The sequence below is a fragment of the Haliotis rufescens genome, unplaced genomic scaffold, assembly GCF_023055435.1.
Source record: "Haliotis rufescens isolate VD_foot unplaced genomic scaffold, xgHalRufe1.0.p SCAF_26, whole genome shotgun sequence".
NCBI lineage: Eukaryota > Metazoa > Mollusca > Gastropoda > Lepetellida > Haliotidae > Haliotis > Haliotis rufescens.
In genome coordinates, this window is record NW_025963957.1 from 7835369 (window position 1) to 7907457 (window position 72089).

The 72089-nt window shown below is 41.1% G+C and overlaps 3 protein-coding genes across 5 annotated transcripts; all 3 read right to left on the reverse strand.

Annotated features, from left to right (window-relative positions):
- Positions 1–21235: 21235 nt before the first annotated feature.
- LOC124137421 lies at positions 21236–22345 on the reverse strand. The gene has a single exon (XM_046503703.2). It carries the CDS (start codon positions 22343–22345, stop codon positions 21236–21238), a length of 1110 nt encoding a protein of 369 aa, XP_046359659.2.
- A 12909-nt stretch (positions 22346–35254) lies between these two features.
- Positions 35255–58422, reverse strand: LOC124137319 (sodium/iodide cotransporter-like). 3 transcript variants are annotated; one of them, XM_046503570.2, is made up of 17 exons: positions 58240–58416; positions 52291–52349; positions 51536–51913; positions 50826–50891; positions 50247–50298; positions 49013–49080; positions 47832–47986; positions 46627–46767; positions 45076–45205; positions 42814–42902; positions 42561–42676; positions 40528–40595; positions 39427–39513; positions 38789–38967; positions 38390–38490; positions 36266–36372; positions 35255–35930 (listed from the first exon to the last, which is right to left on the reverse strand). In XM_046503570.2, the coding sequence occupies exons 3-17, from the start codon at positions 51899–51901 to the stop codon at positions 35904–35906; spliced, it is 1752 nt and encodes a 583-aa protein (XP_046359526.2). In that variant the 5' UTR covers positions 51902–51913; positions 52291–52349; positions 58240–58416; the 3' UTR covers positions 35255–35903. The 3 variants fall into 3 exon arrangements, with proteins under 3 accessions (XP_046359526.2, XP_048258470.1, XP_048258471.1); XM_048402513.1 differs by lacking the exon at positions 52291–52349 and having other exon boundaries at positions 58240–58415; XM_048402514.1 differs by lacking the exons at positions 38789–38967; positions 52291–52349 and having other exon boundaries at positions 58240–58422.
- Positions 58423–68725: 10303 nt separating this feature from the next.
- On the reverse strand, positions 68726–69220 carry LOC125383685 (salivary glue protein Sgs-3-like). The gene has a single exon (XM_048402389.1). It carries the CDS (start codon positions 69218–69220, stop codon positions 68726–68728), a length of 495 nt encoding a protein of 164 aa, XP_048258346.1.
- Between the last annotated feature and the right edge of the window lie 2869 nt (positions 69221–72089).

A 72089-nucleotide genomic window follows, 5' to 3' on the forward strand; every position in this document is an offset into this window, starting at 1 on the left:
GTTACCAAAGATTGTCCATTTTATGATCATAGGCACATGTCGGCGCACTTACATGTGAGCCGTCTAGACGACTGTCTGTTTTGTAATTAAATGGCAGCTGCCATCCAGCCGAATACTTAATCTTGAAACCTATTAGTTGTCTCAGCACTACACAATCAGCAATCTAAAAAACAACAAAAAATCCTCATCCTAACCGACTCCCTCAGTGGACTACAAGCCCTCAAAAATAAAAACACTAAAAACCACCCCAAACTAATAAATCAAATACTCAATAGCTCAAACAACTTAACTAGGGCAGGTAAACAAATAGAGTTCATTTGGACCCCCGCCCACGTAGGAATCTTTGGAAATGAAAAGGCAGATAAAGCAGCAAAATTACTCCCAGAAAAAAGCTTAAACTTACCCAGCTCAAAATCAGAAATCAAAAGTCTCACTAAACAAAAAATCAACAAAAAATGGGAAAATATATACCAAAACTTAAATAGCCAAATCAGGAAAGTACTCAAAAAAAACCTAAATAAACCAAAAATACTACACCCATCCAAAAAAATCGACAGAATAATTACTAAACTACAAACAGGCCACACCAAACTAAATAATCACCGTAAAATAGCTAATCTACACACAACAGGAAACTGCCCACATTGCAAACAACAAGAAACACCAGAACACGTACTCATTCACTGCACACACTACCAAACACACCGAACAACACTACAGACCACCCTAAATCTTAAAACCGGACTTACAGTAGAATCAATCCTAAATCCACAAAATAAATGAGAAAAATTCATAGCCTTAGGTTTATACCTAATTAAAACAGGGCTAATTAGTCGCATTTAAACCCCAAATAAAATAATAAAACCATAACTACCTTATCTAACAACCACCCAACACACACAGCTCCCTTAGTTCGTCCCCCATCCACTCTTGGCATTCTTTCCAAATCTCAAAATTTCAAAATTACTATATAAGCAACCCGTAAAGCCCCCCCCCCCCCCCCCCCCCCTCCCCCCCCCCCCAGCACCCATCTCATTCAAGTTGTTCAATATATAGGAATCCTAACCCTAACTTTAACCTTCAATTCGGAGGGTTTCCCCAACCATCTAATTCAAGTTGTTGTGGACTTCGCAAACTCCACGAATCTGACACAAAGACGCATCATGCCGCAAGCAAACTGTTGGTTATTTAATCACAGGTGACCTCTCCTTGTCAGTTATTTACCAAAACCTTTCATTTTCACTTCAAGTATATTGATGATTTTCAATAATGGTGATTTACCAACCTGAAGGGGCCGTCACACCATGACGTTCTGGTCAACGTTCTCTGAACATTTCAATCGTTCAATTTTTGAGCATTCTAGAATGAGGATGACACATCTGGCGTGTGATTAACGTGTGTCTAACGCATGACTAGCGTGTGTCTAACGCACGAGAAGCGTGTAACAGCGACCAAGTAAGATACCCCTGAAAACCATTAGCGTGTGCTAACGTGCCACTGGCGCGCGACGAACGATTTGTCAACGTTAGACGAGCGTGTTGAGCATGTGACTAACGTGTGAATAACGACAGAATAGCGTCTTGCTGGCGTGTTATTTTTACGGTGCGCTAGGGGACTGTTCAGTGGTCGTTGACAGGTCGCCAGTGAGTCGTTCAATGCAAAGCAAACGATTAGTAACAACCAAGTAACGCTAGAGTAACGACTGACTAACGATAGCCGAACGCGTGCAACGCTCGGCGAACGTTAGTAAAACGTTCCACGAACGTTCTTAAACGTTCTTCAGCGTTTAAAATTAAACGTTGAAGAACGCTGGTCTCAGTGAGAACTTTTGTTTATGTTCAAAACTTTTTTTCCGGACCAGCGTTCTCCGCCGATTCCCGGCGATCACCGACGTTCACTAGCGTTCACACAACGCTCTTCTGGCGCTATCCCAGCGACCATGGGCGACTACCAACGTTTCCTCAAACGTCATAGAACGCTGACCAGAACGTCATGGTGTGACGGCCCCATGAGCGGGAAATAGAAGCTACAAAGTGAAATCACCTCATCTGTTTCATATTAAGATCTTTTCACAAAGACTTTGAGTGACAAAAATATCAACAAGATAGTATTGCAAGAGGGATATCTTTCCAATGGTCAACATTCCTTTCATGACGATGAGGATTGTGGGGATTTCAAAGATACTCATACGACACTTGCTCAAGAGGTGTTTAATCAGGGTACCAACAGTCAAGGCTGCACTAAAGCTTTACATCCTGATCAGACACTGAATATATTGTTTGTCAGTTGTTTCCTTTGATTTCACTTCAATTTGATAAAAAGAGTATGCCCCTTTGAAAATCATTTGTTAAGCTATATGTGCAGCTGTTCGTTGTTATTGTTTAATCAAAATGGAGGATATGAAACCATTGAGATCATCGTGCATACTCATTCGTTTTACCCTGGGCTGAACGTTGCTATGTCAATGTGATGTGTTGTGACTATGACGACAATTGTGATATATTTACATGCCATTCTGTCAACTGCATTTGTTGGACTGGGAACTAGAACGCAGTACACTCAGTGGACATTTAAACCTATTGTTATCAGTTTAATTCAAGCAGCACATCGTGACCTAAAAACGTGACTTGCAGCGTTCAAATGCTTCTAAAGGAGGCGATGCTGCTTCACGGTTAAAGCTTTCTCCTATACACAGATACGATTGCCCCCATGGTTACAATGTTAGAACATAAAATGTCAACGGCAGAGAATAACCAGTTTTCATTATCAATCACATAGTCGTTCAATTTTCTAGATGGGGCGGGGATATTGCTGAAAGATGCAGAAAATCTACAAAAACACAATGATCATCATTGTTTCATTATGCACGTACAGTCCTATATGACTGGTTAACGTCAAAAGTTACTGCAAGGTTTCAATGTTTACATGTTTTACGGCAATATACACTCTTCAAACAAAGAAACGCACAGGTAGATTTTTAGCAAATTTATTGTACGTTATAAAGTCGACATATTTGATTTAATATCATAAATACAAATATGACATTTTGGAGCTCGATAGTAACATGTTGTCGTTGTACAAAAGCATTGACAACTGTACTGTTCATTGTTCTGTCACATAAGGCCACAAGGTTGCGCTGAACTCAGTATCTTGTAAACGTCGATCAAGTTCATCCCAGAGGTGTTTGATTGGGTTGAGATTTGGAGATCTCGATGGTCAGGGCGGAACGTTGATGTTGGCATTATGAAGGTAATCTACCGTGACACGGGCTGTGTGCGGTGCAGCGTTGTCTTGTTGAAACAGCTCCATCTGGCGGTCAACGATTGGAAGAAGGTGAGGTTGAAAAATTTGATTCATGTAGCGGTTTGCTGTCAAACTTCCCTGAACCACAACCAAGTCAGATCTCCTGGTGTAGGATATGGCCTCCCGCAACATGACACTACCGCCACCGAAACTGTGGAATTTACGTACACAATGTATGACAAAACGCTCATTTCGACGACGATAAACACGTTCTCTTCCATCTCGTCGTCTCCAGTATCTCAAATTCCAAGGCTGTAAGGTATGGTACCAACGCAAGCGTCGCTGTCGATGGATCTGTTGCAAAACAGGGACGATAACTGGTCTTCTGTGTCGGATTCCAGCCCCGCGAAGATGGTTCCTGACAGTCTGGTCTGATATGCTCCTCAAGGGTCCTGCAGTCTCTGTAGCTGTGGCATTGCGATGACGTAGGTGGAACAATCGAATGTAGCGATCCTGTGCAGGGGTGGTAACTCTTGGTAGGACGGTTCTCGGACGGTCTGCAGTGGAATTGAACTGTGTGTATCGGTCCCAAAGGCGGCAAACGGTGCTGTGGTTGACGTTAAAGTGGCGTGCAACAGAAGACTGCGATTCCGTTTGTTGAATATCAGGCAACCAACATTTTCCAATCACATGTATCCAATTTATATACCGGACTTTTTATGTAGTCAGGTTCAATGAACTATACGCTCACGTTTTTAGCCATCACCAAGTATCATCATCACTCTTTGATAGTGATTCCTAAACACATGATCATGGAAAAGTCGAAATTGTACAATCGACCCCGCTTTATGCAGAAATTTCTTTTGGATATTGAAAGGGTTTTTATGCTTTGTTTCATGTACTTCTCAATGAAACCCTTTCCATGTTCAAGTAACTGGGGGCGAATTTAATTATATTTTCTACATACCTTCTACATAAAAACTTTAAGGTATTGATCACCAATGAAATATCGTCCATTGTTTCTACGTACCCGTCTGTCTGCACACTGACTTGTCCGCTGTCTGCTGAAGCAAGATCCACTTTTCTGTCTGCCTATCCACTGACTTGTGTGTCGGATGCCTGCTACAGCAAGGTCTACCTTTATGTGTGCCTGCCCACTGACTTGTGAGTCTAGCACCGCGCTATCAGGAATAGCTCAATACAATATCAGAAACGTGACCTGCACGCGGATGGGTCCACCAGGTCGTTTGTTGGGATGATTTGTGTGTCAGTGTTGTCATAGTAAACAGATACTGCTCGTTTAGAGAATGCATTATCAGGTTAACATTGTCTATAACAATTGTATGTAATACCTGTCTCTGCTGTCCCTGGTCTGATATTAGAATGTAAAGCACGAGTCAGTACTGCCATTTACTGACCAACAACAACAACAACAACAACTGTTTACATGTCACCTGTATACTATTTCAAGATCATCCCGGATCCAGACATTCAACTAGAATATTGACTGGATTGTTTAGCGGGCATCTTGAGTCCAAATTCACTGTTTGATTTGCATTAAAACAATGTTGGTGTGTAAGTAAAGAAACGTACAACCTAATGGATAACAACATTTGATTTATTGCATATAGCGACGTTTGAATGTAGATTCTTACAAAGTTATCACGCTGGAGTGACAACAACCAAGTGATGACAACAACGGTAATAAATAACAAGTAGCATACTGATACTGAGATAAAGCCAAATGTACAGTAAGAATAACAAATAGCACACAGGTAATGAAGCACAAGGGTAGTGAGGCCTGATGTACAGTAAGAATTACAAATAGCACACAGGTAATGAAGCACACGGGTAATGAAGCCAAATGTACCGTAAGAATAACAAATAGCACACAGGTAATGAAGCACACGGGTAATGAAGCCTGATGTACAGTAATAATAACAAATAGCACACATGTAATGAAGCACACGGGTAATGAAGCACACGGGTAATGAAGCACAAGGGTGATGAAGCCTGAGGTACAGTAACAATAACAAATAGCACACATGTAATGAAGCACACAGGTAATGAAGCACACGGGTGATGAAGCCTGAGGTACAGTAAGAATAACAAATAGCACACATGTAATGAAGCACACGGGTAATGAAGCACACGGGTAATGAAGCACAAGGGTGATGAAGCCTGAGGTACAGTAACAATAACAAATAGCACACAGGTAATGAAGCACACGGGTAATGAAGCACAAGGGTGATGAAGCCTGAGGTACAGTAAGAATAACAAATAGCACACATGTAATGAAGCACACGGGTAATGAAGCACACGGGTAATGAAGCACAAGGGTGATGAAGCCTGAGGTACAGTAAGAATAACAAATAGCACACATGTAATGAAGCACACGGGTAATGAAGCACACGGGTAATGAAGCACAAGGGTGATGAAGCCTGAGGTACAGTAAGAATAACAAATAGCACACAGGTAATGAAGCACACGGGTAATGAAGCCTGATGTACAGTAAAAAATACAACTATCACACAGGTAATGAAGCACAAGGGTGATGAAGCACAAGGGTGATGAAGCCTGAGGTACAGTAAGAATAACAAATAGCACACAGGTAATGAAGCACACGGGTAATGAAGCCTGATGTACAGTAACAATAACAAATAGCACACAGGTAATGAAGCACACGGGTAATGAAGCCTGAGGTACAGTAAGAATAACAAATAGCACACAGGTAATGAAGCACACGGGTAATGAAGCCTGATGTACAGTAAGAATAACAAATAGCACACAGGTAATGAAGCACACGGGTATTGAAGCCAGATGTAGAGTAAGAATATCAAATAGCACACAGGTAATGAAGCACACGGGTAATGAAGCCTGATGTACAGTAACAATAACAAATAGCACACAGGTAATGAAGCACACGGGTAATGAAGCCTGATGTACAGTAAGAATAACAAATAGCCCACAGGTAATGAAGCACACGGGTAATGAAGCCTGATGTACAGTAAGAATAACAAATAGCACACAGGTAATGAAGCACACGGGTAATGAAGCCTGATGTACAGTAAGAATAACAAATAGCACACAGGTGATGAAGCACACGGGTAATGAAGCCTGATGTACAGTAACAATAACAAATAGCACACAGGTAATGAAGCACAAGGGTGATGAAGCCTGATGTACAGTAGGGGTAGGGAGGTTATATCCCATTAGTTAGACGTCCCATTAGTTAGACGTCCCAATTGTTAGACATTTCTATTTAGGCAAAGAGGGAATATACCTACAGGTGTAATGGATCAGTCCTAATTAGATTAAAGTACTGAGTAGGGATAGGGGACTCACAGTTTAGGGAGTATAAATGTTATAATTTCGTTTAATTAACCTAAATTACCTTACTCTCAGCACAGGTTCAATAGGCATGAGATTAACTGTGTAAACTATGGAGTAGCTTGATTGTCTTACTGTATGATCAGTTGAAGGAGTTGAGTTTAGATTATCTACTCATCAAACAAATAAAAATGATCTTGGGGTACGTATCATTATCAGTATCGATATGGCTGGTTTAAGGAAAGTAGAGTACATCACCTCTCGGCGTGGAAGTGAGCAGTTGATATTAGATGGATATATTTACAACAGAAACCGCGAGAGGCAAACCTTCACACATTGGAGATGTGTCGTCAAGGCGTGCAATGGGAAATGTACGACTGTCGGTGACTTTCTTTGCAATCAGCCGGAACATAACCATCCGCCTGAAGATGAAACCAGAGTGAACTTTGTCAGCAATCTTCGTGAAAGAGCGCGAGAAGAAACCACACAGTTGCAGGCATTGTACGAGGAAAGTGTAGTCTATTCTCTCTTGAAACCACAATTTGAATTAGAAAATTATCTGACGTCCCTACCCCTAAATAAAGCTATCCCTTTTCCTTTATTCGTACTTCATGCCACCACCTACCAATTGAAAAAGGAAGATGGAATGGGATACCTATTTGTGAAAGAAAATGTAAACTGTGTTTTATTGATGATATTGGAGATGAATTTCACTATATTTTTAAATGTCCATATTTTACTAAAGAAATAATTTTGTATATCCCACCTACATATTCTAAAAGACCTAATATGATTAGATTTCAAAGACTTTTCACTTTTAAAGAGATATCTGTATTAAAAAACCTTAGTAAATTCTGTAAATATGTAATGCAACTTGTAAAATCTTCCGGCTAACCATATATCCGCTATTATAATGTGTATTTTGCTGTCATTTGGTACCTCCTATGCCGAGGATCTCGGCCTGAGCGTAATAAAGTTCTGTTCTGTTCTAGAGGAGCAAGTCACTCAAGAAGATGAAACCAACATGCCAGCGATGCCATTATTTCACCAAACTGTATACAATTTATCAAATGTAAAGTGTCATTAAATGTTAATTATAATATTAAAGTATCTATTCAAAGCTGCTTTGCTTTGTTTGTCAGATCTTATCTGGACTATTCCATTTTAAAGTCTGAGGTAACAAGCATAAGGATTAGTGTGCACTCAACCGTTTAAAATGTTGTTATAAGCTGTCTAACTATTGGGACGTCTAACTAATGGGAGGACACCGGTAGGGATTAAAAGTATTAAACAGTTGTCACAAGCTGTTTGGATCCAAATTTAATAGTCTATTGCTTGATTAGATCTCCATAGTGAGTGGGTTGGTGTTTGTGAGTGTGTGTGTGAATGAGTGAGGGGGAGTTTTGTGACATTTTGTCGGTCACTGTTTCCATAAAAGAACGAACACATCCGATAAGGTAGAGAATATATGGATGTTAACTTCTTTATCATGAGGAACACAACGTTTCGGAGTATATACTTACTCCTTCATTAGGTGAATGAATGCTAGGGGCCACAGAGCATATGTATATGTACATGTAATAACAACAAACGTAAAAAGGTCACAAAAGGTGAAATTTTAACAATGGAATCTAACAGATAATTGGCCCTGTTAGGTCATTAACAATAGACAATGGACGCCAACCCTTTACGGTAATTCTCGCTGACAGTATGGACAACTGGAAGCCAGGACTAAATTATCACCGATTGGTAATTGGCAATGAACAATGGGCAAGCGGGAGGCTGGGGGGGGGGGGGGGGGGGGGTAATTAGCACTGATAGGTAAATGAATAGAAATAGCAAAGGGGAAACGGAAGCCAGCTAGATCGTTGGCATCAACAAAAATCCACGCAATAAGCCCCAGGCACTGGTTCCAAGTCCCACGGTCAGCCGTGACAAGAGAACCTATCTACCAAGTGCTTGGTTCACTAGCGCATGTGTCCACCGTTAGCGTCAAGTACAGACGACACTGAGTATGTCTGACGTTTGGGCCTGTAGTGTATGTGCAGGCTGTTACAGTCGCTGTGGTTGATGATAATGCTGTCCTGGTCGACAATCCATCTGCCCGAGGTGCTGTTTGTGGTTCAGTGGGACTATTGCTGCTACAGCTGATGAATGAGGTCATGCATGGTCATGTTGATGGATGCGTGTGGCACGGTTTACAAAGGGAACAGCAGCGTTAGAGTGTAGAGTTGCCTTACATTCCCGTATTGTTCCCGTATTCCCAGCTGTATGTCAAGTCGATCAATGGCAATATCATTGCTATGTTTCAATCATTAAAGAACTGTGTAATTTATAAGCGCCTTGTCGTTTTAACAGGACTCGAAACTAAAAAGGGGACAGGGTCGAGTGTATTCATCAGAATGGAGATGGATAGCCGAGGACAGAGAACACAAACTGACATAGGGCTTGAGCAGTCGGATAAAGAGTTATGTTTAATAGACTAAAACGCTGTTTTCGTACAAACCTTTGGCATCCAGATCGATGCACCATTTTCACAATCTCTGACCTTGACCCTCTTCCTGCTGGTGATATGTGATCATGTTTGCCAAACACCTTACTGTACAAGCACATACCTCCGTTTGAACGTTGCCATATACGTACAGTTCCAATCGACTGGGTAAGGCTATGATCATACATGGACTGAACTTAAAACGGTGCCTCATAACAATGTTTTACTGTACAGTTGTTTCTGACAACAACGGACGGTGGCGGAGCATGGTGATTAAAGCCTTCGCTCGTCACGCCGAAGACCCGAGTTCGATTCCCGACATGGGTACAATGTGTGAAGCCCATTTCTGGTGTCCCCCGCCGTGATATTGCTAGAATATTGCTTAAAGCGGCGTAAAACCATAGACATTCACTCACACTAATAACAAATATTGTTTATTCACTGTTCCTTCCAAAATGTGGTTATGGCTGTTAAATGTATTCTTTTCATAAACTTCAAGGTGAACGGTGCACGAAATTTCAGGATGTTCAAATAACATTTATGGGGAACGGTAAGAGATTTCAGGATGTCCAGAGTGACAATTTCAAAAATTAAAACCTATACATATACTACTCAAAGTTTGCTAAGGACACCCTTTGATGATCCCGGAGAGAAATATCGCGGTCCACAATGGACCTCAGTGTAGGACCTCAGTGTCATGATGGACGGACAGACGCATTCAGTCATGGACACGATGTGCACGAGGTGCTTGACATCCTGTGGTTTGGTGTATCGTGACAGAATCGTTGCACATCATTATCAGAGAGCAGAACAACACACGCGTCTAAGGAATGCAACAACTGAAGGCACATACGTCGATTGACGACCAAAGAATTAGGCAGATAGATACACATGCTTGAAACATGGTCGACAAAACGGGATTACTTATATATACTATTACACCATACATCCGGGCAAGTACTATTATCGAAGCAACATGTAAACAATCTGAAAAGAACATCCATACAACTACTACAAATGTCTCAGCAGGTATAACATCAGGACCAGAAGGCTTCCCACGCCTAGCACGTGCATCAGCCGCCTTAACATGCGACAATCAAACAGACATATCTAGGTCACATGGGTCAAACAATGCTTCGCATGTCACATGTCATATGTTTGTCCAACTCTTCACGTACCTCCAGACAGACCGGTAACGTTGTTCCAGCTGCGATAGGCATTGGTTCACATCTGGAATGACATCCCACAAGCTTCCCTCAACCATCTTGTGTCAGCGATGAGGCGCCGTTGCAAACTTCTGTCACTGATAATGATGGTCATATACGATACTGACTACTGAACTGACGATTGACCAGCCTCAGAATACGTTTACAGAGACATGTGTCGACACTGTCAAGATGAATCAATGTTTCATTGACATCAATATATTGTTCTGTTGCAAAATGGTTCTTTGTTCGTGTTTATTTATTATTTCCCATGATAGTCAGTGATGCACAGAAAACCTTTCAACTAGAAAAGAGTTATTTGACAGTAACTTGTATGTGACAGCAACAGTTATTGTGTCTCTGATAAGTGTGGGTGAACAATTGTGTGTGGCACTCCTACAATTGTATATCTCGGTACCGACCTGCCTCGAGGGTGTATCATGAAGTGACCTCCTATGATTGTTAATAAAGTAACGATCATGAGGAGGTGTACCGATCTGTTATTCAAACTGATAAAAAACAAATGTTGATGCAGCTGTTGTATTATTATCGTTCAGCAATACATAAACTCTGATAATCTCACTATTGGGGTTCCTCGTGCCTTCTTTCAAAGACTTGTAGAAGTCTTTTATTTGTACTAAGGCCACTGGTCCCTTCACAGTACATACATTTGAAATAGTGTGGTACATGAAAAAAGGTAATGTCAGGAACACATTTACAGATTTACAGGCTTTTCATAATTACGTCTTCTTTCATTGCTGCAATACAGGTATTTACATAGTTTTCCAGGTAATTGTTTACATGAGGACGACAGAAGCATTTTAAATTTATGCATATTTGGATTATGGCAAAAAGTTATTATTAAGTACAGTTGTCTAATATCGTTGTCATATTCACATTCTAAAATAAAATTATATTCATTCTCTATACTTGTTTCAAATATGGGGGAGAGCCGTAAACGTAAATCAATATCAGCCCATCTACCTTCGTTTACCTTAAGTCTTAGTAGCCCGGCTCTAAGCCTTATCATAACATTTCGATATTTTATTTCCGCAATAAGGGAACGGTATTTCTCTGGTTCCAGGAGACTTTCAAACTCCTCATAAAGGATGTACCTAGAACAAGCCTTGGTAGTACTATTCTTTGATTGGTAGAACATATTTATCAAAACAATTAAAAAACTATTACTGAATGATGGTATGTCGCCAACAGCTTGACTGAGCCAAACTACTCCAAATCAGTGAGATAATTATATGGAACGAATAGAAGAAGCATAGTTATGACTGCCACACTTATAATTATATACCAGCATATAATATCATTTTCTTGGTATCCTATCTTTGTCCATTTCAATCACTTTTAGCCAATACTTTACAGAACGACACATGATATTTACATATAGTTGGTATCGACCGAATTACCCATACACAATAACATTTGGTGTTTGCAAACCAACGTTAAGAAACTTCTTACAAGCCATAATATGCACTTGTTCTATTTTTTCATATTTGTCTGTACCCCATATCTCCGCACCATATAAAAGAACAGGTTGAATCTTACTATCGTATATTTTAAAGAAAACGGAAGTGTCAACAAAACCAATCTTCCGTAGATTGGGAAATATTTCCATTAAAGCTCATTTACCCCTTGATGCTAGATCTGTGACACACTGGTTCATCTTTGATGTATATGAGAATACAAACCCAAGATATCTATAGGAGTTGGCGGTTGAAACAATTTTGCCTTTATAAAACCATTTCTCATTAACAGATAACCGCCCTCCTCGTCTAAATACAACACACGTTTTATCGAAATATACCGTTAATCCGTTTGAATCTGCAAACTGTTCAAGAATATTAAGTTGGTTCTGTAAACCAGTTACTGTGTCAGAGACATGAATAACATCATCGGCAAACAATAATAATAATATTTCAAACAAGTCTGGAAATAATTGTACGCCGTGTTTCCCATTTGATGAAACATCATTTGACAGTTCATTGATGAAAAAGGAAAATAATAGAGGGCTTAATATACAACCTAGTTTAACTCCGTTAGGACAATCAAAATATTCTGTATAAATGTTGTCATTACATCTCACACACGCTTTCACGGAGGATTCCCTTAAGTTCTCTCATCATCTTTCCACCCACGCCTACATCGTGCAGACACATAGCTTAAGGTGGTTTACTGAATCAAACGCTTTTTTTGAAATCCACAAAAGCAACCTATAATTTACTCTTTTATTTCGATAAACATTTTTTAACAATTGCATTCAACGTGAATATGTGATCAGCAGGAGAATATTAATGTCTAAAGCCTGCTTGTGTCTCGGGTAGTTTACTTCTTATATTAGCCAAGTTTGTAAGTCTGGAGATTAAGATACTTGTGTAAACCTTACTAACTGTACACACTAGAGATATCCCTCTAAAGTTGTCTGTGTTATTTTTGTTACCTTTCTTATGTAGTTGAGGGGTGATAGCTTTCGTCCAGTTCTCGGGAAATAATCCAGAATCAAATAACGTATTGAACAAATTTCGTAGGAAAGGAATTATTACATTTTCACAACATTTCAACATTTCAATGACCACGTCATCAACACCAGGGGATTTGCCATTCTTTAAACGATTTATAGCCTTGTCGGTAATGGGCAACTCCAAAATGCACTCGTCAATTTCATCAAGTATAAAATCTTCATGATATTGACATTCGACTTCAGCTTGTAATACATCTGTACACTGAAAAACTTGTGTAACATGATCAAACCAGCTCTCTTTACTTATGTTATTCTTTTTTCCCTATGGCCTGATATACTCCGTAAATCTTTCCAACATGTGCTTGAATCAGATAGAGATAGCTTTAGTTTTGTTCGTATCATAAATTGACAGTTTTGCCGTTCTGCAAACGAGTTTATACTTGTTTCTCATTTTACAAAAGATTAACTTATTTTCGTTAGATTTCTTCGCTTTGAATTTTCTCATGTATCGCCTTGCTTCCCGCTTTGTTCGTCGGCAATTCAATATTATAAATCCTGTATTTTGGGGGTGGACAAGGTACCTTCATACATTCAGCGACACTAAGAACGACATTAACAAATTTATCGAGGGCAAGATTAAAATCAAAAGTTAAAAGATCGATAAGCTCGTTAAAGGATGGACTTGATTTGTTATACTTCCTTTAAACACATCACGCTTACGAGAGTTCCATTTATATCTGTGTGTTTTGGTGGAAAGAATATAATCACTTGTAGATACTTTAGGGAGAAGTATGTCCAAATGTAGACATACGGGCATATACTACTGCCTAGAAGTTCATTCCCCTCACACGCGTTGAGAACGCGTGTAACACGCATATGACACGGGTGCTCAACGGGTTGCACACGAGTTGAGCACACGTTGAACACGCGTGTGCAACGGGTGTGCAGCGCGTGTGCAACCCGTTGAGCACGCGTGGGTCATGCATTTAACACGGGACCAGGTTTCAGTTGAATTTGAGAAATGTATCAAATGAATAGTGAGATAAAACAAAACAGTGAGATGTGAATCTTGAGTTAATGAGGAGCCATTGACCTGTGTTCACCAGACCATAAACACAAGGTCGGCCCGTCTTAATTAGTGTTCGGTTGCTGGACTTTTATGGCATGGCTCATTCCACAAGGATCCAGTCTAGCCATTGGGGCTAGCCGACAGTAGAACAGTATAACTGGCCGTTACGCCAAGCCACCTACCCCACTGTTGGATAGGACTTGTAAATATTGTCACGCCAATCCTATAAATGATCATGTAAATTATGTTGAAGATGAATGTCACTTTTTAATAGAATGTCCATTTAATGATGATTTAAGATACAACTTAGCTAAAGAAGCAATTTCAGTAGATAATGCATTTCATTTTATGAGTAGTTAAGAAAAGTTTATTTTTATTATGAACAAAGAATCGCTTCAATGTATTTTAGCCAAATCAATTACCAACATGGTTAAAAGAAGGCAATTTCATTTTTAAGCCAAGTATGTATGTATGACTTGTATGACTTGTATGACTGTTATGTATGTGTGTATGTATGTGTGTGTGTGTGTGTGTGTGTGTGTGTGTGTGTGTGTGTGTGTGTGTGTGTGTGTGTGTGTGTGTGTGTGTGTGTGTGTGTGTGTGTGTGTGTGTGTGTGTGTGTGTGTGTGTGTGTGTGTGTGTGTATGTGTGGGTGTGTGCATGCAGGGTGAGTAATTGTACACTCGGGGAGCGGGGGCGGCGCAACGCGGTGGGGGGAGTCAAGGGGGAGCGCACTTTTAACTTGGGACTTTCGAAGTCAGTTGCACTGTATTCTGGCATACTGGTGCGCTCCTCATTGAAGCCGCCCACGGCCGTGCTCCGCGCCTGCATCACGAGGTATGTATTTATGTATATGTGTCTATGATTGGATGTATATGTGCGGTGTATGTTAAGTATGAGTACGCGCCTCCATGTGGCTGAAAAGTAGCTTCACGTACATGTAGGTATGTGTCCGTGTGCTACATTTTTTATTCTGTTTCAACTGAATAGTTTATGAGTGTTACGTTTTATAGTGTCTCGTAGGCCATATTTGGCCGGATGTTATATTTTACTGTTTTGTATTTATCCTATCACGAAGTGTATATAACATGTGACACTTTAATAAACAATATTCTCTCTCTCAGTATAATTTAGATGCGAGTTTATTGCTAGGGGAACCACCGAGTTGACACGATTGTCGCGGGTTGGTAAATGTTCGCCATTAATGAAGTCACTGTTTGTGGATTGCGGACATATATTCGTTTTACGTTTTGCCAACATGAGTCATTCCAGGTGATTGCAAATATTACGCTTTTCGTACGCAAAATTTGTGCTTTAGATAGTACAATTATGATAGAGATGTCACCACTAATAATGTCTTATTTGTTCACGTATGGATATGTCCCATTTCCCCACTCCTCACTTTCTGTTTTGTATTTTGTAAGAATTAATAAGAGAAAGTTTTGTGTGGGATTCTAACATTTATCACTAATTCTAAGAGAAGATTGGTAATGAATATGAACAGCCATGTTGTCTGACTTTTGATAGAATTTGAGATCTTCACAATCACCGGGTGTGACCATGTACACAGAATCTCGTTAGGGTTTGTGATGTTAACATTTGCCCAATGACCATAATGAGTATTGCAAGGGATACCAAAGGTAACAGTTCATTATTAGAGGAAATTGGTTGTGGGTAATTCTTTCATGGTGATGGAAGGAAGCCACTCAACCAGGTGGTGACAATGGTTATGCGCAAGGCTCGGAATCGCGAAAAGATCACTAGAGATATTGATGGTGGCTGGACATGCAGCATACATCATTTCCAGTGTATGCAGGCACCTCGTTTTTGTTTCACTCGGTATTTGAAACTTTCTTATACAAGGCTACGGCCACCACGCCATTCACAGGTGCATATGTCTATTTACAATGAAGTTTATATACTATCTCACTGATTACTTGTTAACTGGTCACTGCAAGTGCTTTAATTATTAAAATTTCAGTGAACTGAGTTTATTCACATGTTAGCATTCATAGATTCACGCTTAGTTAGAAACTTTGTTTATCCGTGAACTGGTCTTCCAACTGGAGACATTTTAGTGATGGATGAAGCTTAATACTTTTGGACTACATGTAACATGGCTGCTTTTACATTTCTTATACAGGTACTTGACTGCCTCAGTAGTTCATGATCAGTTACATTTCTTATTGTGTAAACAAATCAGTCACGTTTGCAACAATATATTAATAAGTTGATAAATTTGGACTGCAATTACCGATTAACAACTTAAGACATAGAGACAGGGAGTTGATATATAACCAAAGTTATGGTCCTGTTGAGACGCTTGACGTTGGAGTAAATGACAGCAACTACTTTGAACATTCCCCAGTAATATTATACAATACGTCTTTAACCATAACCGTGCGAGAGGCAATTCCCAGCTATATATTGTAGGGTCAATCGCTTTTGGCATGTTTAAGAATAAACTCCCTTTAAGGCACTTGGCAAGTCAAAACTGGCCGCCCTGATAATGTTTTAGGTTTGACAACAATTATACTCGTGGATTTCAGAAATAGATATTATTTTTTCCTAGATGTTATTACAATAAGCGAAAATGTCCACAGTTTGTTTAATAGTACAAAAAAAAGGGGTGTTAAAAAGCTATCAACGTTTTCTTTTATTGAACACAATATTTGCACTGTATTGATGTAAATAATCTAGCCTGCTGCCCATGTAACTTAAACATAAGTAAGGATAAGATTTATGGATGAAAAACGTCTTTATTACAATTAAAAGCGACGTTTCGGTGTAGGTTCTAATACCGTTATCAAGGAAGTTTATCAACACCGAAACGTCGCTCTTAATTGTTTTAAAGAAGTTGTTCATCAATAAATCTTGCCCTTACTTAGTACTAGTACTGCAACTTCTAAATGCCTATCAAAGAAGTAACTTAAACATATATATATATGATCTTCATATGCCACTGTCTGTAGCCTGAAAAGGAAATAAAGTTGTGTCTTATGACCTCTATTATCCCTGCTGACGCTATCATAATGTTCAATTTCAGTCTGCCACTCCAATCGTGAATAAGCGTTATACACGTGTTGATAAACCACACTGACGCAATTAAGAAAAAAAATATTTGGTGTGTCACACCTGATTTTTTGTCTGAATGGAACGTCTGAAAACATCGGGTTAACCGTTACACACTAATCCGGGGTGATGTTTTTTTTGCTACAGAATCAAAGTTCCGTTGTGCTACATGTATATATTAGATGTTGCGATGATGTGTCAGTACGATCGATGTATAGTATATGCAATACACTTAAAACTAGACACATGTTAACGATAATAATGACAGAGAGAGATGAATAAACGCAGGTCGGGTCAGTAAAATTTTATTGGTTAATTATAAGTTGCAATTTTGTAAACAGTTTTTTAAAAGATGAAAGAAATGATGGTGTATAAAAAAGACAAGCAATTAACACTATAACCATGATGCAATCGCGTTAATTACTCAATACAATCCACAAAGTACAATATATAGGGCGCCTTTTTACTATTTATTCCATATTTAATATCATTAATTCATTTATGGGTACCAAAGAATGAATTTATATCACAAATATGATTTTATTATACCATAAAATGTTTATTAATACGTCAAATCGGCTTTTAGATATCAATAACAGAATTTATCAAATAATGTACTTTTTCATCTAAAATATCGAATAAGGTATGATATCTCTAGCCTTCGTCTCCGTGGCCTTATGCCCATTGTTTAACAGTTCGTGTAGATAGGTACAGTATGTTAACATTTACATATATAGTCATATTCAGTCGATGTATCAACATATATGTAAGGGCAAGCTTCTTCCCTTTATTTAATCAGTTTTCCACCTGGCTCTGAATGTGGAACTCAGGTTTTAGAATTACATATGTATCTTGTTATACTTGTATTTTTATGCGATTTGAATATTTATATTTACTATTGTACTTACTACGTTTTACGTGAGACGTTTTATATTTACATGTCACCATATATTACCATTATTGCTTGTTAGCTAAAGACAATTGACAAATACGCAAAAACAAATGACTAGTAAACTAATAATGTACGTTGAAAATAATATATTGTTAATGCCAAAATGATGCATCAAGGATCAAGTAGTAGATACACTTACAGTAGCGCTGGGAAACTATTCAACAAGCCCGTGAAAACAAAAGTGCTTTAGTTCAATGTTTATCTCTCCTGCCGGCTATATGCAGCGGCCATCTTACACACAACTCCACGCTCACGTCTACAGGTCTCTTCCTGTGGTACGGTAATTAGTAGAAACCCTCTCCCTCAAGTGTATCTTCCATGATAGAAGAGAAGAAGAAGAAGAAAATTGTTTTATTTAAGTGTCACCCGGCGTTGTATACAATACTATTTCGATGTGGTAAAATACCGGCAGATATATATAAAAAGAATAACGCCAGCCGGCCTATAAAGGCCTATGAGACACATGTTACACAGTAAAAAGCATGTAATATAAAAAAAGAAGTTTATAAAACCTCTTAAGTGCATTTGAAATACTAAGAAAATTAGAGTTACGAACCATGGGGTTTTATAAATTATGCAATGAGGGACTGACGGCGGTTATACATTTTAGACAATGATACGGCTATTTTCTTACACAGGGAATTATTGGACATAAGGTAGAGAATTGGTTAACTGTAGACAGCTGAGGGAAAGAAGGATTAAGAGTAGAAGCAAACTGAAAGAGGTCGTAACGCAAATCAGCATAAAGTTGACAAAACATAACAAAATGAAGTTCATCTTCGACAGAATTACTGTTGCAGAACTTACATATTCTCTCCCCAAGGGGGATAACTGGACGTGAAAACCTACCAAGTTCTACCTGCAGCGGGAGTGTTCCACAGCGGAATTTACTTAGTATACTTCTCTCGCTTCTATCAAGAGGAGAGTTGACATAAGCTTCTACATGTAAACTATTTTTAAACAAGCGATATGTTCGTAGTTTATTTCCATTAACGTTTCCTTTGTCATCCCATAATTGGATAAACCAGTTAATATAATCAGCATAAATCAAACCATGTTTTGAATAATCCAATTCATATGGCGAAATGTCATAAATATTAGATCAGGCAACTCCCAAGATGAAACGAGAGATAAAACTTTACTGTACCATGATTTACTAAAATTGGAAGACAGTCTGTTAACTGCAAAAACAAGTCTTGAATGCTGATCATAATTAATATGACGCCAAAAACGGAGAATTTCAATGTACTGTGGATGGTGCGCATGCGTCTGTTTGAAAAGGTCACGAATTTGACAGCTCTGACAGCAAAGACGAAAATCAAGTTTGAACTGTGTTTTAGAAACTGATCGTACGTTTTTAGCAGTTTTAAAGTGAAGTATGAAACCCGATTCCCACAGAAAACGCAGTTTGGACGAAAAAGACGAGTACAGTGCCGAAATGAAACTTCGTGACGACTCTGTCTACACAGAAGCCGAGGTTTACGTACAGTCAGTCATGGCGACCAGTGAAGCAAGACGATGTGACACGGACAAATCACCTTGTACAGACAGTGTGAGTAAAAAGAACAATGACGTTGATAATCCGTCTAGTGAACTTTGCAAGGCTTCTGATATTATGAATTTATTTCATAGTATGTCGTCTGAGATGAGAAATATGTTTAAGACTGTGAATGAAAAGATCGCAAATCTCGAAGTGAGTTTGGAAGGCAGAATATCACAGAGACTGGAAAAGATTATTGATGAAAAGTTCAAATCTACAGTCGAATCCGAACTGATCAATGTAAGAACCGAGTTTCAGAGCGAAATTGATAAACTGTCATCTAACATATCCAAGATGCTGTCGTCGTATGCCGACGTTGTGGAAAGGACGGGAACACCTGACGATGTGCGTGAGTGTAATATTGTGATCTAAAACCTTCGTGAAGACGACAGGGAGAGACAGTTCTATCACCAAAGGCAAAGTTATTGGCCTTATGAGAGATGAACTTCGTCTAAAGGATGTGTTTGTGACTCAGGCCTCGCGGAAAGATAGTCGCGGAAAGTATCCAGGAGTTGTTGTGGCAAGTCTACAGTCCAGCGAACAACGAGCACAGGTAATGAAGAATAAGTTCAAACTGAAAGACAGTAAGCAATTCAATAAAGTATACATTGAACTTGACATTCCCAGTGATAAAAGGAAGTTCGACGCAAACATGAGAACAATTTTGAGGGAAATGGGGAAAAACCAACTTTTCACAGTTAAAAGCGGGAGAATTGTGAAAATCAAGCAGGAAAATAAAAAGAGAGACTAGAGGTGTGCCCGAATAGGAACGTGGAAAGTGAATGCAATTCTGATTTTAAACAGTGTTATTACCAATCTGTGTTTTGATATTTTTGCAATTTGTGAAACATTTCTTAGTTATGATGATGTGTTACCCTGTCCTAATGAGTACGTGTGGTATGGCAGAAATAGGTCCGATAGACATGTGAATGCTAAAAGGGGATCTGGAGGGGTAGGATTTTTTTATAAAGAAGAACTTTCTGAATGTATTTGATGTTTCTGTTCTCGATCAGTCCACAGACGATATTCCTTGGTTGAAGTTTTCGCCACGGACTAGTGAATGCACCTTCTGTGTATGTGTATGTTACTTGCCCCCTGAAAGGTCAATGCGGCCCCTGAAAGGTCAACGCGCCCCGTGGATTCTGAGCAGTTTTTCAAAACTTTGCACGAGCAAGTGTGTCAATATCAAAATATGGGTCTTCTCTACCTGTGTGGTGATTTCAATGCAGGATGCGGAAACAATAGCGATTTCATCGCGGGGGTGGATCACGTGACTGCGAGAATTGTGTCAGATGAAACGGAAAACGTTCACGGTGACCTGTTGATTGACTTTATGACTAATAATAACAGGTGTATGTTAAAAGGAAGAGTTGGAGTGCAAGACTACACGCATGTGTCTCATCGGGGGAGATCGGTGGTGGATTATGTGATCGTTTCTCAAGAACAACTAACTTTCTGCGATAATTTTAAATCTTCATTTAACTTCAACATTAAGTCGCGAATTTCAACTCCAAGCCTGCGAGAAGATCCCCGATCACAGTGTACTTGAGTGGTCAATCATGATGGAGGTGTCCTCCCATTAGTTAGACAGCCAGTTGTTAGACACCTTAAAATAACAACTTTTCTGGTTGAGTGCACAACAAAGTGCAATGCTGTTACCTTGATTGATAATGGAATGACCCATAGCTAAACATCAAGATATAACAAAACAAAAAGACGTGTTAAATCAGATGTACTTATTTTATAAACGTTCATCTCAGATTTGGTTGTTACATCAGATGTATATTCACATATATTAAATTTAGTCATGATATGTACACAACGTCATACTCGGTTCATCCTGTTGTCAGACTAAGGTCTTTAGGCAAGTTTCAGGAGGTGGTCCACAGCATCTAAAAACTGAACTGGAGTCTTCTGACCAAGGCGTAGATGGTCGTTCAATCTGATGATCCGGTTGTCGATCTCGCGATACACTCGCTTGCGGCTGGGTGGTGCTGCTTCAAAGTTGACCTGGACGAGTTTGCTTCTTTCAGCATGTTCAATACTTCTGATGACCTCTATAAACCGGAAGATATTGGGATGGCGATGAGGCAGGGACTGGTTCAACCGGCAGTGAAAACCTTCCAGACTGTTGTTGGTGCGTGGCCCTTCAGTTTCATGGTGATTCCACAGGGGCAGCGGAAACCTTGCATCATCATCCACCCAGTTGATAACCATGAAGTCTTTGAAATCTTCAATGCGACGACCATCAGGGGAGGAGTTCATTACATCCAGCCATACACCTTGCACTCGGTTTGGGGGAAGTAGAGCCAGGCTAGCCGCTCTCCTGATGAACTGTTGGACCCGAGGGTCTTCTTTGTATGGCACTGCCAGTCCTAGGTGTTGCACTTTTCTCCACAGGGCTTGGCAGTAGTGGAAGTAGCATCCTTTGATGATGGTCAGGGGAAACTCTTCTTCTACTGCACGGATTGCGGCCAGCTCGAAGTCTGTCTGAATTCTGGTTGGAGCAAGTGGTCTGTTCAGTCTCTGCTGCACTTCAGTCTTCAAGAGTCGGAACAGTCTGGCATAGGTGGCGGCTTGACGATCAGGCAACAGGGTGAACACAAGTGGATAGGATGTAGAACCAGCTCGAGCATGAAGGATATATACTTGATCCCACAGGTCTGGGCAGGAGGTGAAGGTGCCATCCATGTACACCGTGTCCGCAGTCTGCAAGGCTTGTAGTTGTTCCAGGGTAGAGAAGGCTAGGATCTTGTTGTGCACGCCATCACTAAGGAGGAGGAAGGGCCGTCCATCAATGGTCTCAGTCCAGGAACCTAGGAGATTAACATCTGAGAGATTCCTGGGGAGAGCAGGCATGGTGTTGCGGCGCTGTCTGTAAAGGGCACTGCTGACACTGGAGAAGAAAGGCAGAATGGGTATCTCGTTGTCATCTTCTTGTGCTAGCTGGTCATTGTAGAGGGAGTGCATCTTGGTTGTTTCTTTACGGGCGCGCTTTCGAAGTGTGCTGAGGAACTTGAGTACAACATGCAACTGGAGTAGCAATCAAGTAAATAACTATAACAATAAATAAGTAGAAAATAAGTAGAGAAAGATCAAACAATGAAGGTTGAGACATGCCTAATTAGTTCACTGTGTAGGACTGTACCATTGTTGTGGGTACTGCCCTAATTAATCCCCTACTTCAGTGTCTGACAACTGGCTGTCTAACAACTGGCTGTCTAGCAACTGGCTGTCTAACTAAAGGGAGATAACCATGATGGACCCTGACACGCCGGACACTGAACAAGCCGTTGGCGAAGTGAGACAGAAACAAAAGTGCTATGTATCAACTCATGTGCCTGAAGCGTTTTTTAATGAAGAGGACACGCCTGCACGCATTGAGTCGACAGTAGACATGATTGATCAGGCCTTATCTGTGAATGATATTGACAGGGCTTATGGTATTTCTCGGACCTTGTGAGTAACGAAATGGATGATAAACTTCTGCTTAAGATAATTAACCTTGGTCCACATAGTAACAAAGCCAAACGCTGTAAAACTAAACCGTATTGGAATGAAAACTTGGATGCCATATTTACGTCAGTGTGCGTTAAAGAAAAGACTTGGCTGAAGTTCAAGGGCTCTACACCATTGAAAGCAAAACTAAAACACGAATTTTGTGAATAACGTAAACGTTTTAACAAAGTTTTACAAGCAAAGCGACGATTTCAGCTTCAGAAGAAAGACAATTTGAGTAGGATGTTATGTGATAATACACGTGACTTCTGGAAGGAACTGGGGAAAGTTGGAACGGCTAGTAATAGGAACACTTTTATTCCAATGGAAGTGGTTAACAGTGACGGTAATGTGTGTACCGACAAAGACCAGGTCCTTGAGCGTTGGGAAAAAAGATTATCAGCAATTGTACAGTAATAATGAAGATACAGCTGGTGTGTTTGATGATGGACATTTCAGATGTGTAAAGATAAGCTTGAAGAGCTTGCAACTCTAAACTTACAATCAGATTTTTTAAACAGCCCAATCACTAAGGATGAAGTCCGTCTCGCCATTGATAGAGCGAAGCTTGGTAAGGTAGCCGGCTTAGACAACATACCATCAGCAGTTTTAAAAAATGAAGTGTGTGTCGAACTGTTGTACAGACTTATTTCCAACAGTTTTCAGAGTGGTAAAGTCCCAGATGTTTGGAATCAAGGAACGATCAAGCCTAAACCTAAGATTTCGAAGGACAGTGACCCCCGTGACCCTCTTAGTTATCGACCTATTACTATTCTGTCCATCCCATCTAAAGTATATGCGGATGTTATAAACTGCAGACTGTGTAAATAATTAGAAGTTAAAAACATCCTTGTCGATGAACAAAATTGTTTCAGGAAGGGTAGATCATGTTTGGACCATGTATATAGTTTACACAGTAGTGCTAATAACAGGAAAAGTAAAAAAAATGTCAACACTTGCTTGTTTCATTGATTTTAGAAAAGCGTTTGACTCTGTAAAGATCTCTTATGGTTTAAGTTGATTGAACACGCCATAACTGGCAATGCATTGTCTGCAATCAGATCTCTATATGACAATGTCTTATGTTCTGTACAAGTTAATAATTATCAGACAAATATGTTTCAGGTTGATTTAGGAGTCAAACAAGGCTGTGTACTCTCACATACGTTATTTGTGTTTACATAAACGATTTGGCACTGGAGTTGAATAGATCCAATTGTGGGATTCAGATTGATGATATGAATGTAACCGTTCTTTTGTATGCAGGTGATATTGTTTTGTTAGCGCCAGATGCGGCAAGACTTCAGCACTTGTTAGATATCTTACACAAGTGGATATTTAAGTGGAGGTTGTGTATAAACGGTAAAAAGTCTAATGTTATTCACTTCAGACAGAGAAGTATGTCGCAGTGTGAGCATGTATTCAGATGTATTCATTGCACACGGGTATCACACGCGTGGCGGACGGGTTCCACACGAGTGACCAACGGTGTGCACACGGGTTGCGTAACGCGGTGCCCATGCGTGTAAGGGGAATGAACTTCTAGGCAGTAGTGTATGTTTTGACTCAACTCTTGTATCCACAAACATGGATTGACAACAATTGTGAACATTAACTGAACCTATAAAATAATCGATTACACTACATTCTTGGTCTGCTATGTAAGTACAACTACCCTCTTTGTCTCCAGTTGTCCTGCCGTTGAAGATATATATATATATATATATATATATATATATATATATATATATATATATATATATATATATATATATATATATATATATATATATATATATATATAAATCATGAGTGAAACACAGTTCCAGTAGCTTACGACCAAAATTGTTTACAAAACAATCACATGACTGTCTCTTTTCTACTGGAACAGGTGGTTCTTCGGGAAAAGCTGCATTGTTGAGGCCAGGTTGAATTAGTGTCTCTGGTTGATTGTTTCCCCTGCCTACACGGGCATTCAGGTCCCCACAGATGATGACCCCACAGTCACTATGCTCAATCAAGATTCAAGATTCTTGATTCTTTATTCGGTATTTTGAGCCATGTGGCCTAGAGTACAATTACAATTACAATAATTGCTGCGTCACGTGATGTCAGGAAAATAAATACAAGTAGTCTTATTTCACATTAAATACATGATTTAAGTATAAGGCCAAAGCCTTTACAATGTTGATAATTTTGGAGTTGAGTAGATTACATAAACTGTGATTATCATGATGGACATTGGATAACCAAGGCAAATAGTGGTTTCTGCTCAATCAACCACTGGTCAACCAATTCAATGGCAGTTGCCTTTCAGCTACAACATAGAATGCTGAGCCGATGGGAGGAACATACATTCCAAATGATAAAAGGTTTTGGCCAATAGTTGAGAAATTATCAAATTTAATGCATACGACATTGTGTATATCTAATTCAATCTGCAGGTCTATACAGGTCTTAACCAACAACGATACACCGCCTGACAATCTACCAGCCCTTGCTCGCCTATGAGCTTTTGCAACATATGTGACAGCTGACAGCTGAGGTATGGAGAATGCATAGTCAATAAATGTTTCAACTTAACATAAAATTTCGAAGCCTTTATGTAATCTAAAAAGTCTAAATCATCTATTTTTGAAAGAAAACCTTCAATATTCCATGTAACTAGTTTGAAGTTTGATATGGAAATGGAATGTTCGGCACCTGATAATTCAGAAGTGATGGTAGCGGCCAGGCTGTATCCCTAGCTACTGTCCACGGTAGCACTGTGCTCGGAATTGCTGTTGTAGTCAGCTCTTGGAGGTTGGGCATTCCGGGAAACAGGAGCAGTAACGGTTGATTTAGCATGTACATATCTCCGTGTCGATTCGTGTATGGGTGTGTTGTCATGGGTACCAGGTTTTGTGACCAGTCTACCATTCTTGTAGTAGACATCTAGGTGTCCGTCCCTCAGATCAGCTAGAGTCTCTCTCTGGTGCTTGGCTACGTCGTTAGCAACGCCTATAGCAACACTCCTCAAGGTATGTCAGAGACATCTAGTTGTCTGTCCCTCAGATCAGCTAGAGTCTGTCTCTGGTGCTTGGTTACGTCGTTAGCAACGCCTATAGCAACACTCCTCAAGGTATGTCAGAGAAAACTTAGCAATGAGAGGGCGGGGTTTAGTGGGTTGCGACTATATCCGATGCGCCCGTATAATATCGGGGCGTTGCCAATACTTTGTCTTCTCAAGCTCATTGGGCACAGTAATAACTTTATCCTTGCACATTTCGAAGGTCTCATCAGCTTCTTCGGGCACGCCAGACAATACTACGTTATCCCGACGAGTGTCGATATCAGAGTCCTGACAAGATACCTTGTCTTCAAGTTGTTCAACTTTCTGATAGAGTGCATCGATATCACTGTAGATAGTCTCCTGTTCAAGTCCAACCCTTTCTACGACTGAGAGCATTTCTGAAAGTGAGTTTTCGAGTGATGAACACTTACTGCTAAGGTCGGTTAGTTGTGATTTAATTACACTTATATCGGTTAACAGAGACTGTCGGAAATTCCGTAGTTCTGCGAGGATATCTGATTTAATCTCAGTCTTAACATTTTTCAAATCTTTCATAGTAACAGGCCCTCGGTTGATCTCAACATCACCAGCAAGTATTATATGGATTCTCGTTACATATCCTACCATGCGAAGACCGTCACAGTTGAGTAATGAAGTCGCAAAACATGGCCGAGATGCACGACTTGTCACAGGGATAAACACAGTGACGTCACATACACTTTCGTGTTCATGTGGTAAATATCGATGAAGATCCTCAACGGCGTTAAAGAGAACTTGTCTGTTAGCTAGCAGAAGTGACGACAGCATGAGGTGGAATGTAAGCAAGGCCATGCATACTGACACAGCGGTGTTTCAGACAACGACGTGTGGGGTGTGTACTCAGCGTCCATGGCGACATGTCTCGCCTGTCGTGTCCCTGGAGGGTGGGCAAACTTTTTCAATAAACACGAATGGTTGTCATCAAACAATCAACGCCCATGTATTTCATATGAGGAAAACATGATCCGTCAACGTGTGATTACCACTCACATCTAAGCCTCATACACACATGGTACGATTGTAACCCCCCTGTTGTTGTGACATTTTGTTCCCTTTTCAGTTTTTGTCTTATTTCAAAATGTACAAATGTGTATTTTTCATTCTTTCCGGGGAAAATATTTTGATCTTATTGGGGACTGATATGATATCCTGAAGGGAGTGATTTGATCCAAGTTTATAGACCTACTGACACTTTTGCCTATTGTATTTTTGGTATGTTCCTATTTTGGGAAGATTTACGTTTTCCTTGTAAAACCTCAACCCGGGTATGAGGTTTCACTTTTTCCTCGTTAGACGTGGTATGAGGTTTTATTTTTTCCTAGTGTTATATGGCAGTGTATTTATTGTTTAACAATGACTGTAACTGTGTTATATTGTTTCTGTTGAGATTCGGGAGAAGCTTATTGCCTTTTTTTTGTACAATGATTAGTTGTCGGGAATACAGTACTGTTTAATGTAAGCAGATATGAGGAAGGTACTATTTGTAGATGCTGGTGTGGTGTGTAAACTTCTGGAATACCGTGGACTGAGATGAAGCGTTATAGAAACATGTGGAATATTCTGTGATGCGATAGTAAAGTGCTCAAAGTTCCAGAAGCTAGTCAGACTGTACATAAGGGGATGGATGACTAACGATATCATCCACCTCTCTGATAAAGGGTTACTGACATTATAACCTACCTTTCTGATAAAAGATTAATGACATTATCTTCCACCTCTCTGTTAAAAGATAACTGATATTGTAGTCTTCCTGTCTGATAAAGGATGACTGACATTATCACCCACCTCCCTGTTAAAGGATTACTGACATTGTAATTTAGCTCTCTAGGAAAATATTACTGACATCATCCATCACTCTGATAAAGAATTGCCGTCATTATAATCTACCTATCTGATAAAGGATTACTGACATTGTAATTTAGCTCTCTAGGAAAAGAATACTGATATCATCCACCAATCTGATAAAGGATTGCCGTCATTATAATCTACCTCTCTGATAAAGGATTACCGACATTATCACCAACCGCCTATCATTTGTAGAATGCTTGATTGCTTTATGGGAATCTCTAAAAGGTAGACAAACTGTCGACTGTGGCGATGAAACGTTTTTAAGAATAGCCATCATCCCATTTACTTTGTAATATATGAAATGGGATATATGTTAATAGAAATTGATACGGGCAACTAATAACATAAACATAATCTAATCACTATAACTAATAACATAAATAAAAACTAATCACTGTAAAAAACACGGGACATATGGTAAAAGTCAAAATAGGGAAATGCATCAGGCATTATTCTTGTCACTTATGCGTCAAATGAACCTTTTAGAATGCTTTAGTGAGGCCTGGCATATTGTAACCGTGATCAAACAACATCTGAGCAAGAGTTGTATGACGCTTATTCGACTTTGGAAGAAGAAACATGCTCGATCGTACCTGAAATGTAGACACGAAAGCCTATGGGGAAAGGGAATGTTGACTATTGGAAAGTTGAAGTCATCCCTCTTGCCATACAGTCTTATGGAGTGTCTTTTGTCACTCTGAATCTTTATGCATAGGTCTAAATATGAAACAGGTGAGGCCGTCTCACTATGGATATCTGATGGTTATTGAACGATATCAGATCATAGATATATCGGAAGTATATTTCCTCAACCAAATTACTTTGTTTTGACTTCGTCATTTCGAACAGAAATTCCGATTCAAATGTATATAGAAACCGATCAACAAGAAGGTCGGCACAATTGGTACCCATGGGGATACTTACTTCTTACCCCCAATCTTACTAATATGTTATAAACGAAGACGTCCAGCATTTCATATACTGTTTCCTCAGTTAACTTCAGATGACATTTGTTTTAATCTTTGTCAAATTTACCTGGACATCTGAAGACAGTGTGGAACTATATCTATGGTCACAACCTTTTGTGACAAAAGCCCCATGGATCAAAGATAGAATTTTTTCCTTAAGTTTGTCATATAGGATAGTGATGTACAAAGTTGAATAATCAAATATTTTGACAGAATTGAAACTGGTTTCTTTTCTGACATTGTAAAATATCAAGCAAATCCTTTGAGTTTTTGAGAATGCACAAGGTATTAATCCCACTTGTCTCAAATACTTTCTGTAAATATAAAGAAAGTCCTTCCTTGATTGTATTAAAGATTATGGTTAATATTTGAGAGAGGGATTTGTTGGCATATTTGCTGTACCCAGCAATATGTCTCCCTTTGGATGGATTTGTATGGCGCTATGACATCCGGCACAATAGAGGATTGGACAAGCCTTCAGATTTTAGAGTCAAGCCGAAAATTGATAGTATTGATGCATGGTTTTGGCAGATGTTTTCCTCGGTTAACTAATATAAGGATATTTGGCGTTATTTGATATGTCACTTATTTCTAAGGTCTTACATATAATGGTTATATAACGCCCTGTCAATGGGAATAACTACAAGCGTTTCATGTTGGACAGTCAGATTAGGATGACAGCTGGCTGAGACAAAATGGGTTTATTCCAAACCTGTTTCCTATTTTTAAGTTTGTGCAATCTAGCAATGACAAAATCACGCACTGACCTAACTCACTCTGAAAGACATTCAACAGGTTCCTCTTCTCTTTTGGCCCATTTTGTGCATATTTTTCGACAGCGTCTATAATTATTTTAGAGTTGTGATTCTAATTGTAGGAGGTTCCTCACGGTAGCTTGGTTCCTATTTGAATAACTAACAAGGGTTGTTGTCGTCAACAATAGAGAAGTCGCCTGTGAGAATATGACCTGCAGGTTGGTTGCAGTATGCTGAGTTTTGGAAGCCTAAGTAGTGGAAGTACATCATGAGCTGCGCTCTGCCACACTTTCCTTAATTTGAACAACCTGGATGTTCGTATAGGAAAATGAAGTTGTTGCTGGTTCCTGAAATTTTAAATATTGTAGGACATTTTGTGAAACTGATTTTCGGCTGAGAATGCCACTCCTATTTAAGGCATCAAATCCCTTGTTTGAAAAATTCAAATTCAAGAACATGAGGCCTTTATTCAGTGGGTTCTGTTCATGGTTTGGCCAAACGTTTCAAATAGAAATAGTGACAAAACCCTTTCCATATCAAGAAGAACTATCTGCATGGACACAAACACAAGCAAAGTCAAGTCAATTATTCACCCGAAAAGAAACAGGGGAACATGTTGTACAAGTTAAAATAGGGAATTGCATCTGACATATTTTTTGTCACTGATGCGTCAAATTTGGAAATGTCCTCCACATGTCTACCATAACACTTTTTGAAAGCTCTACTGAGGCCTTGAATGTTGTTACCTTGATCAAACAACTTCTGAGCAAGAGTCCTATGACACTCTTTGAAATCTTGGTAGAAAGTGTGGGATACTACAGTTGTAGACCCATCAGACAATGTTGTTAGAACCGTTTAATTTCTTTCAATGACACGGGGAATATGCGTCTCCCATTTTATCGCATATTAATCAAAATAAAACAGAATTATTCAAAATAGTTATATATGGTTTTTTTTCATGTAAGAATCAACAGGACACGATACATTCCTCTGCAATCATTCCAAGGTTTAGCTTCCAGCTCTGATCATTGTCACTACGTGTCCGGGCTGTTAGAGTGTCATGTTCCTCAGGAGATCGAGCTGATTGAATAGTTGAGTTTAAACATATTTCATTCTCATTGACAGTTTTGGGCACAAGTTGTCAAGCTCCCCCATATATAGATTTACATCTATGCTATTAAATTAAGTACATTAAATGACAGAAGGGAAAGAGGAGAAATAGTGAAACAGATCTACATTCACATTACTCACTCAAATCTTTAGGTTTTCGTTACATATGTGTATGCATTCCATCACATCATCATTGCCAACTGACAATATTTTGATCACAAGCATATTTCACAATTAACAATAGTGAGAACATCAATTCGTTTCTAGCTGATTAATAAAATGGACATTCAATGAAACAGTGATATGAATTTTCACATGAGCTTTAGATCCACGTTTTAAACTTATTCTAAATGTATCATTTTTTAATTCACAATCTTCCATGTCTTCATTTTGTATGTTTTATGTTACATTTGAATGAATTATGTTCAGCATACCACGACTGAGCATACACTAAGCTTTCTCATTGAATAAATCATCTTCATATAATAATTATCCTGTATTTCAGTGTGATTTCTACTACATGTCCTACGCCTAGCGATATAGGTGTATGAAAACCTTACCTCCGGAGCAGCAACTACAGGATAAATAGAAAGTACAGAAAATACAATCCATAGGTAATAGCATCTGGACTTCTCTTATGTAATCATAACTTGTATCAGGCTCTGATGATATGATTATGTCACACCTGGTGCAGGCAGATTATATCATGCACACGACAAACACGTTTACGCCACACAACAAACATGTTTACACCACACAACAAACACGTTTACACCACACAACAAACACGTTTACACAACACAACAATCACGTTTACACCACACATCAAACTCGTTTACACAACACAATCAACACGTTTACACCACACAAAAAACACGTTTACACCATACAACAAACACGTTTACACAACACAACAAACACGTTTACACCACACAACAATCACGTTTACACCACACAACAAACACGTTTATACCAAACAACCAACACATTTACACCACACAACAAACATGTTTACACCGCACAACAATCATGTTTACACAACACATCAAACACGTTTATACCACACAACAATCACGTTTACACCACACAACAAACACGTTTATACCACACAACCAACACATTTACACCACACAACAAACACGTTCAAACCACACAACAAACACGTTTACACCACACAACAAACACGTTTACACCACACAACAAACATGTTTATACCACACAACCAACACATTTACACCACACAACAAACACGTTTACACCACACAACAAACACGTTTATACCACACAACCAACACATTTACACCACACAACAAACACGTTCAAACCACACAACAAACACGTTTACACCACACAACCAACACGTCTACACCACACAACAAACATGTTTATACCACACAACAAACATGTTTATACCACACAACCAACACATTTACACCACACAACCAACACGTTTACACCACACAACCAACACGTCTACACCACACAACCAACACGTTTACACCACACAACAAACATGTTTATACCACACAACCAACACATTTACACCACAAAACCAACACGTTTACACCACACAACCAACACGTTTACACCACACAACAAACACGTTTACACCACACAACCAACACGTTTACACCACACAACAAACACGTTTACACCATACAACAAACACGTTTATACCACACAACCAACACATTTACACCACACAACAAACACGTTTACACCACACAACAAACATGTTAATACCACACAACCAACACGTTTACACCACACAACCAACACATTTACACCACACAACAAACATGTTTACACCACACAACAAACACGTTTATACCACACAACCAACACATTTACACCACACAACAAACACGTTTACACCACACAACAAACATGTTAATACCACACAACCAACACGTTTACACCACACAACAAACATGTTTATACCACACAACCAACACGTTTACACCACACAACAAACACGTTTACACCACACAACAAACATGTTTATACCACACAACCAACACATTTACACCACACAACCAACACATTTACACCACACAACAAACATGTTTATACCACACAACCAACACGTTTACACCACACAACCAACACGTCTACACCACACAACCAACACGTTTACACCACACAACAAACACGTTTACACCACACAACCAACACGTCTACACCACACAACCAACACGTCTACACCACACAACCAACACGTTTACACCACACAACAAACATGTTTATACCACACAACCAACACATTTACACCACACAACAAACACGTTTATACCACACAACCAACACATTTACACCACACATCAAACTCGTTTACACCACACAACCAACACGTTTACACCACACAACAAATACGTTTACACCACACAACAAACACGTTTATACCACACAACCAACACATTTACACCACACAACAAACACGTTCAATCCACACAACAAACACGTTTACACCACACAACCAACACGTCTACACCACACAACCAACACGTTTACACCACACAACCAACACGTTTACACCACACAACCAACACGTTTACACCACACAACAAACACGTTTATACCACACAACAAACACGTTTATCCCACACATCAAACACGTTTACACCACTCAACAAACACGTTTACACCGCACAACAAACACGTTCAAACCACACAACAAACACGCTTACACCACACAACAATCACGTTTACACCACACAACAAACATTTTTACATCACACAACAAACACGTTTACACAACACAACAAACACATTTGCACCACAGAGCCAACACGTTTACACAACACAACAAACACGCTTACACCACACAACAATGCGGTTTACCCCATACAACAAACACGTCTACACAACACAACAAACACGTTTACACCACACAATCAACACGTTTACACCACAAAACAAACAAGTCTACAACACACACAAAACACGTCTACATCACACAACAAACACGTCTATACCTCACAACAAACACATTTGCACCAAACAGCCAACATGTTTACGCATTACAACAAACACGTCTAAACGACACAACAAACACATTTACACAACACAACAAACACGTTTACACCACACAATCATCACGTTTACACCACACAACAAACACGTTTACACCACACAACCAACACGTTTACACAAAACAACAAACACGTCTATACCTCACAACAAACACATTTGCACCACACAGCCAACATGTTTACACATTACAACAAACACTCCAAACGACACAACAAACACATTTACACAATACAAGAAACACGTTTACACCACACAATCATCCCGTTTACACCACACAACAAACACGTTTACACCACACAACCAACACGTTTACACCACACAACCAACACGTTTATACCGTTTACACCACACAACCAACACGTTTACACCGATTAAACCAAAAAACCAACACGTTTACTCAACACACAGTACAATCAACGCGTTTACTCAACAGAACCAACACGTTTAACCCACAGAACCAACACGTTTACACCACACAACCAACACGTTTACACCACATTATACACATTTCCATGATGAAGGGGACAACCCTGGTAGAGATGATTACATTCCTGTCACTGTTCCATCTTTGTTGTATCATTCTGATCTCCGAGTGCAGTTTGTACCGACGACTAAACGAAGCTCACTGCCTTTAGTCCTCGGTGTTGTTACCGATTCCAGGCGAATGCTTCCCGTTTATGGTACATGTTTATCTTCTCCATCTTGTGCCACGTGTTTATCTGTACATTTTACCACGTGTTTATCTTTGTATTGTACCACGTGCTTATCTTTATATTGTACCACGTGTTTATCATTATATTGTACCACGTGTTTATCTTTATATTGTACCACGTGTTTATCTTTATATTGTACCACGTGTTTATCTTTATATTGTACATGCTTATCTTTACATTGTACCACGCGTTTATCTGTACATTGTACCACGTGTTTATCTTCACATTGTACCACGTGTTTATCTTCACATTGTACCACGTGTGTATCTTTACGTTATACCACGTGTTTATGTTCACATTGTACCACGTGTTTATCTTTACATTGTACCAGGTGTGTATCTTTACATTATACCACGTGTTTATGTTCACATTGTACCACGTGTTTATCTTTACATTGAACCACGTGTTTATCTGTACATTTTACCACGTGTTTATCTGTACGTTGTACCACATGTTTACCTGTATATTGTATCGCATGTTTGCTCAGTTGCCCAGTCTTTAATTAGTTGTGCCGTTTATTATTTGGAAGAGTATATATGCTTGTGTCATTTGGGTAAAGTATGTAAAATGAAGGGCAGGAACGGTGACCACTTCCAGATCATAAGAATGTCACTGTATGTGCTTACAATAGTTGCATAATTTATCATGTTATCATGTAGTGAAAACAACAGAATGTTATATATTCTCAATATAATATTATTTACAGGTGATATATTTATTTCGTATTTTATTGTTCACCCAACATAATGCCGGACAAGGCGACACTGGCCTTAAGTACAGATTAGATTCACAACTTGCGGACAAAAACACCCATGTAGAATTATTATGTTAACATTTTTTTTATTTCAGAATATTCGCACGAGGTTTGAAAACAAAATGATATTTACAAAGTGGTCAAAAGTAATAAATGTTTTATTTGTGATAACACTTCCTTCTGTAAAGTACAGATTCTCGTACTTTTGGGGGTTGAATCCTGTCCGGGATTCCAGCCCACACTGCCAGGGTGAGGCACTTAATCGCCGACACACAAAGTCAGCGATCCAACCAACTCCGACACCGAGGCTTCCACAAAATTTAGATGTTACATTTATTACTTTCCTTTCATTATGAAAAGTCTCTTTTCAGATCGGTTCCGCCTGCTGATCCATGTCAGGTCCCTCTTTCCTCCGGGCTTGTTGCTACTCCGTGACAGGAAGAGATACGTCGTCATAACGGCCAGCAACACTACGAGGGACATTGCCCATTCAAACCAACGATGAGATCTTATGAACAATAATGAACAATATTCGGGAGGTGGTGGGAAAGGCTGTTACTAGTCTTTCTAAACCGGAATCCAGAATGTGTTTGTGTTTCATATCAACTGCGTTGAGTTGCAATATGTGGTCCAGATCTAAATTTCCTTTGACGGAACATTTAAAAATATCTCGGTTCTCTCCGGATAGTTCTTGAATTGAAATATTTTAATGACGCCATTACTTCAATCCAACGTTGGTTGCCACACTTTGTCTTGGACTAAGCCATTTCCGTACTTGAGTGTGGCTATGGAGAAGGAAACATAGGTTATTACTACTATCGATGTGTGTGGCACACATGTAACATGTAATGAATATGGAGTTATGTCACGTTGGACTGTAATACATCGCTAGGAATCATATCAGGTCATGTGAAGACAAGAAGATACATGTATAAATATGTAGTTGTCATTCAGCTGATCGGTCACGAGTTTTGCTGTATTTACATCCCATTGTTTTCAGATAATACAAAGTAAATAAGATACATGTATCTGAATACATGAAATATTATAATAGTGTCAGTAAGTTAGCTAATCAGATGCAGGTTTTATAATGTCCCCGAGTTCAGGGACTGTCACATACCTCTTTCACGGCAGGCGAATCATCGTGTTTCTTCTGCCAGCACCGGTACAGAGTATTGACGACAGGGGTGATCAGTGCAGGGTCGGTTGACACGGGTTCCCCATGACCTGGAAGACGAGGTAGTTCAGTGATGTTGGTAAAGATCGCTCAGGGTAACTCTGTGTTGTTGGTAAATAGAGCTGTCGTAATTAAGCGATGTTTGCAAATAGTGTTATGAGTCATTGAGTGATATTGGTGAATGGTGATGTGGGTAATTCAGTGATGTTCGCAAATTGCGCTATGTGAATTTCAGTGATGTTGGTAAAAAATACTGTGGGTAATTCAGTGATGTTGGTAAATATCACTGTAGATAATTCAGTGATGTTGGTAAATATCACTGTAGATAATTCAGTGATGTGGGTAAATATCACTGTAGATAATTCAGTGATGTTGGTAAGAAATACTGTGGGTAATTCAGTGATGTTGGTAAATATCACTGTAGATAATTCAGTGATGTTGGTAAATATCACTGTAGATAATTCAGTGATGTAGGTAAATATCACTGTAGATAATTCAGTGATGTTGGTAAAAAATACTGTGGGTAATTCAGTGATGTTGGTAAATATCACTGTAGATAATTCAGTGATGTTGGTAAATATCACTGTAGATAATTCAGTGATGTTGGTAAAAAATACTGTGGGTAATTCAGTGATGTTGGTAAATATCACTGTAGATAATTCAGTGATGTTGGTAAATATCACTGTAGATAATTCAGTGATGTTGGTAAAAAATACTGTGGGTAATTCAGTGATGTTGGTAAATATCACTGTAGATAATTCAGTGATGTTGGTAAATATCACTGTAGATAATTCAGTGATGTGGGTAAATATCACTGTAGATAATTCAGTGATGTTGGTAAATGGCACTGCAGATAATTCAGTGATGTTGGTGAATGGCACTATAGATAATTCAGTGATGTTGGTAAATATCACTGTAGATAATTCAGTGATGTTGGTAAATATCACTGTAGATAATTCAGTGATGTGGGTAAATATCACTGTAGATAATTCAGTGATGTGGGTTAATGGCACTGTAGATAATTCAGTGATGTGGGTAAATATCACTGTAGATAATTCAGTGATGTGGGTAAATATCACTGTAGATAATTCAGTGATGTGGGTAAATGGCACTGTAGATAATTCAGTGATGTTGGTAAATATCACTGTAGATAATTCAGTGATGTTGGTAAATATCACTGTAGATAATTCAGCGATGTGGGTTAATGGCACTGTAGATAATTCAGTGATGTTGGTAAATATCACTGTAGATAATTCAGTGATGTGGGTAAATATCACTGTAGATACTTCAGTGATGTTGGTAAATATCACTGTAGATAATTCAGTGATGTGGGTAAATATCACTGTAGATAATTCAGTGATGTGGGTAAATAATACTGCAGATAATTCAGTGATATTGGTGAATGGCACTGTAGATAATTCAGTGATGTAGGTAAATATCACTGTAGATAATTCAGTGATGTGGGTAAATAATACTGTAGATAATTCAGTGATGTTGGTGAATTGCACTATAGATAATTCAGTGATGTTGGTAAATTTCACTGTAGATAATTCAGTGATGTAGGTAAATAATACTGTAGATAATTCAGTGATGTTGGTAAATATCACTGTAGATAATTCAGCGATGTGGGTTAATGGCACTGTAGATAATTCAGTGATGTTGGTAAATATCACTGTAGATAATTCAGTGATGTCGGTAAATAATACTGTAGATAATTCAGTGATGTGGGTAAATAATCTCGTGGGTAAATCTACGAATGAGGGGAGGATCCGTGAAGGGCGTGTAGGTCGGGGGCTGAAGCCTTCGTATATTATCGGGGTGGGGGAGAGTGGGGTCATTTCTTTCATTTTTAAAAAAGCAAAATAATCAAGTTGTAATAAAATTCAACCATGCCCTTTCCAGTTCAGCCGATGCTCGCACAATGTTTCACAACCGTTTGATAAACCTGACCTCTGAGAGAATCCTATGTGAAAATATTAGAACAGTATTATATATGTTATAACTTTCGTTAAAGGACATCTAAAAGTGCTCCCTGAGATCTTGCGTTTCCAACCACTGATATGGTACCTGTAATGAGACTCACGACCACGCCTAGGATGACGTTGACAAGGGCCCCGGACGCTGTGTAGTACAGGAAAGACATTTGGTAGATGCCGAAGGAGGTGTTCCTGAATCAAACATAACAGATGAACATTTTTTCGATAAACATATAAAGACTATGGAATTATTCCTGAATTCTTCGTTTAGCAGGCCATGTGTGACATGTAGCCATTGAGGTCCCACTCACCCTCAGCAGAGCTTAAAAAGTTGCCACTGCGCATGAAATTCCTGAGCATCAAAAACACCAACAAATCTGAACTCGTAATGCTTTTCTTCTATCTGCATCAGCATACAGCATCACTCCCTTGGTCACTGGATCATATAACTGCAGAACGAGTTATAGATCAAAGACTGTGGTATACCTACTCGTCAGAAGCCACTGTGGGGGGCAAGGTAGTTGTTGTTGGCAAGGTGGAGTTGGTAGCGTTCCAGTTGCAGCCGTGGACAGACAAGTGTGATACTGGCGCGGTGACGCCATTGAAAAATGCTCCAACAGAGATCCACGTCATGAAGACGAGACTGCAGATGTAGCCACACAAAGCCCCCTGCGAGAAAGATACTCTGTTCACAACTGCAGGTGACAGTCCATAAATGTGGCATCATATTCCAGGTACATAGATTGTTTCTGTTCATTGTCATGCATATTGCACGATGTAGTCCATATATGACTACGGCTGCTAACGGTGGGAATACATACATACTTCTGATATACATGGACCTTTTTTCTCTTTAGACATTAAAGACATGTTGTCCAAATTATTCTTGAAAGTCAAGCATGTCGGTGTTTACACCACATACTTATTGATGCACGGGACAGGCTATGCTTCTGATCCGGCGACATAAGTAGCTGAAATATATCACAGACTGGAGGCTCAATAAAAGATTCCTTCTTTCCGTCAAAACTTTCATGACGTCACTCCTTTGTACACTTCATTTGATCCTTTATCTTTATTTACAGAAACAATAGAATGAATCTGATCCTAAACTCGGAAGTTAATCCTCACCCATTTATTGGCTCGAGGGAAGAACATGCCCAGGACGAAGACTCCAAACACAGGTCCGTCGAAGACACTCATGATGATGTAGGAAAGCTGAAAGCACACACGTTAGAGCATCGTCTCAAGTCATCTCACATCTATTCCAATAACAATCGTCTATGAAGCAGTGATGATGTCACAATATTCAGTTCATTCACAAATTGAAAGCAAATGACATTCTCTAATCAATAATACTTTTGTTTGAAAGAAAGGAGTTAGGAAATTAAAACTTGATCACAATTTTAAAGGATGCAGTCAATTCTTTTTAAATTGAAAGGTACTGTACTAAAAAATTGAAATATCCACACACTTTGGCCGGATTTCCTGATTGACAAATTCTTTAGAGAGAGAACATTGAGACAAGTAGATGCTGTTCCTGTGGCTACTGATTGTGCTCCTTCTCCAAGCTGATACGTCTTTCTATTTCTTGTAACGAATCAGATTTGTTACTTCTCTAGTTAAATCAAAGAAAGGACCTAATGCCATAAAACGTTACCCTATGTTTTAGATATATAGATGATCTTATTTCTTTCAACAATGCCAAGATAAACGCGTCTCTTCACCTCATGTAGCCGTGGGAGTTGAGCATCCCAGGAACAACTGAGAAACCTTATTGTGTATCCTGCCAGGATATCAGAGAGTTGCAAAATGATGGCCACCCTTGTACCAATCTTTGCGGCATGAGGATGATTTCAATTTTTATATTGTGAATTTCCCTTTCGTATTGAGTAACATACCGTCAGCCCCAGCTTATGGCGTCTGCATTAGTCAGTACTGTTGTTAAGATACTCCAGAGCATTACGTGTTATTCAAGCTTCATGACACAACGCAGGTTCTAAATCAAGTTTTCAGCATCATTCCAGGAATCTAATGGTGTACATTCAGAAGAAGTTACTAAATGTGACACGTCACTCTCACTCGTCATGACGCGCGACGCTTCCCCGTACTATGACACTGACATGTAGAGGTCACACCTGGCTCATCGGCACTGAATGGATCGGGTGACAGCGATCTACAGCGAGTGACACAGCAGCCGTGTGACCTTAGCAAGGACCATCTCACACTAACCTGTAACATATTCCCAAAGTTGCCGGCGACAAATGCAAGCCCGATACACAACCCCCCACAGAGGGCAGCTGAAACATAAATCAAGTTCACACACGTACATGTACAATAGAAGTTCTACATCAAGCAGTCCATGCACTTCCTTATCATGAATAACTCCACTTATCCTTTGTTTGTGACGTGGGCAGGAGGTCCTAATGTTGCTGCCTCAGTGCTGTCACAAGGCGATAACTGTGTCGTTTCAGAACGATTGTTGCAACTGTTTACATGCATTCTTCATGGATGTTTATATGCATTCGTTTTGCTACAGTTTATATGCATGCTTGCTGATACTGTTCATATGCATGCTTGCTGATAGTTTATATGCACGTTTGCTGCTATTGTTTATACGTATGTTTTACGCATGCTTGGGCAGTGGTGAAATCGTTCGAACGTCACGCCGAAGACCCAGGTTCGATTCTCCACATGGGTTCAATGTGTGAAGACCATTTCTCGAATTAACCACCGTGCTTGTTAAGGAGAATTACTTAAAGCGGAGTAAAACTATTCTCACTCACTCACTTTTTGCATGCTTGCTGGTACTGTTTATATGAATGCATGCTGCGAGTGTTTATATGCATGCGTGCTGCTACTGTTTATATGCATGCTTGCTGGTGCTTTTTATATGCATGCTTGCGGGTACTGTTTATATGCATGCTTGCTGCTACTTTTTATATGCATGTTTGCCGCTACTGCTGCTACTGCTGCTACTGTTTATATGCATGTTTGCTGCTACTGTTTATATGCATGTTTGCTGCTACTGTTTATATGCATGTTTGCTGCTACTGTTTATATGCATAATTGCTGGTACTGTTCTTATGCAGGCTTGCTCCTACTGTTTATATGCATGCTTGTTGCTGCTGCTTATATGCATGCTTGCTGGTACTGTTTATATGCATGCTTGCTACTACTGTTTATATGCATGCTTGCCGGTACTGTTTATATGCATGCTTGCTGCTACTGTTTATATGCATTCTTGCTGCTACTGCTGCTACTGTTTATATGCATGTTTGCTGCTACTGTTTATATGCGTGCCTACTGCTACTGTTTATATGCATGCTTGCTGGTATTGTTTATATGCATGCTTGCTGGTATTGTTTATATGCATGCTTGCAGCTACTGTTTATATGCATGCTTTCTGCTACCTGTTTATATGCATGCTTGGTGCTACCTGTTTCAACTTGCGTACTTGTTTCTACCGTGTACATGTGTACGTGTTGCTGTTGTGGATACGATCATTTGTTGATGTTGTTGCTATATTTACAAACGTATACGTAGGAGTGAAAGACTATTTATAAGCTCACTGTTTCATGTAAAATATATCATAAAAAATGATACAATGTTCATACACAACATATGACCTACTGGTAATACCATGTTCATATACAACATATGACCTACTGGTCAAACCATGTTCATATACAACATATGACCTACTGGTAATATCATGTTCATATACAACATATGACCTACTGGTAATACCATGTTCATATACAACATATGCCCTACTGGTAATACCATGTTCATACACAACATATGACCTACTGGTAATACCATGTTCATATACAACATATGACCTATTGGTAATACCATGTTCATATACAACATATGACCTACTGGTAATATCTTGTTCATATACAACATATGACCTACTGATAATACCATGTTCATATACAACATATGACCTACTGGTAATATCATGTTCATATACAACATATGACCTACTGGTAATACCATGTTCATATACAACATATGACCTACTGGTAATACCATGTTCATACACAACATATGACCTACTGGTAATACCATGTTCATATACAACATATGACCTATTGGTAATACCATGTTCATATACATCATATGACCTACTGGTAATATCTTGTTCATATACTGGACTACTGGAAGACTATGTTCCTATAAGATAGCACAGATACAATTCCTTCATAGTAACGTCGTGAAGATGCGACCTGTGTAACACACTGCTATATGTTGCCAACCTGACACCTTCGTGATGACGGTCGCCGTGAAGCTGCTGATGTTGAGGGCGCAGTGGGGTCTGATGAAGTCCTGGAGAAGCACCCCGGACAGGGCGTTGATGCCGGAGGACAGGGTGCTGCAACGACAAGACGACGGCGGTCAGGATCAACATCTCGTTAACTGCCAGGGTAAAGACGGGATGTGGAGTAAGGCCACTCTGGGTATGAGTTAATGTACGGAGTGCTGACGTAACGGAATGGCATGATAGTTTACCTGAGACAGCCACTGAAGATGCAGGACAGGAAGATTCCAGGCAGACCAGGCAGGTGCCCCAGGATGTCCATCACGTACAGAGGAACCAGCTGAAACACATGAACAATCCAAGTGAAATGTGTGCTAATAATTGTTCATTGTTTTTCAATTAATCTTTAGACCACAGAAGATCAGGTTGAAGGTGAAATGTAAACAAGATGCATATTCACTTAATCTTATCAGTCAGCCGGCATGTCATGGGTGCATGAACGCACGATACAAGCTTGTCATGACATTGGTTCATGAACAAACGACACTAGCACGTCATGACACTGGTACATGAACAAACGACACTAGCGTGTCATGACATTGGTTCATGAACAAACGACACTAGCGTGTCATGGTATTGGTACACGAACAAACGACACTAGCACGTCATGACACTGGTACATGAACAAACGACACTAGCACGTCATGACACTGGTACATGAACAAACGACACTAGCACGTCATGACACTGGTACATGAACAAACGACACTAGCACGTCATGACACTGGTACATGAACAAACGACACTAGCACGTCATGACACTGGTACATGAACAAACGACACTAGCACGTCATGACACTGGTACATGAACAAACGACACTAGCACGTCATGACACTGGTACATGAACAAACGACACTAGCGTGTCATGACACTGGCACATGAACAAACGACACTAGCACGTCATGACACTGGTACATGAACAAACGACACTAGCGTGTCATGATATTGGTTCATGAACAAACGACACTAGCGTGTCATGATATTGGTTCATGAACAAACGACACTAGCGTGTCATGATATTGGTTCATGAACAAACGACACTAGCGTGTCATGATATTGGTTCATGAACAAACGACACTAGCGTGTCATGATATTGGTTCATGAACAAACGACACTAGCGTGTCACGGTATTGGTTCATGAACAAACGACACTAGCGTGTCATGATATTGGTTCATGAACAAACGACACTAGCGTGTCACGGTATTGGTTCATGAACAAACGACACTAGCGTGTCATGATATTGGTTCATGAACAAACGACACTAGCGTGTCATGATATTGGTTCATGAACAAACAAGACTAGCGTGCCATGATATTGGTTCATGAACAAACGACACTAGCGTGTCATGATATTGGTTCATGAACAAACGACACTAGCGTGTCATGATATTGGTTCATGAACAAACTAGACTAGCGTGTCAAGATATTGGTTCATGAACAAACGACACTAGCGTGTCATGATATTGGTTCATGAACAAACGACACTAGCGTGTCATGATATTGGTTCATGAACAAACGACACTAGCGTGTCATGATATTGGTTCATGAACAAACAAGACTAGCGTGTCAAGATATTGGTTCATGAACAAACAAGATTAGCGTGTCATGACGTCGGTTCATGAACACACATGGCATCTGTTCGTGAATACCTGGTGTATTCTCTGTTATTTCATCGACGTGTTGACTATATCTGGTTTTTTAACTAATATGTTTAGCCATCGCTGCACATTAGCAAAATAAGACCTCGACGATGCATTTTGTTTCCCTGCAGTAAAGCGAAACATAATCATTCAACCACAAAGTTGTCATGGAAATGGTCCATGGTGTCCTAGCACCTGTGTATAATAGTGTGGGGTTTTACGTATCAAGTTTGTATAAATTCAGTTATTATCCAGTTGGAAACACACAATCATCGTATTTCTGAACGCTTTTTTTCAAATATACGCAAATGAGATCACCAAGTAGGAACTACTTGTAGCCCTATACCTCGAGGCAGTCTCTGCTCGGTAAATGCAAACACTGTGTACATTCACAATATGTTTAAATGGGTCTTTCCAGATGTTATACAGACAAACACGACTGCGAATAAGTTTCCACCATATGATTAACCTAATATATTGGGAGGTTCACTCCAATAGTGTATTCATGCGCTGTTTTTGAAGTGACTTCACCGAGTGAAAAGTAGGAGGTCAACCTAAGTGTTTTGAAATTTGAGGAAGTCTACCTGCATAATATATACCTCTTATTTAAGATGGAACCGACAGCTTCAATCCAATATGCATCAGTTCATGTCAATAGTTCGAGTGACAAGACATTTGGCGATGCCAAATTAAGTCGAAGAAGTAAAACCAAATTAAACAGTTAACATTGATGACGCCCAGGGCTTTCTGACCATTCCTCATCTGATACACATCAGCTAACAGGGGAGTACAGAAGCGTTATACGTCCTCACCTCGTCTGTTTCGCCGATCAGGTTTAACTGTAGTGGGTCACATCCCTCGTAGAAAGCGAACAGAAGCACTCCGATCATGCAACACAGACTGACGACAACAGCCAGCCCCAGGCCGTTCAGCCACATTGCACTATAAATATACAACACAGACTGACGACAACAGCCACATTGCACTATAAATATACAACACACACTGACGACAACAGCCACATTTCACTGTAAATATACAACACAGACTGACGACAACAGCCACATTTCACTGTAAATATACAACACAGACTGACGACAACAGCCACATTTCACTGTAAATATACAACACAGACTGACGACAACAGCCACATTTCAATGTAAATATACAACACAGAATGACGACAACACACACATTGCACTATAAATATACAACACAGACTGACGACAACAGCCACATTTCAATGTAAATATACAACACAGAATGACGACAACAGCCACATTTCACTATAAATATATTACACAGAATGACCACAAAAGCCACATTGCACTGTAAATATATTACACAGAATGACGACAACAGCCACATTGCACTGTAAATATATTACACAGAATGACGACCATATATTCATGTTTGCATGTTACCTAATAAACATGTTACCGAAAATACATCTTTATGGTATCTTTTACACGTGTTTACTTGTTGCCGTATATATATGTTACTTGTTATCATATATACACGTTTACGTGTTGCCTTACGTGCGACTAACGGGATCGGGTGGTCAGGCTCGCTGACGTGGTTGATGCATGTCGTCGTATCCCTATTGCGTAGCCCGCTCACGTTGTCAATCACTGGATTGACCACATAGGCCGGACTCCCCGTAGTAGCGGGCAATGATTGACCATATTGGCAGGACTCTCCGTAGTAGCGGGCAATGATTGACCACATAGGCCGGACTCCCCGTAGTAGCAGGCAATGATTGACCACATTTGTCGGACTTCCCGTAGTAGCAGGCAATGATTGACCACATTGGTCGGATTTCCCGTAGTAGCAGGCAATGATTGACCACATTGGCCGGACTTCCCGTAGTAGCAGGCAATGATAAACCACACTGGTCGGATTTCCCGTAGTAGCAGGCAATGATTGACCACATTGGTCTGACTCCCCGTAGTAGCAGGCAATGATTGACTACATTGGTCGGACTTCCCGTAGTAGCAGGCAATGATTGACCCATTGGCCGGACTCCCCGTAGTAGCAGGCAGTGATTGACCACATTGGTCGGACTCCCCGTAGTAGCAGGCACTGATTGACCACATTGATCCTACTCCGTTTTTTAGGAGGAATGATTGACCACATTGGCCGGACTCCCCGTAATAGGAGGCAGTGTGAAGCAGTGTGAAGCAGTGTGAAGCAGTGTGAAGCAGAGTCTTCTTGTCCTCCACCCCAGAGATGCTCCCGCAGGACATCAAGTCACGCAATACCTATTCCCCCTTCTCTCTCGTTTTGGGTCCAAACATCTCCCGTACCAGACTACTAAAACATACGTTTAATTCCCTTTGGACTATCAACAGTTTATGTCCTACATTTGTGCTTTCCTGAGTGAAGGGCAGGCAAACACACGCTGTATCTGGCACTGGTTCACAGAGTAGTAGGCCATCCACGTGATGCCTCCACCGACCACCACCGACCAGAAGGACAGGCGGGTGCGGGGGTCAACGGTGAATCTGCAACAACAGCAAGAGTTCGTGCAGGTTTGAAGGGAATCGTTCAAGAAACATACATTCTGACTAATGAAAAATGGAATATATTTGGAACATGTTACTTCACAGCTCATGATTTAAATTTAACTACTAGTGGTTGCCAAGACGCATACAGGGGATGGCTCTATTGTTGACAATAACTTTAGTCAGTTATTCAATTCTGGGCCCAAATATCGCGAATAACCTGCTACCTATTGGGATCACAACTTTACAATCACTGTGGATGCTCGCAAGGTAAGTGCCAAAAAACAGGGGCAAGTAGGTGAGACGAACTTGCCAAATGTCTAGCAGACTGGGTTAACTCAGTGCGTGATGTATACATCGGTAGAATGGACAAATTGAACAAAATATACAGAATTGGAATAAATCCGTTCTGTCCCAGCCAACTGTCATCCACAGTCTGGCTATTGTACATGACAAGCTTGTGGTTGTTCCCACTGAGAAGGCCTTGCATAGCATAAGCGTTATACGTAAGCATCACTACTTTTTTAACGCTTGGTAAAATAAATTGGTACAAATAATACAACATATAAGGCGGGGGTGTTAACTGGGCGTAGCATCTGCTGACACCACGTATCACGAAATCATGGCTTTGTCCATTCTTAATGTGTATTGGAATGCCAAGATTCATAAAACCCTAACCCTAACCCTAACCCTAACCCTGACCCTGACCCTAACCCTAACCCTAACCTAACCCTAACCCTGACCCTGACCCTGACCCTGACCCTAACCCTAACCCTAACCCTAACCCTAACCCTAACCCGGACCCTAACCCTAACCCTAACCCTAACCCTGACCCTAATCCTAACCCTAACCCTAACCCTGACCCTGACCCTGACCCTGACCCTAACATCCGTACACAGAGAGCTATATTTGCTTGATCCAGCACATGCACCATCCAATTAGGGAAGAATAATTATTTTTAGTGAATCGAAAACCTCTATTTGGAAGTTGTGTACTACGGCGGCTGTTGTTCTGAAGGAATATCTACTTGGTTCTGAACACTTAGAAATCACCGGATTATTTACTCTTGGAAGTTTATCCTGGAGTGTTCCGAGGCAATCTCCCACGCCCTTCCGAATCCTCCAATGACGATCGACCCTTGTATCACAACAGACAGAAGGCCGACCAGGATGATGACTGCCTGGAAACTGTCGGTCCACAGAACAGCCTTCATCCCTCCCTGAAACACACACACTACTTACTGATGGAGGCTGCACACGTCACACCAGTGTCACTGATGAGTGCAAGCGAAAGTGTTTTGTTTGTTTGTTTGTTTTTTGTTATTTAGCGCCGCCCTCAGCAGTATTCCAGCTATATGACGGCGGTCTGTAAATAATCGAGTCTGGACCAGACAATCCTGTGATTGACAAAATGAGCATCGATTCACGCAATTGGGATACAATGACATGCATCAACCAAGTCAACGAGCCTGACCACTCGATCCCCGTTAGTGGCCTCTTACAACAAGTATAGTCACCTTTTACGGCAAGCATCTGTTGCTGAAGATCTATTCTACCCCGGATATTCACGGGTCTAGCGGAAGTGAAAGTGTAAACACACATACAGTTGACATGAAGAAATGGCTGGTAAACAAATGTTCATTGCCATGGTTACGTAAGAACATGCTCTCATGTACTGTCCCCCGTTCCAACAGTCCCTGATGCTAGTCTATACTCTTGTTAGATGCATTGCCCCGCACCCAAGGAAGACTCTGACCCGGCACCAGACACGTGTCTTCAACCGATGTCGCCTTCAACAGCTCTCCCATTACAGGCAACCGTAACAGGATCCGCTCATCTGGAATTCGAATTCCAAACCATAATCCTCATTATCAGAACCAGGATTTTGTTCTTTAGATATTAAGCCTTTTCCTGCACGTGTAACTAATACTTGTGTTATAACAGAAAATTAAACGGACAACATAACTCCTACAGACACTAAAGTAGCATGAACGTACTCACAAAGAGTATGGTTTTACGCCGCGTTTAGCAATATTCCAGGAATATCACGGATGGGAACACCAAAAATGGGCTTCACACATTGTCCCAATGTGGGGAATCGAACCCGGGTTTTCAGTATGGCCACACGAACATTCACGTGCATACACACATTCACGTACATACATTTATTATATATGCATGCGTACCAACGCATACATACCTATCAATACATGTGCACACGTACACGTGCATGCGGCGTATCTTACCACTGACGTGTAGAGCGTGACCAGGACCCCTACAGACAATATTGACACCCACATGTCCAAACCTGAAACTGAAATAGATGATGAGGATGAAATGGAGATTTTACGTGCGCTTTCCGACATTATGCGTATTTCTCACTAAAAAGTAATCGCAGGAATATGAATATTTGCATATTATTGCTGACAATGGAGACGGTATGAGCTATCAGTTGGGATGGAGACGGTAGAAGTTATCAATTGAAATAGAGACGGTATGAGTTATCAATTGAAATAGAGACGGTATGAGTTATCATTTGAGATGGAGACGGTATGAGTTATCAATTGAGATGGAGACGGTATGAGTTATCAATTGAGATGGCGACGGTATGAGTTATCAATTGAGATGGCGACGGTATGAGTTATCAATTGAGATGGAGACGGTATGAGTTATCAATTGAGATGGAGACGGTATGAGTTATCAATTGAGATGGCGACGGTATGAGTTATCAATTGAGATGGAGACGGTATGAGCTATCAGTTGAGATGGAGACGGTATGAGTCATAAATTGAGAGAGATACGGTATGAGTTATCAGTTGAGATGGCGACGGTATGAGTCATAAATTGAGAGAGATACGGTATGAGCTATCAGTTGAGATGGAGACGGTATGAGTTATCAATTGAAATAGAGACGGTATGAGTTATCAATTGAGATGGCGACGGTATGAGCTATCAGTTGAGATGGAGACGGTATGAGTTATCAATTGAGATAGAGACGGTATGAGTTATCAATTGAGATGGCGACGGTATGAGCTATCAGTTGAGATGGAGACGGTATGAGTTATCAATTGAGATGGAGACGGTATGAGTTATCAATTGAGATGGAGACGGTATGAGCTATCAATTGAGATGGAGACGGTATGAGTTATCAATTGAAATAGAGACGGAATAAGTTATCAATTGAGATGGAGACGGTATGAGCTATCAATTGAGATGGAGACGGTATGAGTTATCAATTGAAATAGAGACGGAATAAGTTATCAATTGAGATGGAGACGGTATGAGTTATCAATTGAAATAGAGACGGAATAAGTTATCAATTGAGATGGCGACGGTATGAGTTATCAATTGAAATAGAGACGGTATGAGTAATCAATTGAGATGGCGACGGTATGAGTTATCATTTGAGATGGAGACGGTATGAGTTATCAATTGAGATAGAGAGTGTCTCTCTCTTCTCTCATAATCATGGCTACTCACATGTCTTCAACGCAAGTGACGGAGCGTAGAGAACAGTCCCTAAATAGAATATCTGAAAATAAAGTTAAACATATATTCGCCAACATTTGTCAACGCTATCCTCACTCCAGGGATCTTTCGAAACTACAAGCAGTGGATTTGGGAACGATAATGTGATAATCTGGGGGGTGGGGTGGGTGGGTGGGGGTGGGGTTATTGGTCCCCCCATAAATAGTTATGCTTCAAACCGTTTGTAAAATATCACCCACACCCACACCCACACCCACCCCACACCCACCCCACACCCACACCCACACCCACACCCACACCCACCCCACACCCACACCCACACCCACCCAACACCCACCCCACACCCACCCCACACCCAACCCACACCCACCCCACACCTACACCCACACCCACACCCACCTCCTCCCTTCCGAGTATCAAATGGCTGGCCCCTTTAGGTACTACATGAAACCTGAACACGGTATATGCTCTGCTTTCACGTGTTACCATCAACACGAAATGCCATCAAATACATGCATGACAAGTCAGCAAGGTCAGCTATTAATGTAACGTTCAGTAATCACAACTTACTGTTTGAAACAACCAGCAGAAAGACACCAGTAGTCTCATAGCCGCCCCAAATCGCATTTCTATGTACTGAAACGGAAACAATTCACCTTCTTCGTCAAGAACATCCACCCCAGGAAATGCAGCACAGATCTGATTGATATTCATCTTTAGATAACAGCCCACTACTCTACTATAACAGCAGTGGAGTGAGTGAGTGATTATCGTTAACGTCGAATCAGCAATCTTGCAGCTATTGGCGGCGACGTAGCAATGGTTAGAATACATGACCTCACTGATCTGTTAAAATAAAAGTGTCAATTGGACGGACTGAAAGTAGTTCCGGCATTAAGCCATTTCACTTGATATAGTATCGTTTAAATATTTTAGATAGATATACTATTTAATTACAACATGAATCATGAAAAAAACATAATTGGTAATTTTTTGGTCTACCACACTGTACCGAAATATTGCATGTGTTTACAGGCTGACGTCGCATGGCAGAGTTCTGCTGTGCTGCGTCAGGCGATACATACTTACGGTGGTTTGCAAATTGTATGGATGGCGAGTGCTACCGGAAGGCCAGGTCGTGCTTAACCTTTTCGCGAACACCTGGTGTCATTGGTCCATTCATATAATAGCCACAGCTATTTTCCCTTTACGCCAAGTGGAATCTGTTTTGGCAGACAATCTATGCTGGTTATTCTCTTGCACTGACGGTTGATATTTACCTCGTAAGCGCTTGTGATACCAAGGTTGTGAAGGACAGGGTTGAAGACATGCGCCGAGCCCGCTACTGCGACCATCATGCCCAGGGCCAACCACCAGAACATGGTGTTATAGTTGTAGATTTCAGCTGGTAATCCTAGTAAGGTCAAGGCGGAAATGAACGTGACAACCAGGGACAAGGTTACCGGAAGCACGCCCATACTTCTTCCGGCGACAAGGAATTCTGACGGGTCATCACTTTTCCTGCTCTTTATGGCGAATACCAATCCTATACCAAGTGCACAGATGAGAGATGCTCCACACACAAAGAAATCCGCCATGCCCAGAGTTCTGGCATCACCGGAATGGATGCTGTAGGTGGACGCCATGCTGTATCCCTCCTAAACAAATCATACAAAAAAAGTGAGTGAATTTAGTTTTCAGCGTTTGTTTTTTGTTAGGCTCCAAACAGGATAGCAATGCTCTCTTGGGATTACCGGTACCCGTTACACCGACGACTTCTACGAAAAAGAAGAATACGACGTGTTATTTACAACAAAATCTAGCATAAAGTCTTTGAGAGACATTTAGAAGTTGGAGTACTAAGTAAGGATAAGGTATATGGATCAACAACTTCTTTATTACAATTAGGAGCGACGTTTCGGTGTAGGTTCTAACACCGTTATCAAACAAATGATATACAGAGTATGGTTGACAAGTATATATACAGGATAGGAGGCAGTGTTTACACAGTTGAGTAGGGTTAAGATGCAGTTACACTGGAGTGGAGAAGTCTGTTATGTACACGGACGGGTAAAACATGTTGGCCGGTGAAGCCTGTAATATAAACAAAAGGATGAAGCCAGTAATATAAACAACAAATGGATTATGACTGATTTGAGTCTTTGATGGGTGGATGGTACGTAATCTAAAATATCTTTTTAACGTGGAGTTTACACGATATGCGGCTTTTCCATAACTGTATGAGTGAGTGAGTTACTAGTTAACGTCACATCGGCAGCATCTCAGTCATATAGTGACGTATAACGGTATAACGGCAAATATTAACGTCCATACGTTTTCCATGAGTCTGTAGTCTTGACATGACGATATCGTTATAATCACCTTTCAGTGATCGGCCAATTGATCCATGACTATCACTTGTACTTGCCGCAGATATATTTATCACTTCGGAAATCTCTCCTGTCACGTTGATCGTGTCGGCCATTTTGACGTCCTGGCTTGATGTGACTGTATCACGACGAACATCACTGTCACTACTGAGGTAGTTCTCAACAGACATTCCTCATGATGCATTCGTTACCTTTCGCCCCTTTCCGTAACCTTCAAGAAGACTCGTACCCCTATCAAGTAATGTGCGAAAATACGACAAACCAATCAAAATGCGCGTATGACTTCAAGTTCTTCGGTCAAGGAATCCCTCAAGAATAATAACTGATTTTTGCACATGTCTTGCATCTAAAATATACCTAAGATACAGTTAAATGTGTTCAGTCATACTGTATAATACCGCATGTCCCGATGTGCTTTAAACTACATCTGAAATATATATAATATGCGGAAAAATATACGTGAATCATTAAACAACGAGTTGCAACTCTTTTAGCTATACCCCTTTGCGTTTAGACGGAAGCCGGTCGCCAAAATGGCTACGAGAGGGACACAAGTCGCTATTGGGCTTGTTCCGGGATAACACGAATTGGTCACGAATGCTCATTTAAGAAACTCAACGTATACATTTGGACCCAGCATTTTCCCTTTTTGCTACACGAACAAGCCTGTAACTCGCCTGTAACTAGCCTGCATGTGGATGTCGGTTCTAAAGACCAAGTGTTGCTACAGAAACACATAAAGACTGAACGCGTGTTACATGCACACGTTAAAGGTACAATAGCTAAAAACAAACGGCATTTCATGAGTAATCGTGTCATTGTTGCGGTATTCAGACGGTCGTGACGAGATATTCTGGTTGTAGGCTCTCGGGATGTTCGACTGCGAGGTGCGTGGGGTATGTTCCCAATCACCAGAGCGCTGGTTCAAAACGTTGTGTCCTACTTCGTTAATTAGTCTTACAGATGCCAGAAGTCAAGTAGAGCACGTGTTAACCCCCTTGGTGCTAGCAGTACACGTAGAGCACATGTTGACCCCCTTGGTGCTAGCAGTACATGTAGAGCACGTGTAAACCCCCTTGGTGCTAGCAGTACATGTAGAGCACGTGTTAACCCCCTTGGTGCTAGCAGTACATGTAGAGCACGTGTGAACCCTCTTGGTACTAGCAGTGCATCTAGAGCACGTGTTAACCCTCTTGGTGCTAGCAGTACATGTAGAGCACGTGTTAACCCCCTTTGTGCTAGCAGTACATGTAGAGCACGTGTGAACCCCCTTGGTGCTAGCAGTACATGTAGAGCACGTGTGAACCCCCTTCGTGCTAGCAGTACATGTAGAACACGTGTTAACCCCCTTGATGCTGGTAGTACATGTAGAACAAGTGTTAACCCCCTTGATACTGGTTGTTCATGTAGAACACGTGTTACCCCCTTGATGCTGGTTGTTCATGTAGAGCACGTGTTAACCCCCTTGATGACGGTAGTACATGTAGTACACGTCTTAATTTAACCCCCTTGATACTAGTAGTACATGTAGAGCATGTGTTAACCCCCTTGATGCTAGCAGTACATTTTGAGCACGTGCTAACCCCCTTGATGCCGGTAGTACATGTAGAGCACGTGTTAACCCCCTTCATGTCAGTAGTACATGTAGAACACGTCTTAACCCCCTTCATGCAGGTAGTACATGTAGAGCACGTGTTAACCCCCTTGATGCCGGCAGTACATGTAAAGCACGTGTTAACCCCCTTGATGCTAGCAGTACATGAAGAGCACGTGTTAACCCCCTTGATGCCGGTAGTACATGTAGAACACGTGTTAACCCCCTTCATGTCGGTAGTACATGTAGAACACGTGTTAACCCCCTTGATGCCGGTTGTACATATAGAACACGTCTTAACCCCCTTGATGCTAGCAGTACATGTAGAACACGTCTTAACCCCCTTGATGCCGGTAGTACATGTAGAGCACGTCTTAACCCCCTTGATGCCGGTAGTACATGTAGAGCACGTCTTAACCCCCTTGATGCCGGTAGTACATGTAGAGCACGTGTTAACCCCCTTCATGTCGGTAGTACATGTAGAGCACGTCTTACCCCCCTTGATGCCGGTAGTACATGTAGAGCACGTCTTAACCCCCTTGATGCCGGTAGTACATGTAGAGCACTTGTTAACCCCCTTCATGTCGGTAGTACATGTAGAACACTTGTTAACCCCCTTGATGCCGGTAGTACATGTAGAGCACGTGTTAACCCCCTTGATGCCAGTAGTTCATGTAGAGCACGTGTTAACCCCCTTGATGCCAGTAGTACATGTAGAGCACGCCTTAACCCCTTTGATGCCGGTTGTACATATAGAGCACGTGTTAACCATCTTGATGCTGGTTGTTCATGTAGAACACGTGTTACCCCCTTGATGCTGGTTTTTTATGTAGAGCACGTGTTAACCCCCTTGATACTGGTTGTTCATGTAGAACACGTGTTAACCCCCTTGATGCTGGTTGTTCATGTAGAGCACGTGTTAACCCCCTTGATACTGGTTGTTCATGTAGAACACGTGTTAACCCCCTTGATGATGGTTGTTCATGTAGAACACGTGTTAACCCCCTTGATGCTGGTAGTACATGTAGAACAAGTGTTAACCCCCTTGATACTGGTTGTTCATGTAGAACACGTGTTACCCCCTTGATGCTGGTTGTTCATGTAGAACACGTGTTAACCCCCTTGATGCTGGTAGTACATGTAGAACACATGTTTACCCCTTTGATGCTGGTGATACATGTAGAAGATGTGTTAACCCCCTTGATGCTAGTGGACCATGCATTTTCCCTTTTTCTTACACGAACATGTTTTTCCTCCCCTTGTTGTTACTTCAAGCTGGTAGTACATGTACTTTTTCCTTTCCATTAACCCTTCAACTGTTTACATGTTTACAAGTTAGGCTGTTGCCAGACCAATGATCATTATACGGGATTCCCACCAAAGTCCTAGCCAGGCATCTTCACAGGGCTAGCCAGTGTTGCACGCCCGGAGATCAGGGCAAGCCAGTGTTGCGCGCCCGGAGATCAGGGCTAGCCAGTGTTGCACGCCCGGAGATCAGGTCAAGCCAGTGTTGCTAGCCCGGAGATCAGGTCAAGCCAGTGTTGCGCGCCCGGAGATCAGGGCTAGCCAGTGTTGCACGTCCGGCGATCAGGGCAAGCCAGTGTTGCGAGCCCGGAGATCAGGGCTAGCCAGTGTTGCGCGCCCGGAGATCAGGGCTAGCCAGTGTTGAACGCCCGGAGATCAGGGCTAGCCATTGTTGAACGCCCGGAGATCAGGGCTAGCCAGTGTTGAACGTGCGGAGATCAGGGCTAGCCAGTGTTGCGCGCCCGGAGATCAGGGCTAGCCAGTGTAGAACGCCCGGAGATCAGGCACAGCAAACGAAATTTCATCATGTATCATGCAAATGAAACAGGAGCAATGGGGTTTAACGTCGCGTCCAAGATTATTGTACTTATAATGCGACGTGCATGTACATGTATGAGTGTGTGTCTGCTTGTACTTGTCCGCACTAATGCCGGTTTTATAGTGCTATCCCATTGAGATACCATGCGGCAGTTTAACATGAATACCCTACTCAGACACGGAAAACTGACTCCGAGCCGACCAGTTCTTGTTTTAGCACCTTATTGCTGAGCGCCAGATAGAGTGACAACAAGTACCATCTTTTACCGTCTTTCAGTGGATCTCTCCGGGCGGACGCTCTGCCATTAGACCACGGAGGCGGTCCCAGATGGAGTGACAACAAGTACCATCTTTTACCGTCTTTCAGGGGATCTCTCCGGGCGGACGCTCTGCCATTAGACCACGGAGGCGGTCCCAGATGGAGTGACAACAAGTACCATCTTTTACCGTCTTTCAGGGGATCTCTCCGGGCGGACGCTCTGCCATTAGACCACGGAGGCGGTCCCAGATGGAGTGACAACAAGTACCATCTTTTACCGTCTTTCAGTGGACCTCTCCGGGCGGACGCTCTGCCATTAGACCACGAAGGCGGTCCCAGATAGAGTGACAACAAGTACCATCTTTTACCGTCTTTCAGTGGATCTCTCCGGGCGGACGCTCTGCCATTAGACCACGGAGGCGGTCCCAGATAGAGTGACAACAAGTACCATCTTTTACCGTCTTTCAGTGGATCTCTCCGGGCGGACGCTCTGCCATTAGACCACGGAGGCGGTCCCAGATAGAGTGACAACAAGTACCATCTTTTACCGTCTTTCAGTGGATCTCTCCGGGCGGACGCTCTGCCATTAGACCACGGAGGCGGATTTATGCGAACGGTAAATCATATTCGAAATCATCAACAACTACCAGTTTAGCTTAATACAAAGATCGTCACGATATGGCTGAAATATTGCCGATGTGACGTTAAAGGGGAAGTGTACACGCAAAAATCACTTTCTTTCTTTTTCTAAACAAAACGCAATTTTAGAACTAGTTAGTATCTGTGTTTGAAAATATAAACTCATTTTTTCACAGTGAAAGTAGGAAGCTCACAATAGTGTGAAAATGATATGCCGTTTTGAGGCCTTCGTTCTACGAGCTAAACAGGCCTGAGTTATCCCCCTTAGATTATGACGTAATTGGTGCCAATTCAACTGGGTCCTGTCTATTCTCAACGCAAAAGATATCAAGTACCAGTTTGCGGTAAAACAACATGACCTACGACACACTACGGCGCAGTGGTGACTCAGCATAACAATATGCTGGCTGGCATCTGAGACGTTAGAATCACACACCTGTACCTACACCACATGAAGCGGCTCTAACATAGCATGATGACGTCATAATGTTAATCAATTGGCACCAATGACGTCATATTGCAAGGGGCATAAGCCATGGTGTTTTGGCTATGAAAATAGAACACTTGGTAAATGTGTAAAAATATCAATCGTTTTAATGCAAAACATATGTTATTTAATTGTGATATTTATATATTTTTGTCCATGACACTACTAGGTTGACTCTTTTAATGTGGAAAAAGTACAAGAAAAATAGGTTCATGTCCGTGTGAACTTGGCCTTTAAGCTTTAACTCACTCACTCACTCAATACAAAGAGAGGATTCATATATTATGCAAACAAATACTCTGCTTATTGAAAATCACATAAATGATGATATTCATTGTATTTTCCGAATCACCCCCACACGATTAAGATATCGTAAAAGAAAATGTCTTCATGACAGTGCTTAATATTTGGGTTCCTACTGTTGTGATGCCTTTAAAAGTAAAGCCCGATGGTGTCCTCATTCACTGGATGAGATACCAAAGGTACTTGGCATGGCTACTTGGATGTCCGCTTTGTCCATCATGCCTCAGTGGCAACACATACAGCTAGCAGAACCTCCTTGAATTAAATAGCAATGTACCTTATTGACATCAAAACCCACCCCTCGTCACACGTCTCAATCAAGCAGTGTGAAAAAATACCACCGAAAGCCCGTCCCCCTGAGGAAATTGACCCCGATCATACATGCATATTACCAATACCTCTTGAATCCATGGGGCCACACACATATATTGTTCACAAATATTAAAAACCGATGGAATATTTACACTTACTTGCGAGGTTATTTCCGTGAGTCGAAGTCCTGACTGCAACTTCTTGTGTGATGTTACCTCAGACGGTGTCGCACATGTGCATGACTTAGAACCTGAAGGTGAAGGTCAAGCGGAAAAGCACCACAAACTGCAGGTACGTTGATTGTGTGACATATGTTAGTGTACGAGTTACACGCCTCTGTATGTCAGTGTACGAGTGACACGCCTTTGTATGTTAGTGTACGAGTGACACACCTTTGTATGTCAGTGTACGAGTGACACGCCTTTGTATGTCAGTGTACGAGTGACACGCCTCTATATGTCAGAGTACAAGTGACACGCCTCTGTATGTTAGTGTACGAGTGACACGCCTTTGTATGTTAGTGTACGAGTGACACGTCTCTTTATGTTAGTGTACAAGTGACACGTCTCTTTATGTTAGTGTACAAGTGACACGCCTCTGTATGTTAGTGTACAAGTGACACGTCTCTTTATGTAAGTGTACGAGTGACACGCCTCTGTATGTTAGTGTACGAGTGACACGCCTCTGTATGTTAGTGTACAAGTGACACGTCTCTATATGTAAGTGAACACGTGACACGCCTCTGTATGTGAGTGTACAAGTGACACGCCTCTGTATGTTAGTGTACACGTGACACGCCTCTATATGTGAATGTACAAGTGACACGCCTCTGTATGTTAGTGTACAAGTGACACGCCTCTGTATGTTGGGGTTCAAGTGACACGCCTATGTATGTTAGTGTACAAGTGACACGCCTCTATATGTTAGTGTACAAGTGACACGCCTCTGTATGTTGGTGTACAAGTGACACGCCTCTATATGTAAGTGTACAAGTGACACGCCTCTATATGTAAGTGTACAACTGACACGCCTCTGTATGTTAGTGTACAAGTGACACGCCTCTATATGTTAGTGTACAAGTGACACGCCTCTGTATGTTGATGTACAAGTGACACGCCTCTATATGTAAGTGTACAAGTGACACGCCTCTATATGTTAGTGTACAAGTGACACGCCTCTGTATGTTAGAGTACAAGTGACACGTCTCTATATTTTAGTGTACAAGTGACACTTCTCTGTATGTTAGTGTACAAGTGACACGCCTCTATATGTCAGTGTACAAGTGACACGCCTCTATATGTTAGTGTACAAGTGACACGCCTCTGTATGCTGCTGTACAACTGACACGCCTCTATAAGTATATGTACCAGTGACACGCCTCTGTATGTTGGTGTACAACTGACACGCCTCTATATGTAAGTGTACAAGTGACACGCCTCTGTATGTTAGTGTACAAGTGACACGCCTCTGTATGTTGGTGTACACTGACACGTCTCTATATGTAAGTGTACAAGTGACACTTTTCTGTATGTTAGTGTACAAGTGACACGTCTCTATATGTAAGTGTACAAGTGACACGCCTCTATATGTAAGTGTACAAGTGACACTTCTCTGTATGTTAGTGTACAAGTGACATGTCTCTATATGTAAGTGTACAAGTGACACGCCTCTGTGTGTAAGTGTACCAGTGACACGCCTCTATATGTAAGTGTACACGTGACACGCCTCTATATGTTAGTGTACAAGTGACACGCTCTGTATGTTAGTGTACAAGTGACACGCCTCTATATGTCAGTGTACAAGTGACACGCCTCTATATGTTAGTGTACAAGTGACACGCCTCTGTATGCTGCTGTACAACTGACACGCCTCTATAAGTATATGTACCAGTGACACGCCTCTGTATGTTGGTGTACAACTGACACGCCTCTATATGTAAGTGTACAAGTGACACGCCTCTGTATGTTAGTGTACAAGTGACACGCCTCTGTATGTTGGTGTACACTGACACGTCTCTATATGTAAGTGTACAAGTGACACTTTTCTGTATGTTAGTGTACAAGTGACACGTCTCTATATGTAAGTGTACAAGTGACACGCCTCTATATGTAAGTGTACAAGTGACACTTCTCTGTATGTTAGTGTACAAGTGACATGTCTCTATATGTAAGTGTACACGTGACACGCCTCTGTGTGTAAGTGTACCAGTGACACGCCTCTATATGTAAGTGTACACGTGACACGCCTCTACATGTTAGTGTACAAGTGACACGCCTCTGTATGTGAGTGTGCTAATGACAAGCCCCATATAAGTCAGTAGACAAGTGACACGCCTCCTATGTCGTAGTGGAATCGTTCCATCGCCCATGCATCAGATTGTAATATGCTCAAACTGCGATCCACGTAGAAGGATGTCGGTTGATATTCTAAAGCAGATTGAGCTTCGACGCTCTACCGACAACACGTTGGTCATATCGTTCCTTACTTTATGTACTTTATGTTGTGTAATTGGTGTCACTGCATACCTAACACGTTCTTCAGTCACATCACAGCACATGAGATGACGCTTCAAGTCCCGTGAAACACCTCAGCCACGTGGCACGTGTTGTACTCGCCATGCTATAGTACAGAGGATATAATACACGGGAGTGTCAGCCTGGGAATATTGCACTCCGCTGCCTTGGTTCATTCAGTGGCACACTCGCGGCAATCCGTGGAGACAATTCTAACCCCCTACCTCACACGCATGCCCAAGGACTGTGATATAATCAGGTTAAAAGTGTCATTGTACATTGTACAGGGTGCACAAGCACGGATCCCAGTAAAGATACGTGCCATATTAACAACGTCAATTTAATTTCAACTGTTATTTTTTGTGTGTGTACAAATTGAGTGTATGGAGTATGTTTCGTTTAATCTCAGTCTTCATTGTACACCCCGGTGTTATGTTCATACGAGTAGAAACAAAGCATCCAGCGTGTATTGTGCCGGCAAGACAACGCCTAGCCCTGCTCCAAAGTTGTACTGAAAGAAAAGTCCATGGATGTGTCAGGACTCCAGGCTGTTTTAGAGACAACTTGTTCTTAATAATATTACTTACATCATCTAGAAATTATGATTTTAACTAATATTTACAATGTCTTAGATACATCGTTAACCTCGTTTTATTCGAGTCGATTTGATTGGATAACCGTGACCTCGCCAAGGTCATAGACGTTGCCATTTCTACAACGCCCCAGCAACGTCATGCTGCTGCTACCGTGATCGCCTGAACAAGGAACAGATAGGCCACAGTAACGTGACGTGTTGTGGGTGGTGGTTATTTATGTCTGACGTCGTTCTCAGTCAAGTGAGTGAGTAATGATTGACGCCGTTTTTATCAATATTCCATCAATATCACGGCGGGGAACACCAGAAATTGGCTCCACAAATTGTGCCTATGTGGGGAATCATACCCGGGTCGTCAGTGTGACGAGCGAACGCTCTAACCACTGAGCCCCCTGAACGCCCATCAGTCAAGATGAAGCTCGGAAGACATAAAACACTGCATGTTGTCATCAACTGTCATTCGTATCTCAGATGTTTATTTGTCCTTGAGTTTAACTACCACACCCATATTAATGTTGCAGAAGCCTTGTAAGAACAGGTAAGGTTTTCAGTAGTGTATTTTATTTAGTTTCAGAGATTATAATGTTCAATAATATAATGTTATAATAGTGAACGAGAAGTGGCGGGAGGATGTGTGCGCTTTACACATGATGCCTGACAGTTTTGTAACAGTGCTAAAATTGTGAAATTTTATTCAACTTTTATTGTGAAATTCGCCTTCAATTCAAGTTTTCGGTTAACCTTTTAAGACCTGTTTGTCTTTGAAGGTCAGTGACTTTTGCTTGTTACTTTGCAATTTTCGTTGAACTTTGCTAAAAAATTGCCTTTTAAAATTGTCTTTAACTTTGTATGAATATCTTGATTGAACAGTGAACTTATATTCTATGTATTCGAAATGTCGTTCGAATCTAAGCTGCATATTATTCAAGTTTTACTGACATAGATTAACTATAGTAATTTATATGCGTGCGTGTCATGTAGATATATTACTATTCCACAATCAGCGTTCGTATCCCACATGTTTATTTATCTGGTTTAAAACTACTAGGCAAATAATTATTAATCGCAGGTGTCGTGGATGCTTCATAATTATCATGTTTCAATGTGAATAGCGTGCATTATAATAATGTATGAATTATTTGTCCGTGTATCTGTAGGACCAGTATTCATATGTGAGTCGTGTTATTTACCTTATTGTATGCTGTATCGTTAGTACAGTGGTTTCATAATGCAACAACATTAAATGCGTCCATATGCATTAAGATGATCCAGTTACTCGATATAATTACGTTATGTATATTTGTTTGCGTTTTTATGCCTGATAAATACGGTCCTAGAATATAACTTATATCCGATATAAATTACAGTTTACAAGCAATTTCTCTGTTTGGTCGAAATCTCCAATAAGGTTCATAAACATTCACACTGGAATATATTTTCACTAATAATCAGTTTTAATTCATATAATTCGTGTGATTTATGTAAGCTTTGTGTAATCTTTCATATGAATGCTTTTTGTAAACATTGTTCAGATGTTATTTATGAGTACCTTAAATGTATACCAAACATTTTGAGTAATTTAATGTGAATTAATTATAACGCCTGCATTATATCAAAGGTTTGCTATTATATAACAACGAATATCTTAACAGGTTTTTTTATAACTGTTTAATTGATTGTCTGATTATGTCTTTGTGTTTGATGATGATGAAGTTTGTCTGATTATGTCTATATTCTTGATGATGATGAGGAAAACATTTAATAAAATAATTCCTGCCTTACCTGAAAACCTCTCTCTGTTTATCTTTGAAGGTGTGTTGATCCCGTTGATCCCCGAAAGTCGTTCTAGGTTTTGATCAGTTTTAGTGTAAAAACTAACTCAGTATCAACAACAGGTTATGGATCTCAAACTACGTGACCTCACTCTATTGTTTTAACTATCCATTTTTTTCAGGGTTGGACATTTAGTTGTCAGTTGTGCATACGTGCATGATCTTGATCCCACACTTCAATCAATGCGCACTTGTATTGACGTTGACGAAACCATTTTCATTTTAGTGAGTGAGTGAGTGAGTATGGTTTAACGCCGCTTTTAGCAATATTCCAGCAATATCACGGCGGGGAACACCAGAAATGGGCTTCACACATTGTACCCATGTCGGGAATCGAACCCGGGTCTTCGGCGTGTCGAGCGAACGCTTTAACCACTGGGCTACCCGACCGCCCCTTTCATTTTAGTACTCAAAACACTCGACCTTGACTCGTTTAGGTTGCTAAGGGCCTGTTCGAATCTGATCAATATTGTAAAAAAAAAGGAGTGCTTCAGATACTGTTTACTTCATGTACCTATTGTTCAGGATTGATTTGCCATATGTTTCCTATGCAGCTTGCAACTCTCAGCATTCCGGTCTCTGGCAAAGACTAGACTGGTGGTAGTGGTTATGTGTGGCTTGTTTCTCACCGAGATGTTAGCATAGTTGACATCACCATCAAACAATGTTGTCACTTCCAACAAATAGTGCGAAGAAAGCTGAGATAATGTGACTAGTGAGGGAGTCAAAGTGTTTCCATACGCCATGATGGACACGGACGTCAACATGGTCGTGCCTGGCCAACCTTGAAATTGACCGTAACTGCGCCATGCTAGACTTGCACAACTCTCTAAGGCAATAATTATTAATTGAATAATAAGTTCTAGAAAATACTACGAACAAGTTGTCCCTATAAGAGACTGAAGTTGACTGTTGACTGTTGGCTGACTGTCCACATATCTAGACTTGCCTTTCGGGAGGATAGAATTACTACACATCCATGGACTTATCTTTCTGTACAGCCTTGGAGCAAGACTAAGGCCTTGCGGGCGGCACCTAGTACTCCATTCCTTAGGTTAACTAGAGCAGCCTTAATCTTTATCTTTAGCTGCGGCATACCAAACTACGCTAATATCCCAGCTATATGATGGCGGTCTGGAAATAATCGAGTCTGGACCAGATAATCCAGTGATTGATATCATGAGCATCGATCTACGTGATTTGTATACGACGACATGCCTCAACTTAGTCAGTGAGCCTGACCACCTGATCCCATTAATCGATGATAAGCATAGTCGCCTTTTACGGCAAGTTGAAGTTACTAGGAAGTCTAAATGAGGAAAGTGTGGAAACTAGCCACGCTACTTGCAGTGAAGTTTGTCCACATATATAGTTACTGGATGCTGCTGCATTATTTGTACAATTAATAATTGATAAAGATGCCTTCGTTGTTTCATTGTTTAAAAACAACACTTCTGGGCTCAACCCAATACATTTGCTACACTACCTCTGACAGACCGATCTGAGTTGTCAGAGTGGTAATGTAACCGATGTAGTGCGGAGTAAACTAAGATCCAAGACACTGGTTACAGGGTGAGAACGTTTTATTCCCGGTGTCTGATAACACCCCCTGAAACAATATAACATTCAATAAATACAGCGTCATACAATATACTTGAGGCTTCAAAACCGTCCATTACACAAATTAGGTGAAATGTTAATGACAGATAATATGACATTTAACAACAAAGGGCGATAACTCCTTGATTAACTCATTCATTCAAACTAAATATGTATGGTACAGACATAGACGTCTTAATGCAATACGCATGTCAAATGAAGTAGATGTGATACTCAGTATCTCATAAACAATAAAGATGTTAGCGCCGCCAAGCCAGAAATCCCAAGCGTACCTAAGCGTAAGCAATATACAACATTAACTCTGTTGGCGCCCAACGTGAGGCTGAGCACGTTCATATCAATTTGAGCAAAATAAGTCTCAGTACCCTACTATGCGGCCCGGGACGTGCCTTCTGTTGATAGGGGAGTATGTAGCAGGGCGTGGAGTCATCCCACAGATGACATCCTTTCCTTGTCAGCTTGTTGACGGGGTTAACCACTTTGGTCATGTGGACAAGGCGTCCGACCTCGAATCAGAAGGTCCGTGGTTCGAATCCCATCACGGGAATGTGAAATTTTATGGCCCCTACAGTAACAGACTAACAGTTTTTATCACATAATGGGTAGTGTAAAGATGCGATAACCCACCAAAAATAAATGTGGTTTACCATAAAAAACAATGCAAATGAGGTTACCCAGCATGAACTTCCTATTAATAAGCTATATACGTCGATGCGAAGCCGTCTTGCTTAGTACACTATTGTCTGACGTTACCAATGCATTTCGATGGGGCTTTTCCAATGTGTTGGTGGTTTGTAAACTAGCATTGCTGCCTCGGAAACAACCATTTGCGATACCATCAGACTTGAAGATCGTGGAGTTGGTAAAAGTCATTGCAGTGATAGATCTTGGAAGAAATAAGATATGGTTCATTGTTCAGATAGACGAAACATAATTATGAAGCTCGTGTTCCCCTATCTAGCTCTACCTAAGCTGAGCAGACGAATTCTCGTTTCAGGATAATTTTATCAACGGCTTTATTATAATAAACGCAAACAATGCCAGAATGAGCTCTCAGCAACATTCCTTTATTTTAAACATATATTGAATCTCAAAAAGAAAACAGAAACATTCAGTATACTCCAGTAGACGAATGTTCTCCTACCCTGTCAAAGTTGTTGATCAGCGTTACAAAGAAAGACTACAAACTTGCAACTTTCAGATCCCCCATTTTAAGTACTGGTCGCTGTTTGGAGAGACATTGTCTATAGGCGATTGCCTTTTATTATTTTGCTGAATTTGCAGACGTTTGAGAGGTATTGAAATCTGGACAAATTGAACTAACGAAACAGGGGAAAGGCAAATTACTACATCGAAGTGAATCTATATTGTGAAGGACTAGATGTCATGTGGGAAAACCAACAACTTCGATCCTAAAACCCTCGATCACCAATTCGTTGTTGTTTCTGGTGGTGACGTGCACAGGACAATGTTTACTCGGAGAAAAAATCGAAAGAAGATTATTCCAATTGTGTCGAATAATTCAGTTTCAATAAGAAAGAATCCCAAATACGTCCAGGCGATGCCGGAAATGTAACACATGGGCCAGTCGGGAAAAGCACCGTCTACAGAGTGTACTGATCCACACGTCCTCTCGTTATTTTGATCTGGATGATCCCTCTTACACCGCCACAAACACAGTAACAAGTCCAATCCAATTCACTGATAACGTCACGTGGTTCCGTCGCCAACCAATTGGCGAAAAGACACTCAAATCACTCATGAAAATAATGTGCGCTGCTACGAACACACAATCATCGAAGCGTCTCACAAATCACAGTGCGGGGAAATTCATTGCCCAAAAACTGTCCGATAGCGCAGTACCTCCAACGGCAATAACACAGAGCGCCGCGCACAAAACCAACTCCAGCAACAATAATGTGTCTCCACACCCGGAAAGTTCAATATTATTGTTCAATAAGATTTCTATTTCAATTATGAATTTGTTTTCTTTTACCTACAAACAACAGGCTTATAGATCCTTGACCTTACAAAGGACATCTTTCATAGGCATTTAGAAGTTGGAGTACTAAGTAAGGTTACGAATTTATGGATGGACAACTTCTTTATTACAATTAAGAGCGACGTTTCGGTGTAGCTTCTAACACCATTATCAAGACTTCAGAGAGCACAATCTCTCCTGGACAGCCTGTTAATTCAATAAACCTTATCGGCCAACGTGTGTTTTTAAACATGGGGGAACAACGAATAGCAAACCAACAACTATATCCATACTGTAGATGTAAGTATCAAAATAAAGTGCAGAACATAAGCTACTCAACGGTAGTCACAGATTTACAACAAGCTATGTGCCTTAATACCATGAGTCTATATATACATTCTCCTAATGTTTTAAAATCATAGTTACAAAAACATTTGCAACACATGAATAGCTAATATATAGAAAATAACATACATCAAGTCAATACATGGTAAGAGTTAAATCACAAGAGAATGAAATAGTCGGGTCACTCATACCCTGACACAAAAACCGATGACACGGTACAACGACGGCCGCCGGACTTTGACGAGAAGTGTCGTAAATAAGCGAGAGAGCGGTGCGGTCATTTGTTTATTGACCCGGTGACACATGCCAACATCGGATGCAGTATTACCGTCATTTCATCACGCACGCACGCACGCACGCACGCACGCACGCACGCACGCACGCACACTATTACCGTAACCTTGGACAAGAAGGGCTTACGACGCACTCAATTTACGTTTTCAACTTTTCCTTTGTTTTGCCTCAATGAGCCGTCATAACCAGTGCTGCTCAGCGGGTCGTCGTGTATAGTTATGAACAGTGACACCGTCAGTGATTGGAGGAGTGTGCACGTCGACAAAAGTATACATTAGCGTCAGGGTAAGAGTTAAAGAAGGTGACTAAATGTAATCTTAGGTGTATTCTGCTTTGAGAGAGGGCATGTGCACTTGCACGTATAAATAATAAAATATCTGATGACAATACTTGACAGTGATATGGATAATTATGGCACTCTTACATTACATTCTTACCGTGTCAACGTTCTCACGTAGTTCGCCAGAACAGGCGACATTGTTAGTCGTCTCGTGAAACTGGGTAGTTAAAATAGGTTCTGTAAATATTAGAACGTGAGTATTGTCGCCATCGTTGGAAACCATCTCGTCCAGGACAATGTCACCAATGTTTGTTTGTCTGTTTGTTTGTTTGTTTAATGTTAAACGCCGCACTCAGCAATATTCCAACAACAGTATATGACGGCGGTCTGTAAATAATCGAAGATGGACCAGACAATCCAGTGATTGACATCATGAGCATCGAACCACGCCATAGAGATACGATGACATGCATCAACCAATAAAGCGAGCCTGACCACCCGATCCCTTTAGTCGCCTCTTACGACAAGCCCATCAATGAAGCAGATTGAGATGATCTTGCACCTGTGCTAATTCGTCCCCAATTCGAGACTAACTACTTCCTGGTTTTTAGCTACTTCCTTTTTTAAGCGGATTCGAGTCTGGGTGATGGCATCTTGTGTGATGCGATTGAGCGTGACACGGCATACAACACATATATGATAGGCTCTGAACAAGCTGATCTGACTTTTAAAATAGCACGGTCAGCAAACATGTCCTACCCTCAATTACAAATCTAAACCGAACTTTAGAATCCATGTCTGTATGCTTGGTCGTTATAAGATTCTTGCACATTCTGTTTCCTAACAGGGAACGTAGACGACACTTGACCGAGTCTGTGTAAGCACCGACCTAATACTACTACTACTACTACTACTACTACTACTACTACTACTACTACTAATAATAATAATAATAATAATAATAATAATAATAATAATAATAAATGTAGATCATGTAATGAATTTAATGAGACTGTCCAACGCATTGTAAGTGGATGCCCAGCTTTGGCACACACAGAATCTTAAACGACATGGTGGTGTAGCTCCATCATTATATTACCGTCTTCGCCATGCTTGTGGTTTTGACACAGAGGTCCACCCATGGCACGACCCGGAATGTGTAGATACATGTGTTAATACAAAATTCATTGGAACAGGTCCGTAGACTGGGGTAGGTGAGAGGCTGGCATGGACTTGGTGTGGGATGCTGACTGGGGTAGATGAAATGCTGGCATGGACTTGGTGTGGGATGCTGACTGGGGTAGATGAAATGCTGGCAGGGACTTGGTGTGGGATGCTGACTGGGGTAGGTGAGATGCTGGCATGGACTTGGTATGGGATGTTGACTGGGGTAGATGAGATGCTGGCATGGACTTGGTGTGGGATGCTGACTGGGGTAGGTGAGATGCTGGCATGGACTTGGTGTGGGGTGTTGACTGTGGTAAGTGAGGGGCTTGCATGGACTTGGTGTAGGGTGTTGACTTGGGTAGGTGAGCGGCTGTCATGGACTTGGTGACGGATGCTGACTGGGGTAGGTGAGAGGCTGGCATGGACTTGGTGTGGGGTGTTGACTGTGGTAGGTGAGGGGCTAGCATGGACTTGGTGTGGGATGTTGACTGGGGTAGGTGAGATGCTGGCATGGACTTGGTGTGGGATGTTGACTGTGGTAGGTGAGGGAGTTGTTGTTGACTTGGTGTGGGATGTTGACTGTAGTAGGTGAGGGGCTAGCATGGACTTGGTGTGGGATGTTGACTGTGGTAGGTGAGGGGCTAGCATGGACTTGGTATGGGATGTTGACTGTGGTAGGTGAGATGCTGGCATGGACTTGGTGTGGGATGTTGACTGGGGTAGGTGAGGGGCTAGCATGGACTTGGTGTGGGATGTTGACTAAGGTAGGTGAGATGCTGGCATGGACTTAGTGTGGGATGTTGACTGGGGTAGATGAGGGGCTAGCATGGACTTGGTGTGGGATGTTGACTGGGGTAGGTGAAGGGCTGGCATGGACTTGGTGTGGGATGTTGACTGTGGTAGGTGAGAGGCTGGCATGGACTTGGTGTGGGATGTTGACTGGGGTAGGTGAGATGCTGGCATGGACTTGGTGTGGGGTGTTGACTGTAGTAGGTGAGAGGCTAGCATGGACTTGGTGTGGGATGTTGACTGTGGTAGGTGAGAGGCTGGCATGGACTTGGTGTGGGATGTTGACTGGGGTAGATGAGATGCTGGCATGGACTTGGTATGGGATGTTGACTGTAGTAGGTGAGGGGCTAGCATGGACTTGGTGTGGGATGTTGACTGGGGTAGGTGAGAGGCTAGCATGGACTTGGTGTGGGATGTTGACTGTGGTAGATGAGATGCTGGCATGGACTTGGTGTGGGATGTTGACTGTGGTAGATGAGATGCTGGCATGGACTTGGTGTGGGATGTTGACTGGGGTAGGTGAGAGGCTGGCATGGACTTGGTGTGGGATGTTGACAGTGGTAGGTGAGAGGCTGGCATGGACTTGGTGTGGGGTGTTGACTGGGGTAGGTGAGATGCTGACATGGACTTGGTGTGGGATGTTGACAGTGGTAGGTGAGAGGCTGGCATGGACTTGGTGTGGGGTGTTGACTGGGGTAGGTGAGAGGCTAGCATGGACTTGGTGTGTGTTGTTGACTGTGGTAGGTGAGATGCTGGCATGGACTTGGTGTGGGATGCTGACTGGGGTAGGTGAGATGCTGCCATGGACTTGGTGTGGGATGTTGACTGTGGTAGGTGAGGGGCTAGCATGGATTTGGAATCGGTGTTTTCTTTCTGGGGTTCCTTGGCTTTCCGAATGGTTTTATCATGTGCTTCGAAGCCACGGAAGGATATGAAGATGTGTTTAAGGGGATGGATTCCTTTACTGAGGCTGCCGGAGGCTATGGTTTGTCGGGGAAGTGTTTCAATTATGTCTCGTTTGATCGGTGGGTGGTGGATGGACATATAGTGAATACAGTACAGCCTGGCTACATACATCTATGTCTTGTACAGCGTGGCTACATACATCTATATCGTGTACAGCGTGGCTGCATACATCTATGTCTTGTACAGCGTGGCTACATACATCTATATCTTGTACAGCATGACTACATACATATATGTCTTGTACAGCGTGGCTACATACATCTATGTCTTGTACAGCGTGGCTACATACATCTATGTCTTGTACAGCGTGGCTACATACATCTATGCTGTGTTCCGTAGTGAAACATTACAGCGTGGCTACATACATCCATGCCGTGTTCTGTAGTGAAACATTACACTTGTACAGCGTAGCTACATACATCTATGTTGTGTTCCGTAGTGAAACATTACAGCGTGGCTACATACATCTATGTCTTGTTCTTTACTGAAACATTACACTTGTACAGCGTAGCTATAAACATCTATATCTTGTACAGCATGGCTACATACATATATAGCTTGTACAGCGTGGCTACATACAGCTATGTCTTGTACAGTGTGGCTACATACATCGATGTCTTGTACAGCGTGGCTACATACATCGATGTCGTTTTCTGTAGTGAAACATTACACTTGTACAGCGTGACTACATACATCTATGTCTTGTACAGCGTGACTACATACATCTATGCTGTGTTCCGTAGTGAAACATTACAGCGTGGCTACATACATCCATGCCGTGTTCTGTAGTGAAACATTACACTTGTACAGCGTAGCTACATACATCTATGTTGTGTTCTGTAGTGAAACATTACAGCGTGGCTACATACATCCATCCCGTGTTCTGTAGTGAAACATTACACTTGTACAGCGTGGCTACATACATCGATGTCGTGTTCTGTAGTGAAATATTGTACTTGTACATCGTGGCTACATACATCTATGCCGTTTTCCGTTGTGAAACAATACAGCGTGGCTACATACATCTATGTTGCCTTCCGTAGTGAAACATTACACTTGTACAGCGTGGCTACATACATCTATGTCTTGTACAGCGTGGCTACATACATCTATGTCTTGTACAGCGTGGCTACATACATCTATGTTGTGTTCCGTTGTGAAACATTACACTTGTACAGCGTGGCTACATACATCTATGTCTTGTACAGCGTGGCTACATACGTATATGTCTTGTACAGCGTGGCGACATACATCGATGTCTTGTACAGCGCATCTTCCCGAGGCAAGAGAGTTAACTGACAAGTCCAGTTTCTACCCTTGCCGAACTAGGCTGGATTTCCTGGGCTCGATCGTAGCGCCACCACTGGCTATTAGGAGTTATGTTCCATGCCTCTCCTATGGACCAATCAGATTCAACCTCTTGTATCACTTCCATTTGCTTCAAACAAAAAGGTGGCGCCCAGTCAAGACGATCTGATCGATAATCAAGATCTATATTGTGATAAAACGAGTCTTACATCGCGAAGTGCATCAAATCGCGTGGGTACCTTGATTAGCGGTATATGGTCTCTGGCGGTGCACATGCTTCGCAAATCCTGCAGTCGACCGAAATCTGCATGACACTTT

What these genes read in the sequence shown, in the direction of transcription:
- LOC124137421 (XM_046503703.2), bottom strand. Translation starts at nt 22,345, where the DNA reads ATGCACTCCCTCTACAATGACCAGCTAGCACAAGAAGATGACAACGAG.
- LOC124137319 (XM_046503570.2), bottom strand. Translation starts at nt 51,901, where the DNA reads ATGGCGTCCACCTACAGCATCCATTCCGGTGATGCCAGAACTCTGGGC. An exon ending in TCCAGGATAAACTTCCAAGA is followed by an intron (nt 46,768 to 47,831) that starts GTAAATAATCCG and finishes CTGTTGTTGCAG; the next exon opens with ATTCACCGTTGACCCCCGCA. An exon ending in CCCACAGTGGCTTCTGACGA is followed by an intron (nt 38,491 to 38,788) that starts GTAGGTATACCA and finishes TGTTTGATTCAG; the next exon opens with GAACACCTCCTTCGGCATCT.
- LOC125383685 (XM_048402389.1), bottom strand. Translation starts at nt 69,220, where the DNA reads ATGCCAGCATCTCACCTACCCCAGTCAACATCCCACACCAAGTCCATG.